The 72089-nt window shown below is 46.3% G+C and overlaps 4 protein-coding genes across 5 annotated transcripts in view; 2 read left to right on the top strand and 2 right to left on the bottom strand.

Moving 5' to 3' along the window:
* The first annotated feature begins 3122 nt into the window (after window positions 1-3122).
* LOC127339463 (putative F-box/kelch-repeat protein At1g13200) lies at window positions 3123-8204 on the top strand. 2 transcript variants are annotated; one of them, XR_011755013.1, is made up of 2 exons: window positions 3123-3364; window positions 3982-4325. XR_011755013.1 is itself a non-coding variant. In XM_071828002.1 (2 exons), exon 2 carries the CDS (start codon window positions 4569-4571, stop codon window positions 5784-5786), a length of 1218 nt encoding a protein of 405 aa, XP_071684103.1. In that variant the 5' UTR covers window positions 3123-3364; window positions 4488-4568; the 3' UTR covers window positions 5787-8204. The 2 variants fall into 2 exon arrangements, 1 of the variants encoding a protein (XP_071684103.1); XM_071828002.1 differs by lacking the exon at window positions 3982-4325 and adding an exon at window positions 4488-8204.
* Window positions 8205-10559: 2355 nt separating this feature from the next.
* On the top strand, window positions 10560-11679 carry LOC127341827 (lachrymatory-factor synthase-like). Its single transcript, XM_051367761.2, has one exon. The coding sequence runs from the start codon at window positions 10936-10938 to the stop codon at window positions 11554-11556; it is 621 nt and encodes a 206-aa protein (XP_051223721.1). The 5' UTR covers window positions 10560-10935; the 3' UTR covers window positions 11557-11679.
* Window positions 11680-24402: 12723 nt separating this feature from the next.
* LOC127341825 (uncharacterized) lies at window positions 24403-28589 on the bottom strand. The gene is made up of 7 exons (XM_051367759.2): window positions 28110-28589; window positions 26761-26799; window positions 26581-26651; window positions 25930-25994; window positions 25750-25839; window positions 25432-25524; window positions 24403-25092 (listed from the first exon to the last, which is right to left on the bottom strand). Exons 1-7 carry the CDS (start codon window positions 28496-28498, stop codon window positions 24676-24678), a joined length of 1164 nt encoding a protein of 387 aa, XP_051223719.1. The 5' UTR covers window positions 28499-28589; the 3' UTR covers window positions 24403-24675.
* A 43417-nt stretch (window positions 28590-72006) lies between these two features.
* The window catches only part of LOC127338281 (uncharacterized), an 829-nt gene continuing 746 nt past the window's right edge, over window positions 72007-72089 (bottom strand). The window contains exon 1 of the mRNA XM_071826942.1: window positions 72007-72089. This exon is cut by the window's right edge and continues 746 nt beyond it. The gene's annotated coding sequence lies outside the window, so the exon portion shown is untranslated.

Below are 72089 nucleotides of genomic sequence, written 5' to 3' on the forward strand. Positions count from 1 at the left end.
ATGGTTAACAGCATCTACAAGGGCCAACGATGCCTCTCTATGACTGGTCGTCACCTCAAGCAAAGTCTTGTTCAGCATACCTTCTTTCCAGCGCTAGAAGGTTATGCTGTGAACGCTTCACCTTTCATCGGACCTGTTGTGGAGTGAGTGGTGAGCTGCAATATATATTGCCCGCATGAATTATGAACCTGCTGTCTTCTTCATCCTTTTCTGTTGGTCTATATAAAGTTATGATCACAAACTCTGAATATGATGTAGTAGTTCTGGTATGATCAGAGGCTCCGAATGTTATGTGGTTGCATGAAATCTATGGTTCTGTCGTTACCTTTTGGGCTGAAGTTACTGGTGTCTATGTTGGTGCTAAAACCAAATTAGTCATTTTGCCTTGGTTTTGAAACATTTGCCTACTAATCAGTGTCATGTCTCTATTATCTAGTGGTTTTCTTAGTACTCAATTGTTATTCATTTTATGCCCCATGTCCCAATTCCTTGAACAAGAATGGACTTCACTATTTATTTCTAGCTGAATTCTTAATAATCAATATCTCATGGTGTTTCTTTTTTCCACCCTCAGGGCCGGCTCTGGCCCAGGGCAAGAGGTGCGACGGCCCGGGGCCCAGGCACTATAGGGGCCCATAGCTGCTACGTACTATGTACAGGGAATACTAGAAGGAAAAAAAAGGCCCATTTTCTTGACGCGCACAGCTAGGCCCAGGTGAAAATAGCTTCCCCTTGATCGCAGTTATTGACGTTTCCTTTTCCTCGATCCAATCACGCACGGAGGTCCTCGTTTGCTGCCTCGCCTCCCTCGCCTCATCCCTGAAAATCTCTAATCTCTATTTCGCTAATCACATAGTCACAATTAGTCTGGGATGGAGACGCCACAGTACGGAATTGGGAAGAGATCAAGATCTCGAAGGTAAACTCACCAAGGCCATGCTGGCCTACTCTAGCTTTTCGTGCTCATACAAATTATAATAAATCTGTGAACGTTTGTTCTTAGTTTCTTTTTACAACAATGGCAGGCTGCAGCTGCCTCAGTTTAGTTTTTACGTTTTTGTGGAGGAGACAGACTTGTTGCGTCAAAAAATGCACCAAATTCTCGTTTCTCATGATTACTTAGGCTTGAAGGTCTATTCGCACGCCATTTCTCATTTTTATTCGTTGTAGCTTCTATGATACATGGTCTCGGACGAAGATGAGAAAATGTATCAGATTTTTGTAGCTATCGAAAAAATATCGGTGTTAATTAATTCACAAAAATTACCCATACATGTATGCAATCGATTTTTTTTCCATTGGGCCCATTAATCGAGTTCGTCCTGGGGCCTTTGAAATCCTAGAGCCGGCCCTGTCCACCCTTTGTTATAGCTGACGTTGAAAAGAGGCATTCTTTGTTGATTTCCAAGCTGCATATGTTAAATGGTTGCATCATCTTTAGCTTCCTCTTGTCTTGCTGGCCGGGCCAGAGGAGCTGGAAAGTAGAGTTTTGACTAGCCAACTTATTATTGAAATATTATTTTATAATTGATTTTTGAAAGGGATACAATTGTCCTGAATTCTGGCACTCCTCCTTTTACTCTGGACATGGCCTTCACCTCGCTAGGAGTTGTGTTTTTGGTACTGCTTGCATTACCTCTTCAGAATGCAGTCTGCACCTTTGTAGTTTGTACTAGGTTATGTGCTTGGGAGAGTGTGGATGTGATTTTTGACAACACATCATGTGCTTGGTAGAATTTGTGATCCTTATGGTAGTTATTTTTTTAAAAACTTGTGCTTGTTGTAATAGATCTTTGTGTTGATGCCATCCTATTTGGCTTTCTCCTCCGTCTGAACTTTATTACTGGAGTTTAACCTTGCCTGGAGTACTGGTTTAACACATGCTGTAGGCCATTGCCTCCAGTACACGTTAACACATCCTTTTATTTATTGTGGCATATCAAACGTTGTTGCTTTTTCATCTACTTTTTGCTCAGCAGTTTTTCAAGATGCGTTTTTTTTACTGGAACATATTATTTGCAGACTTGGCACTGTATATGTACTTCTGTAGTTTCCTCACTCGTAACAGTGGGCAATATTTCCTTGTGCTTTCCAGCATTTTTCCCACTTCCGCTCCTTTTAGTCTCATCCTCGGCTGATATGCAAATAAATGTAACTTGTAGCAAAACATTTATAATGCTTTAGCAACATTGCAGAACTGTTGTAGCAAAAACAACAACAAATATAGCATCTCCAGCCTGGGCGAGTAGCAACACCCAATGCCATCGGCAGCAGACTCGACCCCCGTCAGTAGCAAAACTTGTCAGTATTTGCAGCATCGCCGCTATTCCTTTGTACCACCGGAGGTTGCCGCTTGTAGCAACCTAAATTCCGGGCTCGTAGCAAAAACAAAAACCACCGTCCATCACGGACAGAAGGACTACGGAGGATATGGACCACGAGAAGGCCGCCCTCTTCCAGCAGCATGGTGGCTGCCTCTCTCCTTGTCGTGGCTACGTGGTAGAGCGCCTCGGCGAGACAGGCGGCGGGAGCTACGAGGCAGAGCGCCTCGGCGAGATGGACGATGGCGGCTGCGTGGAGGGGACGCCTCGGCGGGGGCTGCGCGGCGGAGCGCCTCGGCGACACGGACGACGGCGGCTGCGGCGGGGCACCTTGGCGACACGGGCGGCGGCGCCTATAGCTCTTAGAAGCGCGACAATATGCCATGTCGCCGGTTGAGGAGGAAGGTCAGGGGCGGCCTGCGTCGGCAGAGGAGCAGGTCAATTGGCGGAGCCGGCGGGGCAACAGCGACATAGAATGATCGAGGGCGGCGAGCTCGCAATAGAGACGAGAATGAGTGGATGAGAAACGCCCCCTTTCATCGTCGCGTGGGACGCGCGTCGCACGTAGAAGCCGGAGGTTGCAACTCGCGCGTGCCCCCGAGGATTGCAATCATTTTCCTAGTGAAATCTGCCGCTTGTGTCAATTCTCTTTCAGAACGAAGGACAGCTGTCTACACTGGCGTAGCTATGTAGGGCCGAACTGGGCCACAGCCCACAGCCCACAGCCCGCCCAGGTTTTTGGCAGAAAAAAGAATAAACTTCTACGCATCACAGGCTCAGCCCAGCAGAACGTTCTAGGCTTCTAGCCTGCTCGTTATGGTGCCTCCCATCCCATAGTCCCATGGCTGCCAAGCGCCTCTGCTCGCTAGTCGCTAGGGTTAGAAATTAAGGGCAGCGGGGGAGGCGAGCGGGAAGGCACAGCAGCGCCGCCGCCGCAGCCCGCAGGCACGGTTACACGGGCACGGGGCACCTGTCGGCGGTGCGGCCCGGAGGTCCATCGACCGCCGACCAGCAACCGATTGGGGACATACTCGTCAAGAGGAGTAATTTCCTTTCTTTCCTACATCCCCACTCCAAATCCCTAGTTAGCATTTTGTCAATTTGATAGCATGGATCGGATTGTTCACTGAAATTGTTTTTGATTTTACAAATATTAGCAGCCATGGGTTTGACTGTAATAAGATGAAGGACGATTATCATGCCAATAATCTGTTAGTCAACATAGAGGCTGATTTTGTGTGTGCATTTTTCTAGCTTGGCCCGCCCATGAATTTCTTTGTAGCTCCGCCACTTTCCATGTCTCTGCTTTCTTGAACTGGGGAATTGACTTTTTTTATATAAAAAAATCTAGGCCTCTTGGGATCTTCTCTGTACTTACCAGATAGCAATCTACCTGCATTATGTCTCTATTCCTTGTAGTGAAGAATTGAGTTTACCGTTTCATTTTGGTCATCTTTTTTCTGAGAGATTATCTAGTGGCCTTCTTAATAACCAACATTTGGCATTCTACTTGTGTTTCCTGTATATTTGTTTTGCTCTTGCTATTGATCAAAGTTGACTTGCTAGTTGCACCTGAATTCTATAAATGCTCAGATTCTACTTGTTTACTTAGTTTAGGTGTCTTTTTTAGACTGAACATTTTTGTATTTCAATAACGAAGGAGCATGAAGGGCGGGCCTGGTGCAGCGGTAGAGCCTCACCGCCTGTGACCGAGAGGTCCCAGGTTCGAGTCGCGGTCTCCTCACATTGCATTTCGTGAGGGTAAGGCTTGCCACTAATACCTTCCCCAGACCCCGCACAGTGCGGGAGCTCTCAGCACTGGGTACGTCCTTTTTAATAACGAAGGAGCACATCACGATCTTTGGTTACAAGATTGCCATATGTCTTAGTGCTCTCGCGCCGGTATAGCGCCGTGCTCCGGAACACTATTGTATAAATTTTATGTACAGTTTGTAAAATAAAAATGGTTAACTGGCCAACTGTTAATGAAAAAATGTTCATAAATATGAAATGTAATTGTTCATATATGCCAAAAAAAATTATGTATAAATAATTCCTTTCGAAGAACTTTTGATTTTTTTTTTGATGGAAAAACATATTGCATGACTATCTGGATCCGTTTGTACGCACCTTGCACTAAATTCAGCTTAATTTTATTGTACATAGAAGGTGTTTTAGCCAAGACAGAGAGCTAGAATCAAGCCGCACCGCACGTCGTCATCAGAGCGCGTCTGCTCCGTTCCTGGGATGGAATCCCAACAGGCGACCAAGCCCAAGGCCGCAAGAGCAACAGCGACTCGCCGGGGCAGCCTCCTGGAAGAGATCGTCGTCTGGGAGATCCTCGTCCGCCTCCCCCCAAAACCCCTCCTCCGCTGCCGCGCCGTCTGCCGCGCCTGGCGCCGCATCACCTCCGCCCGCGATTTCCTCCTCGCCCACCACGACCACCAGCCCAGCCTTCCCATTTTCTCCGGCCACAACCCGTGGATCCGCGGTGTCCAGCGCCACAATATCCTCGCCTTCGACCCGCGGGCCGCCACCGACGGCGACCGGCTCCACGCCGTCGCACAGCTCGACGACGTCTTCTACCCGAAGGCCTCCTGCGACGGCCTGCTCCTTCTCCACAAGTTGGGCTCCATCGGCTCCAGATCCCGCCTCTCCATCTGCAACCCAGCCACGCGTCAGCATGCTCCCCTCCCCGGGCCACCGTGGAGCTTCAGCACCATGGGGATGTACCCGCACCGCCCCACCGGCGAATACCGGCTGTTGCTGCAGCGGGAGAGGTGCGTTGTAGCAGATCCGGCACCTAATAAAAATCAAACTGGCTGCTACGTCTTCACACTGGGCTCCCACCAGCCACCGAGGTACATTGGGTGGCCGGAGACGGCGTCGTGGATCTTCAATGTACCTGTCTGGACACACGATTGCCTTCATTGGTACCCGGTGTATTATCCCGAGAGCGACAGCAACCCGTATGACCCTGCGCGTGGAATCAAATTCATGGTGTTCGACACCATAGCCGAGTCTTTCCGGGAGATGCACCAACCAGTGGTTTCCCACTACTCATACATCTTTGACATGGGTGACACCCTCGGCATCTACACCCGTGACCATTCCGCTCAAGTTGTTGATATACGGGTGCTGCAGGACTACGACAGCGAGGTTTGGGACTTGAAGTACCGAATCAAGCTGCCGGTTGCAGAAATCAAGAGGTGGGTTGAAGACTCTGATGATAACTATAACTACAGGGATTCGGACGTTATCTCGGTGGATGGTGGCGTGCTCCTTCTGGTCACGGTTTCTGAGTGGCTGTTTCACGTTGTTAGTGATGGAAAATTGGTTAGCAGCTTCTATCGTGGCCGCGATGGCCTCTGTATGCATGGATGCCGGCTCAAGCAAAGTCTTGTTCAGCATGCCTTCTTCCCGGCTCTAGAAGGTTATGCTGTGAATGCTTCACCATTCATCTGACATGTTGAGTGAGTCCTACTTCTTGACGGCCTAGCTGGTATCCTTTTGGGCTGCAATATATAAATTGGATGAATTTTGAACCTACCGTCTTCATCTTTTTGTGTTCATGTTTATATTTAGGGGCTCTGAATATTATGTGGTTGCATGAAACCTATAGTGAATATTTTACGGTGTCCCAATTTTCTATCCTTTGTTGTAGCACAGGATGAAAAGAGTCCGATTTTCTTCTTTGTTGACTCGCAAGCTGCATTTGGTCAAGTGGTTGCATCATAGTCAACTTATTATCGAAATTTTCTGTTATAACTGATTTTTGAATAGGAATATTATCATCCTCACTCTCGCACTCTTCCTTTTACCATCAATTGGGCCCTTCATCTCCAGGAGTTGTGTTTTTGGTGCTGCTTGCATTGCCTTCTCAGACTGCACCTTTGTGCTAGGTTATGAGCTTGGGAGTGGATGTGATTTTTGACAAACGATCCTGTGCTTGATAGAATTGGTGATCCTGATGGTAAACCTTGTTAGAAACTTGTTAGAATGGTGATCTTTTGCCATGTTCTTTGGTTTTCTCCTCTGTTCCAACTCTCACTGATACCATCATCATGTACCTCCCCTTCCTCACAGAACTGAAAAATTCAGAAATTTTACACTTTTCATGCTCATCCACTTATAAATTAATTTAGAGTTTCACATGTAGCCTGCTGTCTCCAGTAAAGGTTTGACACATCCTCCTCCTTTGTTTGCGTGTGTGTGTGTGTGCACATCGAACATTTGTTGCTTTGCTAACAGACTTTGGGGATGCTTTTTTTTTTAGAACTTGTTGCCAACAGACTTTGCACTATGGATGTACTTCTGCAGCTTCCTCAACTGGGAGCAATGTTAGCTTGTGCTTACTTATATTCTTCTCACTCCCAATCTACTTAATCTCATCCTTGCTAGATAGTATGCAAATAAACGTAGATTTACAAGCTCCAACTAGATAAAAGTTATCTAGTCTCCATGGTAAGAATTATCTCCCTAATTCAAAAAAAAAAAAAAAAGCTGCTAGAAAACCTGAGTAGATTGACAAACTTGTTGTATGTTTCAGTTTTCAAAAATGATAATTGAGCACACTCCTTTTTGTGTTGAATTGTTACTTTCCTAAGAAAGTTCATTCGTGATTGTAAATTAGTTCGCTCTGAGAAGGTGTTGAATGCTTACCAGCTTTTCAGATTTCCTCCCGGTCAAAAAGAGTGCAAATTAATAGCTTGAATTTCTAATATTGATGATGTGGTCATTGAGTTATTAGAAATACATCTCATTCACTGTAGGTGTATAGTTTTTCAGAAAAAAACTTTGTGGGGAAACTAAACGCATGCCATTTGAGACTTCGTGTCATCTCGCATAAATAGAATTGGCAAAGCGCATTTCGTCATTTTTGTTCTGTTTGAAAAATGTGCTAATATCTGTTCCATGTCTCTGTTTTCTTGAACTGGCGAATTGACTTTTTTGTTTTTTCTATCTAGGCCTCTGGGGGTCTTCTCTATATTTTACTACTCCCTCCGTTCACTAGTATAAGACCTTTTAGTTAGCAATCTACGTGCCTTATTGCCTCTATTTCTTGAACTTTTCATGTTTTTTTTTTTGAGAAATTATGTAGTGTCATTGTTAATGATCAATGTTTAGCAATCTACATGTGTTTCCTATTTCTTTGTTTTATTCTTGCTATTGATGAAAGTTGAATTGCAAGTTATACCTGATTTACTGCTCGGAATGCTACTTGCATCATATTCTGTTTTTCTCCATGAATCAGTTGCATCTGGTTAGTTTTTTTTTGGGTGAAAGAATTGCATCTGGTTAGTTATGGAGACTAAGCTCACGACTAAGCAAGACTCCACTCTAGTAGTTATATTTGTTTCCTTGCAAGCAGTTATATTTTTTCAAGCTAGGAAACAAAGCTTTTCTTACTATCAAGCCAACAACGATCTTCTTGTAATATTGGTTGATCTGTTGAGTGGAAGGTCCTCTGTGTGCTGTCATGCCTTTCTGTTGCTTTGTTTGGAAATATCTCATCATTTCACTTCAGCTGCAAACCGTTTTAATGAGTGCTCCATGGAATTGGTTCATGGTCATGCTACATACATGTAAGAAATGCTTAAGCCTCACATTTGTTCATGCCGAGGTAATGTGATTATTGCCAATGAGCTGTGTTCATTTTCATCTGCAAGTGAATCAAGTAGATCGCCAGTTTGGTCGCCTTTTTTTCTTTTCTATCGCCAGGTTTCATTTCCTAGACCGTAAAGTAAATTTGCGTGGCAATACAGTTGTAGAGGGACCCACTCTAATCTACAGTGTGTACTAGTTATGTGCCACTAAAAGATGACTGACCATTCCTTACTGCATATGTATTACTGCCATTGCAGAGAAGTTTGCTCAGCTGCTCAAACAAAAGCCACTGGGTAGCTTATTCTCTTCCATCTTGAAGTGCATGGTTACATTTTATACACCTTAGATGCCAAGATTATTAATGTATTCCGATACGTGTGGGATCAGTTTCTGGCGACTGAAAAGTGCCGTTGTCGTGTGGGAGCAGTTCTAGCATAGTTGAGCTGGGTTTGCCTCAGACAAACAAGAGGGCATCTCTAGCGGGGCGACACATTTCGGACGCTCAAAAGTGGTCGCGAGCGTCCGTTTGCGTCGCCGCGCGGATATATTTTGTCCGCGCGTTCATTTGCGTCTGGGTGTGCGTCCCCTGGGATGACCCAATTTTAGATTTGCAACATATTTGAAAGTAAATATAGTAGTACATTTGATAGCATAGAAACTATAGAAAGTAAAATCTAAACTACTTGGTGCCTGACGGGCTGGCTCTGTTGTTGTGTCGCTTCTTCGCCTGCTTCTCCGCCGCCTTTCGTGCGGCCGCTATGGCCGGCGCTGCTCATGGTGGCTCCGGCGGAGTCTGAGCGGCAGCGGCGCTACGGTGGAGGTTGTGCGGCGGCTAGGGTTTAGTGGGGAGGAGATGAGATGCTCGCGCCCCTGTTTATATAGATCGGAGGTTTATATAGATCGGAGGCAGGACGATAGCCGCAGCACACGTGGCATCGCCATTACTTCGTGTGCAGAGGTAGGCGACGGCCGCGCTGTCACGCGAGACATCGCCATTTACGCGGTCGCATACTGCCGAAGTGACGCCTCGGCGCCAGTATTGGCGGAGAAGACGCATCGACGCTAGGTCACTTCCAGGCGAGCCAGACGAAACGTCCGTCAGACGCGAGCGGACACTTTGCGCGTCCGCGCAGCGTCCGCAGAGACGCATCCAAGACGCATATTTGAGCCAGATTTGCGTCTGCAGACGGCCCGGCCCGATCACTTTGCGTCGCGCCAATGGTACCAGACGCAGCTGGAGATGATTGAGAACCGAGCACAACTGGAACTGCATTAACCACTGGACCGCTAACGACGAGTACCAGCACGTGCGCGTCTTGTGAAAATTGCTCTGGCTGCTATTTGGTTTAGCTGTATTTTGCTAAACTGAACGCATTATTTTATTTCAGTAACGAGCAAGTATTAGCGATAGTTGCGTGGAAACAAGCCCTTTTGCACATATCTGTTTTTTTTTTTCCACTACAGCAAGCTGATATTCAGAGCTTCATATAGTCTAAAGACTTCTCTTAAGGAGCCTTTTTTTATGGAGATCATTATATTGACTGCTTGGTCGATTTGGACTATGCGTAATGATTTCATCTTCAAATGTATTCCTCCAAGCCTCTACAGATGCAGGAAGAAGTTTAAGGGGGATGACTTGACTCTTCTTTTGCATAAAGCCACCAAAAAATCCTATAGTGACTTCAGAAATTGGGTTGAGAGATTTCGGTAACATCTGCCCTTTCTCTTTTATTTTATTTTAGGCTTGGAGCCTGTAGATAGATGTGGCTTGAAAATTAATAAAAAAATATCAGTGGGGGAACCCACTGATTGAGCCTCAAAAAAAAGTATTAGCGATATCAGGTAGAGATAAGACAGAGGTATAATTTGTTCAGGTTGTTGTACATGATCATGATCCGTTGTATAAGGATCAGGTCATCGCCTCCTCATCCTTCTCCTCAAGTTGCAGACCTCTGCTTTAAATTGGTAGAGCAAGGATTCTACTTCGAATTGGTGATGAACTCCCATAAGCAAATTTTAGTGTTGAGTGACTACAGACGCTAGCCAGATGGACAGCTCTGCCCTCCGCTGACTCGTAATCCGACAGCTGTGGCATAACAAGTTAGATTAAGGTAGCTAAACAACCGGCCACAAATTTCCATCTCTTCTCTGACTGGCAATCAGTGAAGCAATCACCCAAACATAGTTGAACCATGATAACCGGCCACAAATTTCCATCTCTTCTCTGACTGGCAATCAGTGAAGCAATCACCCAAACATAGTTGAACCAATCATGATCCCAGGAGTATACAGCAATATAAGGAAGGAAGAAAATGACTCAGAAGCCGGAAAGTATCATTTGCTCTTGAGCACCAGTGCTCTCGTCGTTCAAATAAATTTAAAATTATGGTTTACAAGTTTTAAAAAAATCTGAAAATAATTCTGCACATAGTTAGTGTTGTATCCCACAAGCATGTAAAATCGTGACTTGAAATTCTTTGTACTGTGGGCTACACAAAAATGACAAATCTGATGAAATTTGGGGATTTGAAACATACTTCTACAGATCTACATTTTTGTTATTTTTTTACAGCTCGGAATACAAAGTATTTGGAATTGATATTTTACACATTTGTGGGATAATTCATGAACTACATCCGAATATTTTTTTTCATTTTTTTTAAGACTCACAGATATGGTTTTGAATTTTTTGAACTAACCAGGAGCACTGGAGCTCGGGAGCACGAAATCTGGGTTCGAAGCCGCTGGAAAGTATCATTTGCTCCTGAGCACACTCATCAGTATTCACTATCTTGCAATTGTCATGGGTAGTGCACGTACGTGTTCTTCGAAGTCACACATTCACACGTGTTACTCTATAGCATGTCGTTTGCTGCACACAACTACCACTCCTATATAAAACAACCAACCTACCTACCTAACCAGCAGTTGTATCAGTCCATCAGGCCAAACACGTACGTACGTACGTACTGAAAGCTATCGTTCCAGGGGGCGCGACAACGGAGGAATGGAGATCAGTGGCGAGGCGCGGCAAGGGTGGGTCGCCACCGCGGCGCCCGAGCAGTGTCGAGGAGCCGTGGAGGCCGTGCCACGGGGACGGGGGGTTGCGCCGCAAGAGCAGTGGCGAGGCGCCGTGGAGGCCGCGCTGCCGGGCACGCCGGCGGGCGCCGCGTGGGCGCACGTCGCCAGCTTCTTCTCCGCCCACCGCTACCTGCCCGGCATCGACGTGTGCGAGCGCGTGGCCGACGGCGCCGGCAGCGACGACGACGACGGCGACGGCCACCAGCTGATCATCCCCGGCTGCGTCCGGCACGTGGCCTCGCGCGCCACCGGCCTGTGGGCGCGCGAGCAGCTGCTGGAGGTGGACCAGGCGGCGCGGCGCCTCCGCTACGCCGTCGTCGCCAGCAACATGGGGTTCAGCCGCTACGTCGCCACGCTCCGCGTCCTGGACGACGGCGACCTCGGCGGCGGGTGCAGGATCTCGTGGGCGTTCGAGTGCGACGCCGTGCGGGGCGAGGGGTGGAGCGAGGCGGCGCTCGTGGCGCGCCTCGGCGCCAGCGTCCGGGGCATGGCCGAGCGGGTGCAGCGGCTGGTCGCACGGCCGGTAGCCGCCGTCGTCGACGCCTGACGTTGCCGATGGCGATCGAGGTTTCTGCTCGTCCGTGCACTCGTGCAGGATCGATGATCTACCTACCTACTCCGTACTTAATATTTCCGTAATATAGATTAGCTGAAAAACTTTGACTTGTCATGTCTGGACTCGTTATTTTAGTTATGTTTCTAATTGGTTCCGAGTCCCGAGTCATTTGTCCTGCAAGTCATTTGGCACATGCAGACATGCTCGTGCTCTGACCTTCGGACCGACACGACGTAGTAGCGCCCAACGTGTTTGCTTCTCTCGGTTCAGTGCGGCACATGGCGGGAAGTAGAGTACACGATTCGTTGAATGAAGGAAAGTAAAAAGAGTGTGGGGCCGAGATCGACAGGAGCGTGTGCATCCAAAGCCCGCCATGTTTCTTCGTGTTATGAGTCGTAATCAGAGGTTTAGTGATCTATAGCACATTTCCCAAGACTGTTTCTCGCAACTTCGAGCAAGTGTTATTTGTAGCTCACCACCCACGATCAAGAACAGGTGGTTCCATATTTCAGGCTGAGGATAATTTATGTTCCTTCAATTCATTAACAGAGCCCGTAATTGCTGCCGGAACTGAATTTTTCTGGCGGATTTACGGGTTCGAGCCAAAAGCCGCGCAGAATAGAGTCTTGAACTCCCGGCTCGGCCCGAAAAAAATTCTCATGGGCATGAGAAAGTCCACGCGCGGCCCGAGAAATTCTCAGTTCCAAAACCCTACTCCCCTCCGCCGCTCCGCCCTCTTCCGCCCGCGACTCCAACGAGAAATTTGAGCTTAGCCGCCGCCGCAATCGCACATCCGCGACCTCCACCTCCACCACATGGTTGGCGCTGGCAGCTGCGGGATGGGAGGCGGTCGGATTGGCGGCAGCAACTCGCCGCCGCGCCCCCCGGTCTTCCGCTCGGAGGTGGAGCGGAAGAGGTGGAACCGCTCCGAGGGCGCTCGGAAGCGGAGCGCGCGGCGGTGGACCAACTGGGGCTCACGCCTCCGGGGAAGCTCGCCTGCTATGCCAATAGCAGCGAGGGCTCTTCCTCCGGAGGATCGTGCCGGACATTTGCGCCGCCTGTCGATGACAGCAGCGAGGAGGAGGAGGAGGCGCCGTGTTGCAAAATGTTCAATTCCGGCCACTATGTCCTCAACGACGACGACGCGTCGGCGATCCAGCAGGTTGCCATCATATCGGAGGCAGAGGTACGCGCGCGGTTCCTCCGCGAGGAGGCGGACGCCGTCCGGCATATGTGCATGTACGAGGCTGCGCAGAGGGAGGCTGCCGTCCGCCGCGTCAAGCATGAGATCGTGGACATCGACGCCGAGCAGGGTCGCGCCCCCTCTATCGTCCTCCGCCTCGCCGTCGTCCGCCTCCCCATCCTCCGTCGCGCGTAGAGGCCCCGATAAGTATCTTGGGGCCGAATTTTGTTCATCGTTTGGTCACGCAGCGGAGGAACTACATATATATGATCTTTATTTTGCGATCCATATGTAAATTATGTATGTATGACTATGAATTTCATCGCCGAAGTTGTACTGCGATGAACAATTATCCTGATAAATTTTAATTTCAAGTTTTTCGGTTCTGATTTACGGGTTCTGCTCTGCGCCACCTCCGAATTCGCTCGAAACTAGTTTCTCGGGAGACTGAACTTGCGCTTTTCAGTTCACGTGTTTAGGGCTCCGTTAGAGATGCTCTTAGATGGTCACAAACATGACTGTTTATTTATTACTTCACGGGATTGTATTGGGGCTACCGATGGTACTCATGTGTTAGCAAGGATGCCCAAAGCATTGTCTTCCACATTTAGAGGAAGAAAGCACTACAATAGTCAGAATGCCCTAGCTGATGTGGATTTCGATATGAGTTCACATATGTGCTTGCTTGCTGGTTGGGGTGAGCTTAGGGCATCTCCAACCGCGTAACCCAAACGGACGCGCTGGGCCGTCCGTTTTGGGCCGTTTGGGTGGCCGAGCGGACGCGCGGACGGAGCCCCGCGTCCGCGCGTCCGTTTGGATCGCGCCCTGCGCCCAACGCGGCAGGTTTGGGTCGCGGCCCCGTACAGTACTTTTTCTTGTAAATCCACTATAAAAACACAAAATAAATTGTAGAAAATATATAAAATAGTTTAAATGCTCAAAATTTATTACACATTACATTGTCCACGTAATGAAGGATAAAGTATTATTAAAAAAAATGAAAAAAAGATACAAATGATCTAGGCTTCCGGATTTCCTTCATCATCGTTGTTTGCAGCATTGTTGCCTACATGCTGCCTGACGTGCTCGATCAAATCTGCCTGCAGCTGGTTGTGTACAGCTAGATCTCGAATTTCATGGTGTGCATGAAGAACTTCCTGGAATGATGCCGGGCCACGTTGAGGAGTAACCAACTCTCCCTGGACGACGTGTCGATGAAGTTCTTGAAGAAGTAGTCGTCGTCGCTGTCCACCATGATCTACAGATGAAAAGGGACAAATTTTAGTATGCCCATTTCATCGAACACGTCGCACGCGGAGGCCATCCGGTGCGTCCGTAGGGACCTGCAGGCCATGGCCGTCTCGGCCGACCAAACACGGTGCACGAGAGCTCACCTCCGGCGGCAACGGCGCAGCTGCGAACGGCGGGAGGTCTCGCGACAGTGGGAGGACAGTGGCGACGGCGACGGCGTCCGCCGACTATGCTACGACGCGGCGAAAGCAGCGCGGGGCCGCGACCTATGCTTCCGCCCCGCTTGCCGGCGTGTCGACGACGGTGGCCGGCGTCGACGCCTCTCCCAAATTGCCGGTCCTTGGCTGGCGGCGGAGCGCCGGGAGATGTGTGCGAGGAGTTTGTGTTTTGGGAGACAGACAGGCGGGCCAGGGGCGGACAAGGGGAGGACGCGAGCGACCAGCATCCGGCGTCCGCGGCCACGCAAACTCGACCCAGATTTGGGCCGGGTTTGGGTCGTCCCGGACGCCGCGGCCATCCGTTTTAGGGATAGGTCCGCGCGCTGGGCCGCGTTTTTGTCCGGCTCGACCCAAACGGACGCGCGGGCGCGGTTTGGGTCGCGCGGTTGGAGATGCCCTTATGATGCAATATGCTGATGGACAGCTTGTCCAGGCCTCATGGGTTGCAAATACCTGATGGTAAGTTCTAGCTTGGAGATGCTGGATTCTATCACCCTTCAGGAGAGGTATCACCTCAACGAGTTCAGTGCAGGCAACAGACCAAATAATGCGGAAGAGTTATTAAATCTAAGACACTGAAGCCTTAGAGTCACCATTGAGAGGACTTTTGCTTCTTTAAAGAATAGGTTTAAGATCCTTGACAAGAAACCTTTCCAACTTACTACGCTCAAGTCAAGCTGGTTCTTACTTGCTACATTATTCACAACTAGATCTTAGGTTGGGGCGAGGATAAGTACTTCCAAGTACCTGTTGTGCTTGATGAAGTTGAGACCGACCATGGCGTGGAGGCAGACGACAATGAAGCCTGGAAGAACAAGAGGCTCGAGTGGAAAACGCAATGTGGGAGGCTAGAGGGCACACCACCATGTGAGAAGAAAAAGGAAGATGAAGAAGAAACTCCCCCTTGATACCCCTTTGTGAACTCCCCTGTTGATGACCCTCTGATGAACTACCCTATGATTACCGTCGTAGTGCAATGTTAAACCCCCATTCTAAGTAGCTAGGATTGTGTTTATGAACTATCAGTCATAGTAGCTAGGAACTTTGCTTATGAACTGTCATTCGTAGTACCTAGGGACTCTTCTTATGTACTATTAGGATGAACTGACGAATTGGTAGCTTCTTTATGTGTGATGGTGGTGATAGTATGGTAAGGTAACCAGTCTAGAGAAGAGGTGACCACAACATTTGCCATGATGGTACCAAACATGTGACATCGCATCTCCAACTTGATTTGGGCTTGGCTACATCCAACCAAACACTATGAGCTTTTCGGCCCAATCGATGATCATGAGCAACCAAACAACATGTCAATTGTGGCTCGTGACTCATTTCGAATGGCCTAAGTGAAAGGATCGTATGCCGCACCTAGAGGGGGGTGAATAGGTGCTAACCATTTTTTAGTTCTTTTTCAATTTAGGCTTGACACAAAGGTAAATTCTCTAGATATGCAACTATGTGAATTTACCTATATGACAAGATTAACTACTAATCAAGATATAGCTAGACAACATATAGTAGAGCTAATAAGGATAGAGGTAACCGAGAGTGGAGCACACGGAAACACATAGATGATTCCCGTAGTTCCTTCCTTTTGAGGGGAAGTACGTCTACGTTTGGAGGAGTGTAGTCGCCATGAAGGCCATACCAACGCCAGAAAGACCTCGCTCAGGTCTCCTGTGAGCAACGCCACAAAGGCCTAGCCCACTTCCACTAAGGGATTTCCTCGAGGAGGAAATCAGGCCTTTACAAGGTTCTTGGGGCACACATCCACAATCGAATTGGAGGCTCCCAATATGTGTAACAACACAACAACAACAACAACAACAACAACAACAACAACAACAACAACAACAACAACAACAACAACAACAACAACAACAACAACAACAACAACAACAATAACAACAACAACAACAACAACAAGAGTTTCCAAAGAGGAACACTAGCAAAGGGGCACTCAAGCATATGAGGGGGATCAAGAGCTTTGGATGGTTGGATGAGGAGATCTAGTGATTCTTGTGTTTCTCCTCGGTGAAGATGTAGATCGGGGTCTTCTCCTTCGATTCTCCAAAGATCAAGAGCTTTGGATGGTTGGATGAGGAGATCTAGTGATTCTTGTGTTTCTTGAAGTGGCTCTAATGGTGGATGAACTTGAGCAAGAATGAGCAACTTGAGCTGGAAGAAGAAGGGGGTATTTATACCCCCCCCCCCCCCCCCACCAATTGTAGCCGTTGCAGACTTTAGGGCCAGAAATTCCGGTGTTAGTTGGGGCCAGAATTCCCCTCCCCCCCCCCCCCGAATTTCTGCCCCCTCGATACAAATGTCCGGGCAAATTTCCGGGGGGTATACTGAGATCCTAGACCCTCATGTCCTTAGCGAAATTTTGGGGGCCGAAAATTCTCAAAATGTCCGGGCCGGAATTTCAAGCCCACCGGATATTTTGCCCCTGCGACAAAAATGTCCAGGCAAATATCCGGGGGTCATCCAGTGGCTCTGGACCTTAAGTCCTTAGCAAAAATTTGGGGGCCGAAAATTCTCAGAATTTCCGGCCCGGAATTTCTGGCCTGGAAATTCCAGACTTCTTCCTTTCTTCTTCCTTTTCATCCATGGCTTTTCCATTTTTAATACTTCTCACTTCAAACTATAATGTAGATCATATCTGCACACTACGCCACATTAGATTACCACATATGTTGTCATCAAACACACAAAACATAATTATGGAGAGATGTTCTTTCACTAAGGACCTAGAGCCTATCCTCATTGAGCCCCAAATCACCCGACGCTACCAAACGTGCCCCTAATGACAAAGCACGCGTCCCTGATGGCTTCGCCAAGGCTTTCTACAAGTCATGTTGGGAGATCATTAAGCCGGAGATTATGAATGTTTTTGTTGGATAATTAGGCACAATTTCCATGATTAATTCCAGAATATTAAGCATGACGACAGTAACTACTAACATGTGAAACTCGAACATACTAGATGTAGTGATCGACATGAACAGTAGCATAGCAAATAGTACAACATCCATCGCTAAACAGATCGAGATATGTCGCACGTACCGATCTGGTGGAGGTGGCGGTGGAGGTGTAGCAGATGATGTGGCGGCAGTAACGTTGTTGATGAGAACGTTGTTGACGACGGGGATGACGGGTCGAAGTAGATGGCGTTGAAGACGACGGTAGGCAGCACCGCCCGACTTGGACGGAAGGCGACCCGTGATGAAGAGCTTGAGCAGTCGCGCAGAGCGCTTCCCAAAAACCTAATTCGCCCTCTCCCGTACAGGATCGCAAGGACGAGCGGTTCCGGAGACCTACTCTCCCGTTCGCGGATGCACGTCGGCGCGCGGGATGGAGTAGGCTATGATGGCGGCGCAAGCAGAGAGAGGTGGAAACCCTAACTCGTGTATTCAGTGTATTTCTGCGGTAGCCGGGCAAGAGATTATATAGGCTCGGGAAACCCTAGGCAACGTGGGCCACGCCCACGTAGCACGAACGTTTCGAGTCGGTTACAGATAGCCCACGATCCGGGAGCGACCCGAACCGACTAACTGCGACGCGTCCGTCTAGGACTCTGTTCGTTTTCCTGAGCTGCAAAAAGTAAGGAAAGTCTCGGCTCGAGGCTCAATCCACTCACCACGAGCGCGGCGCGCGCGTCGTGACGTGTCGAGTCGAGTCGAGTCGAGTCGAGTCGAGGAGGAGGAGGAGCGCGCGCGTGTAGCACTCCTATTCTCACTCACTTACTAGTGGTGGAACAACCCACCTTATAAGGTGGTCTAACTTCCTCCCAACTTTCCATGTGGGACTAAACTTCCCACCTCTTGCCACTCCCTAGTGAGCTGCCACCAACTTGGGCTCAAACTCACAAGGCTACCACTATGTGGGCTTTGAGATTTATAGGGAAAACTGAAATCTAATTTGGGCCACTAAAAAGTGGGCCCAATATTTCAACAATCCCCCACCAGATCTCAAATCCCCATTTAGAGATTTACCAATACTCACTGCTTGTTTATATACCAGTGTTTCAGCGGAGACTGTTAAGTTGAACTTCCGCCTAGAACCTTAAGCTACATCCATTCACACTTGAACAATGGACTAAGCCTTGAATTGCAAGTTTTGCGTGAACAGGGTTTCAATCAAAGTCATGACCAGTACATGGCTGCCAGTAGCCTACCCCGCGGGTGAAGCATATGCGTCATACTTCGTGGTCTCTTCATGAGTTTAGTAGAGATCACCCAAATCTCATAGATTGCGACGTTTAACAATCGGACTCATATAGGTGTGTTATTTCAAGAATGCTCTGTAGGACAGCATCTTTGCTAATATAGCCAACATAAACACATTAAGGCTTGTTGCCAACCTGCCTTACAGCAAATGAGAGTTGTGCATCTTCACATAGAGAGGGTTACATAATACTCTCCTCAATTAAACCACTAGTTTGTTCTTCCCAGGTCCTAATTCACGGGATCTCCGATCACAAAGGTTGGGTTACCACTATGGTATAACATCAACGGGTCTCAAACCCATCTTCCTCGATGCACTTTCTATCACATTACGTGATAGTCCCTTTGTAAAGGGATCTGCTGTGTTTTTGTCTCTGCTTGAATATATGTAACAGCTTATTACTCCGGAGTTTCGCAATTTCTGACAGACTTCAAACGTCTCTTGACGTGTCTTGATGACTTCGCGTTATCCTTAGAATTGTTCACTTTGACAATTACGCTTTGATTGTCACAATTCAAAAGGATTGCCGGAACAGTTTTTCAACCACAGGCAAGTCCATCAAGAGCTCACGCAACCATTACGATTCATGATGGTTGTGTCTAAAGCGATAAGTTCTGCTTCCATAGTTGACCTCGTCAATATGGTTTGCTTGCAAGATCTCCATGATAATCGCGCCACCTCCAAAGGTAAATACATACCCACTTGTGGCGTATAGATCAGCTACATCTCGAGATCCAATTCGAATCACTATATCCTTCAAGCACATTGGGTGCCACGAATAGTGAATCCCATAACTCATTGTACCACATAGGTAGCGCATGACCCTATCAAGTGCATGCCAATGATCGGTACCGGGTTTGACATGAACCTACTCAACTTGCTATGACAAAAGAGATATCGGGTCTGGTCGCGCTCGCTAAGTACATGAGTGAGCCAACGATCTGAGAATATCTCAATTGATCTATGGCAATCCTCCGGTTCTTGCGTAGTGTCACACTGGGATCATAAGGTGTTGGAGAAGACTTGCTATCAATATAGCCGAACCGGCTCAAAATCTTCTCAACATAATGGGATTGCGTTAGAGTAATCCCACTCTCGTTCTTAATCAGCTTGATGTTCAGAATCACATCAGCTTCTCCCAGATCTTTCATATCAAAGCTCTTTGACAAGAAAGACTTCACCTCGTGTATTACTCTCATGTTTGTACCAAAGATCAGAATATCATCCACATACAAACATAGTATAACACCTTCGCCCCCACCATGGCGATAGTAAACGCACTTGTCAGCCTCATTGACAACAAAGCCTACAGAAGTTAAAGTTCTGTCAAACTTCTCATGCCATTGCTTAGGTGCTTGTTTCAGGCCATATAAAGATTTCAGCAACTTGCACACCTTTCTTTCTTCACCTTTTACTACAAACCCATCAGGCTGATCCATATAGATTTCCTCTTCCAACTCTCCATTAAGGAAAGCTATCTTTACGTCCATTTGATGAACGATAAGACCATAGGAGGCAGCCATGGATAGTAGTACTCGAATGGTGGTAAGTCTAGCGACAGGTGAATAGGTGTCGAAGTAATCTTCGCCTTCTCTCTGTGTGTAGCCTTTCGCTACAAGCCGCGCCTTGTATTTTTCAATAGTACCATCAGGTCTTAGCTTCTTCTTGAACACCCATTTGCAGCCCACAGGCTTGCATCCATGGGGTTGTTCTGATAGCTCCCAAGTTCCATTAGAAAGAATCGAGTCCATCTCGTTATGGACAGCTTCTTTCCAGTCATCTGCATCTGGAGATGCATATGCCTCTGCAATGGACGTGGGAGTATCATCCACAAGGTACACAATGAAATCATCACCAAAGGATTTTTCAATCCTTCGTCTCTTGCTCCGTTTAGGAGCTTCATTGTCATCCTTCTCAGTAACATTCTCATGTGATTGTTCAAAATACTCATTAGATGTACTAGACTCAGGAATTATCTCAGTAGAAATTCTAGCAATGCTATGCATATCTTTCATAGGAAACATATTCTCAAAAAATGTTGCATCACGAGATTCCATAATAGTATCAACATGCATATCAGGTACCTCGGATTGAACTACTAAAAATTTATATCCTACACTCCGAGGAGCATAACCTAGAAAGATACAATCCACTGTCTTTGGTCCAAGTTTGCGCTTCTTAGTAATTGGAATATTGACTTTCGCCAAACATCCCCATGTGCGCAAATACGAAAGTGATGGTTTTCTCCCAGCACACTCCTCGTAAGGGGTTTTATCTTTATTCTTGTTAGGAACTCTATTCAGGACATGACATGAAGCCAACAAAGCCTCCCCCCACCATGCCTTTGATAAACCAGCAGTGGCTAACATGGAATTCACCAAGTCAGTCAGCGTGCGGTTTTTCCTCTCAGCAACCCCGTTTGATTGGGGTGAATAGGGAGGCGTCCTCTCATGAATAATACCATGTTCCTCACAGAATTCATCAAAGATTTTAGGAAAGTATTCGCCACCACGATCCGACCTGAGACGCTTGATCTTTCTCTCTAGTTGATTTTCAACTTCGGCCTTATAAATTTTAAAGTAGTCTAAAGCTTCATCTTTAGTTCGCAACAAATAAACATAGCAAAATCTAGTCGCATCATCAATCAATGTCATGAAATATCTCTTTCCACCTTTTGTCAACACACCATTCATCTCGCATAGATCAGAATGTATGAGTTCTAGAGGTGCCAAGTTTCTCTCCTCGGCCGCCTTGTGAGGCTTCCGTGGTTGCTTCGATTGCACACAACTATGGCACTTAGAACCTTTGGCAATGGTGAAATTCGGAATTAAACTTAAACTGGATAACCGAGACATTAAACCAAAATTAATGTGACATAAACGAGAATGCCAAACACTGGTATCATCACTAACATTGCCACAGATATGGTTCACAGACTTATTACTGAAATCAGAAAGCGAAAAGCGGAACAATAAATTGTCCGCACTCATAGCCTTTACCAATAAATTGTCCGCACTCATAGCCTTTACCAATAAATTGTCCAAACTTGGAAACAACTACTTTATTCGACTCTAAAACAACCTTAAACCCATCTCTGCATAGAAGGGAGCCGCTAACGAGATTCTTGTTCATAGTAGGGACATGCTGCACGTTCCTCACCGCACGATCTTCCCGAAGTGAACTTCAGATCTACCGTGCCAACACCACGAACAGAAGCATGTGACCCATTCCCCATCAAGACGGAAGAATCCCGGGCGACCTGGTAAGAAGTGAACATGGATATGTCAGCACACACATGAACATTAGCACCTGTATCAATCCACCAACATGGAGATTGAAATACCGAAAGAACAGTAAAGAGATTACCGTACCCATCAGCATTGCTAGCGGTCACCGTGTTGACTTGCCTCGCCTTTTTCTTGCGGTCTGCCCTCTCTGGACAGTCCTTAGAAAAGTGGCCAGTCTCTCCACATGTAAAGCAGCTCAGATCTGCTTTGTTTATCATCTTCTTCTTCTTGAAGGTTGTAGTCTTCATAGGCTTATTGAAGGAGGGCTTGTTATTCCCTTTGTTCTTGCTGTAGGATTTCTTCTGCACCATGTTGGCGCTAGACTGACCCTCTCCTTTCTCAGTATTATCCTTAGCCCGAGCTTTCTCCTCAACATCAAGAGATGCTATCAAATTTTCAACTGATATCTCCTGTCTCTTGTGTTTGAGAGTTGTGGCAAAGTTCCTCCATGAAGGGGGCAACTTAGCGATGATGCATCCAGCCACAAACTTGTCAGGTAAGGCACACTTAAGGAGTTCAAGCTCTTTCGCAATGCACTGTATCTCATGAGCTTGTTCGACTACAGAACGGTTGTTAACCATCCTGATGTCATGGAAGTTCTCCATGATGTACAGTTCACTGCCTGCATCGGTTGCACCGAACTTAGCATTCAGTGCCTCCCAGAGCTCTTTACCATCTGTTATGTGCATGTACACATCACACAGACGATCAGCAAGAATACTCAGAACGCATCCGACGAAGAGAGTATTGTTTTCCTTGAACTTGTTCTGATCTTGGTCAGATATAGTTCCTTCAGGTAAACCATCAGTAACTTCGAACACTTTCAGATGAGTAAGCCAGAGCATGACCTTATACTGCCACCTCTTAAAGTGCACACCGGTAAACTTATCCGGCCTCAGTGCATCGGAAAAACCAGCCATTGTTAACTCAGGAAATTGCCGACAATTAGGTTTTTGGATTGTTGGATAATTAGGCACAATTTCCATGATTAATTCCAGAATATTAAGCATGACGACAGTAACTACTAACATGTGAAACTCGAACATACTAGATGTAGTGATCAACATGAACAGTAGCATAGCAAACAGTACAACATCCATCGCTAAACAGATCGAGATATGTCGCACGTACCGATCTGGTGGAGGTGGCGGTGGAGGTGTAGCAGATGATGTGGCGGCAGTAACGTTGTTGATGATAACGTTGTTGACGACGGGGACGACGGGTCGAAGTAGATGGCGTTGAAGACGACGGTAGGCAGCACCGCCCGACTTGGACGGAAGGCGACCCGTGATGAAGAGCTTGAGCAGTCGCGCAGAGCGCTTCCCAAAAACCTAATTCGCGAGACGTACTCTCCCGTTCGCCGATGCACGTCGGCGCGCGGGATGGAGTAGGCTATGATGGCGGCGCAAGCAGAGAGAGGTGGAAACCCTAACTCGTGTATTCAGTGTATTTCTGCGGTAGCCGGGCAAGAGATTATATAGGCTCGGGAAACCCTAGGCAACGTGGGCCACGCCCACGTCGCACGAACGTTTCGAGTCGGTTACAGATAGCCCACGATCCGGGAGCGACCCGAACCGACTAACTGCGACGCGTCCGTCTAGGACTCTGAAAGTCTCGGCTCGAGGCTCAATCCACTCACCACGAGCGCGTCGCGTCGTGTCGAGTCGAGTCGAGTCGAGTCGAGTCGAGTCGAGTCGAGTCGAGACGAGCGAGCGAGGAGGAGGAGCGCGCGCGTGTAGCACTCCTATTCTCACTCACTTACTAGTGGTGGAACAACCCACCTTATAAGGTGGTCTAACTTCCTTCCAACTTTCCATGTGGGACTAAACTTCCCACCTCTTGCCACTCCCTAGTGAGCTGCCACCAACTTGGGCTCAAACTCACAAGGCTACCACTATGTGGGCTTTGAGATTTATAGGGAAAACTGAAATCTAATTTGGGCCACTAAAAAGTGGGCCCAATATTTCAACAGTTTTCCGAAACTTTCACTCTCTTCTAAGTGGCAACTTTAATTGGCTCAACTCCTCCAACATTGCTTTGAATCCGAAGAATGATGGTGCCGGGAAAGATGCACGATTTTTGGCCAATTAGGCTCATTCATGCTATTTCTACTATCATTGCCAAAATCATGGCATCTAGACTTGCTTCCCATATGAACTCCCTCCCATGTATTTTCAAAATCTTGCGAGGAAGTTTCACCAATCCAAAACACCGTGCCTTTTACTCAAGCTTCATATAAGGAAATCCTTTGACTCGGTTAGATGAGATTATCTTACGGACCTCCTCCAACACTCAAAGTTGACTTGGAACTGTCCAACGTCCCCAGCTTCCACTTGGCTGCTGACGACAAACCTTCTAGGACAGCTACCAGTACCGGCCAGGACCTGGCTTCTATTTTAGAGGATGCGGACAGGGGTGGTTATAATATCTGCACCTTGGTTCATAGAATAATCATATGAACATGTCCAATCATGCATAATCCACGGCTCGCCATTGTTGACTCTCAAAAGCTGCCTAACGGTCCCTACCACCACTTGGCACATGCTGGTCCGAGACAACTACCTGCCAGGATACGGGCAGCTGCTTGTTTTCGTTTTAAAGGTTTGCAGCTGTCAGGATAATTGGTGAGTAAAGCTTAGCAGAATCCAGGTTTGCAGGCCAGCAGTACGCGTTCTTCTTTTGTTGCCCCTTTATTTATCATCATAGATAGAGTTTTATACAAAAGCATAATTCACTAACTTTTCCATTTCATTGGCCTGCAAGGGCAGCATGTGAGATGAGGATCACAACATCCAACAGCAGATCAATCTCAGAAAATACCATCATGCATCAAGAATGAGACCAAAGCCATCATGCCATGAGCCCACGACTGCAATCCCATGGCCGTGATCTGAGTAATCACCACATGATTTTATCTCCACCCTCATCTTCAGAAAACTAATCTTTACACAGATTGCAGCGCGAGCGTTCGGTCCATCCACTCGATGATGTCCGCCGCGATCTCATCACGCTCGGGCTCGAAGAGCAGGTCGTGGAGGAACCCCTCGTACAGCCTCATGTCCTTGTGCCTGGACGCGGCCTCGTTGTAGAGGTCCTGCGACGCCAAGGGATCTGTCACGCGGTCCGCAGTCCCGTGCAGGACCATGAACGGGACCGTGACTTTCTTCAGGTTGTGCAGCAGGAAGGAGGAAATGCGCAGTATCTCATGGCCTGTCCGGACCCTGATCGGCCCAGTGTACACCAGTGGGTCGGAGTATTTCGCTAGCAGTGCAGCAGGGTCGCGAGAGACAGGGATGCCCCGCTTGTTGGCTCCCTTGAATTGGAACTTCGGTGCTATCAGAGAGAATATTGGTGCCACAGCCTGCATCGTGTCAATTCAGAAAGGTCTCAGAAGTTATGCAAATAAATAGAGCCAAAATTTGAAGTTTTCAATCTGAAGATGAAATCAAAAGCAGGGATTCTACAATAGCTTCAGAAATCAGAAGTGTCAGATCAATCATTCAACTAGAAAATCTGATGGGAGTATTTCCAAATAAGTTCTGATGAAATAGGAAAGCAACATATGGAGATTTTCATCAATCAATTTTTAAAAGTATATGCATGTCATCCATCCACGCTTCATGATTCAAGAAATGAGCAGCATGTTGATTCTTAGAATGCTCATACAACAGATATACTTGGACAAGAATAGGTATATTACCCCAACTATTGGATGCGCTGGTTTTACACGCACAGCTGGTGAAGTCAGGATGATCCCTTCCAGTCTGGCTCTAATATGAGCATACAGCGATGCCTGAAAAGCGACAGCTAGTGATGAGCTTACGGGAAAGAGGAAAATTAAGCGTTTTAAATGAGCATCGTCAGCCAAACCATTCCAACCAGGCTATTTTGTTAATGCTTTGCACCATTCTCCGCCCGGCAGGGTATCCATTGTTCACAGGGCCCAGAGGAGTAGGGTCAGTGTCTAAATCTGGCCTAAATATTGAAGAGAAAAAGGGTTTAATTTGACGAGCCGTACCTTTAACACAACAGCTCCACCAGTGGAGTGACCAAGCAGAAAACAAGGGACCCCTGGAGCCTCCAGCATAATTTTTTCGAGAAGTACTTCCTGCTCAGAGGAAATCATATTATTACATTGCTCCTATCAAAAAATAAAATCAGTAACAGCATTTAGTAGTAGGCAGAGACAGAGACTTACCATGTCTTCTATAACATAATCTAGTGAAGGCACATAACCGTGCAGACCATCGCTGCCACCATGGCCTGTATCCATAGGCTTAAGTTAGCCTGCTAAAAAACCAATGCAAAATCTAATGGCATGCTCACAGGATAACTGAGATTGAGAACTGTGGATATTTAGTGTTGTTTGATCCATCAGTAAAATTTGCAAGGTAAGAATCCACAACTCTGAGGATGAATATCATAAGTAGCCTTAGCAGCATGTGTTATATTTTACCTCTGTATGTCGGGTTATATTTTACCTCCGTATGTCATTATTGAAAAGAAAATATTTGATTCCAAATATTGTTATACCACTACTGCTACCAGACAGCTAACGCTTTGTTACTTTGATGTACACATAATCCACTGAACAAATTAACAGTTGGTTCTCAATAGTTTCCAAGTCTTCTAGCAAACACCAAACAATTAATGATTAACACTTTATTTGATTTCAGTGTTTCAAGAAATAATTATTTCAGATCTACCAACAAGCCTATAAATTGATCAGTGCATTCTGACTTTGTTTCTAAATATAGCACTAAACTTCCACCAAACCAACCATATTTATTATTTCCTTTAACATAGCAGAAGTAGACATGTTCAGAAAACCAAAAGTAGGGCTCCTTACCTATCCAATCCATTGCATATACTCCAAACCCACATGCTGTCAGCTGCTCGGCAAAATGCAAATATCTTCCACTGAGACAAGATTAAGATGTACTTAATTACGAGGAAGTGGAGAATGGAGAATTATATATACATCATCATGTTTAGGTGGGAGGGGGATGACCCAACAGGATTTCCTTACCTGTGCTCATTGAGCCCATGTACGATTAGCAAAATGCCCCTACAGCGAAAGAAGAAAATAATCAATACAAAATTAACAGGTAATGAACTGGATAATTGCGCCATTGCAAGTAAAGAAGGGTTCAGTTCGATGCTCTAGACTTCCCATGATTGAAAGAGAACCATACTCTTCAAAAGGTTTCACGCGCGTAGAGTAATCAAATCAAATTTGTTAGCGGAATTAGGGGTGGCGGGTTACCTAAGCTAGCTGTGGTTGTTTGACTATAGAGTCATCCGAATTGAAAATATAGTTCACAGTCAGCTCAAGCAACTAATTATGCTCGAGCAACTACATACTGGGCCATGTGAAGAATAATCTGACACCTCGGTTGAACAACTAGGATCAGTCATTCAAGAATAAAAAAATAAAAAAATCTCTTGTCCCCTTTCTTGACAGCTAAGTTTTCCTAAGTCACATTGAGCCAGTACGTCAAGGTTATTCATTGACAGCCGAGGCCTGAGGGATAAGAATGGAACAACAGTTGGGAGATAAGGACTAGCTTATATTCTCCTAATCCGTTCCACTTTACTTGTTCCGCCTTTCCTGTATTCCTAAGTTGCTTCACACTATCACAAAAAAATGCACAAAGCTATCATCAATTTAGTCAGCAGTTCACGTTGCGAAGGACAGAAGGACAAGCAGTCCTGCGACCTATAACTTCATTGTATTCTAGACAGGGATAATGACTAGTGAATGCGGATAACAATGGAGCTGTGAAAAAACTCAAATGTACCCAACGTGCATCGCACGGCACGTCTCTTTATGTGTACTGAGCAGAGTCTGTAAAACATGAGGCATCGAGTAAAGGCAAACACTCTTGACGCGTGATCGAAACTGCAGCTACTACTCTGATGGATTAGTGTCTAAAATGTTCACCAAATCGTCTGAACAGGCACACAAAATTGGAACTTTAACTGAAAATCAATACCCTTTGGCATCAGAGAAGACCCCCAAAAGCTGCAAGCGAACCATTCAACACGCAAAACCCGCAAATAGACAAATAAGCGAAGTTTCCAAGGGATCATCAGTACCCGGTTAGCAAAATCCAAAATGGCGAAAATACAACGTGATTGACTGATTCAACGGAAGAACAGATCACGCAAAAAGGCGCCCTTTCTCGGAAAAATCAGTTTCCTCGTTCCCTACCGATATAAACAAGTCCAAAATAAGATCACGACAGCGAAATCAACAGAAACCACCAAAAAGAAACCACCGATTTCCCCAGCGACCGAAACGGCCACGGTCGACGGAATTAAGCCAATTTTGATCGCGGAAGAAGGAAAAAAAAAAAACGTCAGGGCCTCTCTCACCTCATCTCGGCGGCGGCGGCCGGCTTCCAGACGCGGCAGAAGAGCGCGTTCCTCCGGGCCCCGGCGATGACGAAGGTGCCGCACGTCCTCCCTTCCGCGTCGTCGTCCTCGACCATGGGCACCTCCTCCGCGAGGGCCCGGCGTCGGCGCACGTCCTCCTCCTCGGCGGCCCTGCGGCGGGTCCTGGCCTTGCCGAGGCGGGGCTCGGCGGCGTCGGGGCTGCGGCGGCGGCGGCTGACGAGGAGGAGGAGCCAGAGGAAGAGCGAGTGGAGCGCGACGGCGAGGCGGAGCAGCGCGCGGCGGGACAGCACGGAGCGGAAGACCGGCACGATCCGGCTCGTGGCGCCCGACGTCATCATCATCTCCTCGCCGCCCATCTCCATCTCCATCGCCCTCTCCTCCTCTCCTTCTTCTTCTCCTCGTTCTCTGCTGGTTTTTTGTGTTGTCTTTTTTACTTTTTCTTGGCGTTTTAGGCGGTCCCGGACTTCGTGGGCCGTCCCGCGTATTTATAGCGGAGGAGATTTAGACGGCCGAGAGCGCGGTGTGTTTGTTGCTTCCTTCCTGGAAATCTGTATGTATATATTGTTCATGTAGGCGTAGTTTCTAATTCTTACTCTTTTAAATTCGTTTTAACTCAGCGGCAAGTGGGTCCCACTTGCAGGCCGAGAGCATGCAACGGCCGGTAATGATCTCATATGTCATAGCTGCAGCTGTTGGCTTTGTTTCGTTTCGATGACTTTTTTCTAAATGGTTATATTTTGAGGAAACTTGGCAGAATTATGCAATTGGAACACGTTACGCGGAAGGTGGGAGCTCATAAGGGGCCGTCGGAGCTCGACACTCGGCGTTTGAGAAGTTGGGGGGGGGGGGGGGGGGGGGGTCGGAGGAGCGGCACTTGTGGAGCTTGGGAGTGGGGGTAGGGCTAAAGAGTGGTAGGTCCTGAACTCCCACAATTGCAGCAATGGGGAATCTTTGACAATGGGCAGAAGCTCGATCGAGCAACATCAAAGGCAATGCCGCTTGTAAAACTATTTCATCTAGTGTGCGTTCATGACATGGCTCCAGAAACAAGCCTTGGCTAACTCTGAGCCAGTAGTCGTGGTAAGACGAGGGGATACGATACACAAGGGGTCTAGTTCTTTTGGAAAGAATTTTCTTGATGAAGAAGAGAGGGGAGATGATGATCATGCAGGGTGGATCTCCTGCCAAAAGGTGTGAATAGCACACATTTGTAAAAAATCATATCGATAGATTAGTGTTCATTGCATTGCTAGGATTAAGAAATTAAACTGACGTAAATGATGAGAGGAATCGGGTGGAACAGCGATGGTTAGTGAACTCTGCAAAACACTATACAATTCATGAGACACTAAAGGAGAATAAATTAGACTTTTTTGGTATTATTAGAGATGGATCGATCTAATTTTTCTTCACCCTTTCTCAATGGTTTATCAGGAGGGTTAGACTATATGTAGTATTGTCAGGCCCTCCATTGGGCGTTCTAGAGGAATTTTGGTAGGTTTACATGGAAACGATGTCAATCCGTAGAGCGGAGACTGAACATTCATCATGTTAAGTATTTTGTTAAGGTTTTGAGTGGATTCTAGTAGGCATCTATGGGTAGTGGTCCAAAATGCGCTCACACCAGACTATGTAGCTGGGCTAGTTAGAATTTTTGATTCGGAAAGTACAAACTAAACCTTATCAACTTCCTTTTTTGTTAGTATATTGTTAGGAGACTTCAGTACGGAAATTCAATTCGGCTCCCGGGTGCGTATGCTCCCTATACCAAAAAATTATATTTCGAGTTGTCGAAAAATTTTGACAAAAAATTCTACATGTATATCTCCATAATATATGTGCATTCGTCAAGTTTCACAAAAAAACAATATTTTTTGTGGTCTATGTAAAAAAGAGAAAATTTATCTTGTAAAAAGCATTATTTTTAGCACTGAGTTTTGTCTTTTTTACACACGTCACATGACAAGTCCATTTTCTATGAAACAACTTTGTGAGCGCGTAGCACGTGAAGAGGTACGTGCGAATTTTTCGTTTCAATTTTTTTAGAATTCAAAATATGTGTAAGATGAATTTCAAAATAGAGGGAGCATATGCTCCCATGTTCCAAAACACCACTCCCGACTTCAGTATCATTACTTTAGTGCGCGATGCTCCTTTTTTTTTAATGTGATCATTGATAGTTTCGATCTAAGAGAGATTGCTCTTTTCGGTCGACAATTTACTTGGGCTAGCAGATGAGAGGTTCCTACCTACCAGAAGCTAGATCGTGTTTTAGATAACACAGACTGGAAACATACATTTCCTCTTGTACATGTATGTGCTTTGACTCGAAGGGGTGAGAACATACCCAATTACTTACCGATTCAAGTGATATGCTCACCTTGTAATATGAACCACTTCATTTTTGAGCTATCTTGGATGCACCAAGATGGCTTCTATGATATGATAAAGAATGAATGGGAAGTTATTCAAACTTGAAAATCACATGCCCAAAGATGTAAACATAAGATTAGACATCTAAAACAGTTTTACAAGGGTGGGATTTTCTTTTAGTGTAATCTATGAAAAGGAGAAAGAGAAGCATATCTTTTTAACCGGTGAACTTGATTTAAAAGCTAAAACATCATCTCTTATGTAGCCGAAAGGACATAAAAAGGATAGGCTTATGTTAGCATAACTAAATTGGGGTGTGATGAATAGCCCAAATGGGCTCAATGCGGCAAAGTTAAAAACACTCAAGAAGGATGAAATCCACCTAATTGCTATGCTAACGTAAAAATAAACTGATCTTTCATCTTCAAAAAATATGAGGGGACTATAGTTAATCAAGAAAACTAAAAAATGTCTAGGTCAGAGTAATACAAAAAAATAGAGCACCAGAACCAAATGATTCCAGCATGAGAGAAGAAGTCACTCGTGATATACCTAAGTTGCCAGAGGATGAAAACATTATTCTCATATATCCTTTTATGTATGAAGAAGTGTTTGAAGCCTTGTCCGAAATGGAGGATAGTAAAACTCCGGGAGCAGATAGGTTCCCTGCGGAGTTGTATCGTAAGTTTCGGAACGTTCTTAAAACATATTGCATGGAACTTTTCACCCAATTATAGAATAGGGATATGCCAATTTATAAATTTAATTGGCATCATTACTCTCTTGCCTAGAATAGGAATTGAGCAATATATGCTTATTTTTTGCTAAATGTTAGCTACCAAATCTTCACTAAAGCAGGAATTAATCATGCGACTGTAATTGCACATAAAGTAGTGTGGCCTACTCAATCAACTCTCATATAAGGGGATATTCTAGAAGAGGTTATTGTTCTCTATGAGACCACTCATGAAATTTATAGGAAGAATAAATGGATGGGATCCTTTTTAAAATTGACTTTAAAAGGGGTGTATAATAAAGTTAAGTTGTCTTTTCTTCAGCAAACTTTGCACTAGAAAGGGTCACAACTCAGTGGTGTGAATGGGTCTCAAGACTTGTTTAGGGCCGGAGTGTAGGTATTCGAGTCAACAATGATATTGAACACTATTATTCAGATGTTGAAAGGCTCAGATATGTTAGCCATCCTCATTGCTAGGGCAAAGAAAGATGGACAAATTAGAGGTTTAGTGCCCCACATTTTAGTATGTGAATGAAACATGACTTAGCGAAAGTCACAAATATGAAGTTAAGGTTTCTTTGAACAATTGTCCGATTTAAAAATAAACTTTCACAAGAGTGATTTTTTTTTTTGCTTTGGTAGGCTAAGGAGGTAGAGGGTGACTATAGAGGCATTTTTGTGTGTGAAGTAGGCAATCTACCTATTAAATATTTAGGCACATACATATTCATTATTGAAAATTGCTTAATAAAGAAAGGAAGACAGTTAAGGACCGCTTTGAACGAAAGCTTGTGTCATGGCGAGGCAAAATGCTCTGATATGAAGATCATCTTATGATAAATAGTTCTTCTCTTACTAGTATACCAATGTTCATTCTGTCTTTTTTGACATTCCAAAAGGGGTATGGAAAAGATAAGACTTCTATAGGTCATGCTCCTTCCGGTATCGACTAACTAAGTGGAAACTTGTATGTGTACCAAATGATCAAGGGGGTCTAGATATCGAGGTACTTGATCTAAATAACAAATGTTTACTTATATTTAAGTTGCTTTGTGACAGAGTCGCAAATACAAGTCAAACCCACGAATTCAAAAACGACTTCTTTGATAGAGGGTCTCTCGGTGTGGAAGATGGGAGGAATACTCTTGTGGGGAAGACTAGTTTTGGTGCATAGATTAATGAGGGTAACTTTAACAAACCAACCACGCTTAACTCAGATAGTTGTTTTTCAGTTAAATCTATGTAAGTTGATTGTATTATTTACATACAAGATTCTTAAAAAAAACACATGTGGTGATTTATTTAGAAGAAGGTGTTTCTTACGAATTATAACTTTGTTAAAAATCTTTGGAACGGTTATACAAAATGTATCTTTGTGTGTCCCTTCTCTTGTCTAGTTTGGAGAGTAGTTAATTTTACCTACAACATTTTCCCTCTAGCTAATGTGACAAATATGGTTAGGAATTGGCTAAATGGGATTGACAACAAAAATGAAAGCTCGAATTCGTGCGGGAGTTTACCATTTATTTTGGCCAATTTTCAATTATGATTAATTTTTAGCAAGGTCACAACTTCAAGTTTTTTGCAGGATATTCATGGGGCTTGTTCTTGGATACATATATGCGGTTTTACCTTCTTTCTGTAGAGCAGATGTTACCTATAGATACTCGGTGCAAGTGGTGGCCGATGACGGTTATACGTGTTATATTCAGTCAGGGTGGCTTGCTTCATTCTAAACTGTTATAACATGCATATAGTCTGTTTATGTTGTTGTTTGGATGGCTCATTCATATTGCCACTTTAAGCGATCGGGACTGATCTCCCAATTATGAGAAGAGAAGAGGTTGGCTGGAGTTCGTCTAAGAGGTGACATGAAGATAGAGATGATTATACTACTCCGCTTCAACAAGGCGCACTCGTATTTTAAGGCGAACTTTGACCGAAAAAATGAGCAGTGTGTCAAACATTATTAGTTCTCTCGTGAGAAAATCAAGCATTTTGGTGTGTCAGACAGATAGGTAATGGAAGTCTCAGGTGCCACGATTCTTTCGGAATAATTTTTTTTTAGATAAAAGGCAGCTAGCAGATGTCGAGGCTGCGCAGCTAAGGCGTGGTAAATCTGTGGCACTCGACTGAAAGAAACTTCTCTGAAAACTGTTGCCAAAATTGCGCTGGACATTCCTTGCAGAACTATCTGGGAACCTGCACCGCGCATAGCGTACCCACTAGCAGCCAGCGTCCTCCTACCGCGGGTAAAACGTCACCGTCCGTTGCCTATCGCACAGTTATTGCTGCAAGCCCGATCGATCCGGCGGCAGAATGCGACGCGTACTATTACTAAGCTGCATCATCTCCGTCAATACACCGGCCCAGATTAACCTTCCTGGGATGGAAACAAAAACAAGTCCGTTGCGTGCCAAATCGTGGAACCGTAGCTATTCCTAGCAACAGTGTCACGGATGCGGTTGGTGAATTGGCGATGCGCGTAGCACTGTTACAGTGCCGTGATCCATCGCCGCGTAGTGTCTAGCTGGCTAACAAGGCCGGCAGCCGTCGGCGGTGTGCCACGCGTTTACCTGCAGCTTAAGGGTATCTCCACGCTGAGCGACCGAGGTTTGCGTCCGCGTGGACCGGAAATGCGTCTGGCACCCTCTCCAGCGGCGCGACGCAAAGTGACCGGGCCGTCCGCCGGAGACGCATACCTGCCGCAAATATGTGCCAGGTTTGCGTCTCTGCGGACGCTCGGCGGACGCGCAAAGTGTCCGCTCGCTTCCCCACCGGACCCGCCTGGCAGCGAGATGGCGAAGCTCGGCGTCCTCGTCTCCGAGAACGACGCGCCTGTGCAGCCGCCGCTGCCCCGCTACGCCATCGGCGTCATGCCGCCAGGCCTGTCGGAGGATGAAGCCCTTCGACTGGCACTACAGGACTCGGCGGCGCCACAACCGCAGCCCTGGGCGCCTCCTCCACCGCCGCCATAGCCGCAGCCCTAGGCGCCTCCTCCACCGCCGCCACAACCATATCCCTGGGCGCCTCCACCGCCGCCACAACCATATCCCTGGGCGCATCCACCGCCGCCACAGCCGCAGCTCTGGGCGCCTCCACCGCCGCCACAGCCACACCTCAGGGCGCCTCCACCGCCGCAGCCCTGGGCGCCTCCTCCACCTCCAGCACCGTCGGTGCGCCCGGCGTACGCTCCCCCGGATGGCAACTGGCCGTGGGGATACCGGAGCTCATCCTGCTCGATAGCGACGAGGAGCAGCAGTAGGCGTTAGGTTTTTTTTCATGTTTTAACTAAGTAAATTATGTTTCATGTATTAAAAAAATGATTCGGCCAAAAAAAATGCGTCGTGCCGCTGGAGCCACCCCCCGACGCAAACGGACGCGCGGTCAATTTCGACCATTTCGGCCGACGCAAACGGACGCGCGCGGACGCTAAAATGTGTCGCGCCGCTGGAGATGCCCTAACTGCTGGACCCTGCCTGCCGGCTGGATCTTGCCCTGTTTAACCTTTTTTTTTAGAGAATTAGAGCATTTCAGCATCATCACGCCGGGTAAAATTTTGTTCCCAGCCACACGGTCTCAAAGTCTTTTTCCGTCCGACACGGCACAATACGGTGTCCGACGCCCGAACTCCTTCCCGATCTACAGGGGACGCTCCGGACACGCCGGATATAACGAAAAACGAGGCGAGCAGACGCGGGCTCGACGAGTCAGCGGCACATTCAAGTTTAACCTAACCGTCGCCTACCTCGCTGATGTCTACTCACACTTCTTTTTCTGTAGACAGTGTTGGGCCTCCAAGAGCAGAGGTTTGTAGAACAGCAACAAGTTTTCCCTTAAGTGGATCACCCAAGGTTTATCGAACTCAGGGAGGAAGAGGACAAAGATATCCCTCTCAAGCAACCCTGCAATCACGATACAAGAAGTCTCTTGTGTCCCCAACACACTCAATACACTTGTCAGATGTATAGGTGCACTAGTTCGGCGAAGAGATAGTGAAATACAAGTGGTATGAATGAATATGAGCAGTAGTAACGGTGCCAGAAAATAGCTTGCTGGCGTGCAGTTGATGGTAGTAATATTGCAGGAAGTAAAGATGCAGTAGAACAGTAAATAAGCGATGATTGCAGTATTTGGAAACAATGCCTAGGGATCATACTTTCACTAGTGGACACTCTCAACATTGATCACATAATAAAACCACTCTACACTCTCTTGTTGGATGATGAACACCATTAATTGTGTAGGGCTACAAGAGCACCTCAATGCCGGAGTTAACAAGCTCCACAATATTCGATATTCATATTTAAATAACCTTAGAGTGCATGATAGACCAACGCAATTATACCGAGTACTAATATAGCATGCACACTGTCACCATCAGGCTATGAAAGGAGGAATAGATCACATCAATACCATCATAGTAATAGTTAACTTCATAATCTACAAGAGATCACAATCATAGCATATACCAAGTACTACATGATGCACACACTGTCACCATTACATCATGGAGGAGGAATAGAGTACTTTAATAACATCACTAGAGTAGCACATAGATGATATTCGACTAGATCACAAAGAGAGAGAGATGAACCACATAGCTACGGTAGAGCCCTCAGCCCCGGGGGTGAATTACTCCCTCCTCATCATGGGAGACAACAACGGTGATGAAGATGGCGGTGGTGTCGATGGAGATGCCTTCCGGGGGCACTTCCCCGTCCCGGCGGCGTGCCGGAACAGAGACTTCTGTCCCCCAGATCTTGGCTTCGCGATGGCGGCGGCTCTGGAAGGTTTCTCGTACCGTGGCTTATTCGTCCGTAGTTTTTAGGTCAGAGAGCTTTAAATAGGCGAAGAGGCGGAGTCGGAAGGGCTGCGGTGGCTCCACACAATAGGGGGGCGCGCCTGGCTCCTTGGCCGCGCCGCCCACACGTGTGGGGCCACCAGGGCTCCCCTCTGGTGCCTCTCGGGTGTTCTGGAAGCTTCGTGTAATTATAAGATGCTGGGCGTTGATTTCGTCCAATTCAGAGAATATTTCCTTACTAGGATTTCTGAAACCAAAAACAGCAGAAAACAGGAACTGACACTTCGGCATCTCGTCAATAGGTTAGTTCCGGAAAACGCATAAAATCATCATAAAGTGTGAACAAAACATGTAGGTATTGTCATAAAACAAGCATGAAACATCAGAAATTATAGATACGTTGGAGATGTATCACTCGCTACGAAAGTTATTGACACGCAGCGACGGTGCAGTTTCCGCAGTGAAGCAATGAAGCATCTCGTCGCGCCTAGCTCTCCGTGTTGGCGTTAATGAGCGTCACCGCTCCCCCGCCTTCCTCCGGCCTATAAAAAGGGGCTCTCTCGCATCGTCCCTCACACACAAACCCTAGCACCTCTCTCCCCAACCCTAGCCGCCACCATCTCAAGAGTTGACGCCATGGCTGATAGAGGCAGAGGCCGAGGCTGAGGTCGCGGCCATGGTCGTGGTCGTGGCCGCAACAGAGTTGCATGGTCATCGTTGCCTGCGACGTCGTCCTATTCATTGTCGCACCTACAGGAAGAGCACCATGTGTTGTTCGAGTTCGTCGTCATCCTGAACGGCGACCCACTCGGCATCCAGAGGCTACTGGACAAGTTCTCCGAGTTCATCACTGACAACGAGCCGACCGTGCTGCCTCTGCGGGAGGCTAGTTGCGACTGCTGCCGGTGGCTGGTGGATGTGCTCTTCGATGGACGCGGCAAGATGTACCTCCACACTGGCTGGGAGAAGTTTGCGCGCTACCACAACCTGTAAGCCGATTGTGTGCTCACATTCTCCTACCTAGGCGACGCGGATATGAGCGTCAAGGTGTTCGACGACACGTGTTGCCGCCGGCACTACCACGGTGATGACGATGAGGAGGACGATTGAACACGCCGAGTGTTCTTTGTTCGCATCAAAAATAGGCACGGGGATTTCTGGATGTTCTTTCTCGAAATAACCAATATGGCTATAATTACCCGCTGGATTTTCCAGTTTGGATGATTGAAAGTGTCTGAGAGTGTTCTTTCTTAGCAGCGAACACACAAAACCTGTGATGCCAACACTAGTTAGGTTTCCTCATTTTGCAATATTTTAACTATGTATTAGTTTGTGGAAACCATGTTCCAAACTATGTATTAGTTTTTGTAAAACCATGTTTCCAATTATGTATTAGTTTGGGGAATGTTCCTCCTCTCTATTGAAATAAAAATTGAAAAAAAGTATTTTAATGTTAAAATAAGTTTGGGGGCGGCATTTGGGGGATGCACGTGGCGAGAAATGTCCCCCAAACATGGTACGAAGAAACACGTCCCTTAAACGCTTAATCTGACACTGTTTAAGGGACGCGGCTGGAGAACGCTGCTTAACTAGACCATCTGTTGTATTATGATATAAATTTCAATAAGAAAGCTAACTAGGCCCTGTCGGTATGTTTGGACCGAATCGAACCAGAGACCATCTGTTGTCATCGTCATATATATATGCACTCTTGTAAATCTCCGGCAAGGGTTTGATTGTTTCGAAAATAGCCCACAAAGTTCGTAAACACTTCACAATATAGTAATTTTTTGCTGCTTGTAGCATCTTAGTGTGTTATTGGAGTCATCCACATTCATTTTCTTTATTTAGGAAGGGCTGTTAAATCCAATCCTTCCAATACAACTGTCCTTCAAAAACATGATTTTATTTTTTGACAATTTATAAGATTTTGCATAGTTTTGAACAATAATTCAATCAACATTACATAGTTCAAATATATAAATGGATTCAGACAATAATCTAAACATACAAATTAAATAATTCATACAATAATTCAAATAAATTGCAACTTGACTTGTTCTTAGAGTTAGACGGTGTTTCTTCTCCTCTACATTAAATGATCCACTAGATCATTTTGAAGTTGGTGCATCTCGGATTTATTGATGCATGGCGAGGACAACAGCATCTCGGACAACACCTGATCAAGTTGGTCTAGAGTTTCCTAATGATAAAATGGATGATGGTAAACCATTGGTTCTTCCCAATCACTCTCGATGATCAAGTTATGCATGATCACACAACAGCTTATCACATTCCACATCTAAGATTTCGATTAGGTAAGAGAAGAATACCAAACAATACCAAAATGATGTAGGAGCATACCAAATTCCCGCTCGACATCCTTCCCACATGCTTCCTGACATTGAGCAAAATAAAATATCTTATCTGTAGCAGTCTTAGGGGTTCTCTTCAGAGATGCAGACCACCCAAGACCGGTGGATCTCCATATACAATACACTGCAGGGTAAAACATGTAGATGTTATAAAATGTGTGGTCTCCGACATGAAAAGATAGTCGTCGTGTGCATATGAATGAGCTCCATGCCTCCATATGCAATACACTGCAGGGAAGCCGTGCATTTCTAAGCGATGAGAAGCCCCATAGTCTGATGCAGTCTTGCTTGCACATGAAGTAGTCATCATACTCCCTGCCGCCAAACATAATCCGCGTGAAAAACTCTTTGTTCAACTTAAATCGTTGCCGTTTTTTGGCGATATGTGTTGCGTTGTCGACAAAGTAGTTGGAGTCAAGCAACATAGCACTGGCAAGCCGATGTCGATGCCGGTTCTTGTTCTTTGCCTTCCCAACCCTCGATCCACCATGCCGAGGAACAACATTGATCTGCTCTCGGAGATGAAGTAGATTTGCCGAGATTAGCAACTCTTGTTGTTGGTTAGCGTTAGCACCAACATTCTCCTTCATCAACATCACTATCATCATCTCACTGTCATTCTCCAATGTGACGAAACATCGAATACCTTGTGGGCGAGGCTAACAAACAGCGTTGCCGTCAAACGTTGTTGCGACGGCGAGTCGGGGTCATCACCGCACGAGAGGGTACAAACAATCTAGCGGCAGAAGAGGCGGGGACTCGATGGCATTTCTCCCCACAGATCACACGAAACGACAATGTCAACTCTCTAGACCGAACCACAGAGCAGCTAGCCGAAAGTGGCGCTAGCGTCAGCGATGACATCGATTCTGGGTAGGAGTGGGAGGCAAGCATGGGGAGGTTTTTGTGTCGGCGGCGATAACGATTCAATGGGATGGGAGGCGAATCAGTGGGCAGCGTTGGAAGGATTGAGGAATGAGTGTGGGTGGCTGCCAAGGAGAGGCCGCGGGTGAAATCCGATGTGAACTGGAGTGTCGACTCTCACACTTGGCCGTTATAGGGTTGGCACGGGGTTGCTGATCATTTTGTTGGGCTCCAAATCAATTTCCATCTGGAGGACGCAAAGTCTAATCTCTCCATCAACATTAGTGAAAACACGGAGGAGAGTCTGGCATGGCATTTTGGCCCAAAAGGCTTGTTCTCGGTAAAATCGGCTTATAAGCTTGGGGTGATGCTGAGAGATAGGAAGGAGGGGAGAAAAGCTACTTGCTCCCATGAAAGCCCTAGTGCTATTGGTGAGAGGACCAACTGGAAACAAATCTGGCAGCTAAAGGCCCCAAACAAATTAAACATATTTGTGTGGCGTCTTGCTCACAACAGCTTGGCACGATCCAAAGGTTGGCAGTGGAGCTTGACACCTCCTGCCTCGTATGCAAAAGACTAGACGAAGCCGGTGGACACATCTTCCTAAAATGCAAAAAGTAAAAGAGTGTTGGAGTAGATTGGGGCTGGGGGGCATGAGGGAGTCTCTATGTGCAAGAATGCTCATGATATGCTTGCAAAAATCTGGAAAGGGGAGAAACAAGACCAGCTAAGAATCCCCATTCTGATGTGAGAATGGTGGAGCGTCATAAATAAGGCGAATGCAAGGGAGGTATGCTAGAGCCCTCTTAAGGTGTGCCACAGGGTGGAGAAGTTTGTTGTGTTGACTTCTTGTTCCTAAAGGTGCCTGAAAAACCCCCCCAAACCACCTGATATGAATAAATGGACAAGGCCTCCTCATAATTATGTTAAAATCAATTTCGATGGGGTCTTTGATCAAACAATAAAGTCTAGGGAATGAGGTTATATCATTCTTAACCAGGCGGGTGATTATGTTGCTGCCGGCGCAGAAAAATTGATGCACCTTAGAGATGCACTGCATTCTGAAGTTGTCGCTTATATAGCAGATATTGGTGGAGCGATCAAGACCGGGGCTAACCGCACCATCTTTGAGTTGTTTGACTCGTCAAATCTGGTGAGCGCGTTGAAGACTAGGAGCTATGACAAATCTACCATTGTTGTTCTGTTGAAAGAGGCAAGAATCTTATGCATTTTAAATTTTGGCTCATACTTGTTCTCCTTCAGCAGATGTGCTTGTAATACTGCTGCCCATGAATTTGCTAAAATGGGAGCTAAGGGTGAGTCAGGACTCGGTCTGGGTGGATACTGCTCCCAGTTGCGTTGTAAACATTATGGCCAGCGATATTGTTGCGTCTGAAGTTTAGTGGAATGAGCCATTCCCATAAAAAAAAAACTGTACCAGCGGATTATATAGGGCCGGTGTAAACCAAAAATCTAGCCGTCACTCTAATAGATCTGTTGGGTGCCCTATTGAAGTCGTCAGTGGGGAATGGGGATGTGCTAGGCTATCTGAGCCGGCCAACCTGTCGTGCTGCCCATTCGCTCCATTGGTTGCGTGGTCGTCGTCCTTGGATCTTGCATAGTCGATGTTGCTTAGGTAGCAGAGTGAGAGGTTACATACGTGCGTCAACCACGCACTGTCACCCAAACGATGGGAGTGTCGATGAGATAAGGACGTTGCTCATAGCCGGGGTCGATGCAGTCAAACTCGTCGATCCTATCTAAGCCTTAATCCTATCCACGGCAATGCCTAGAGAGCACTCTGGCTGGTCTGGCTTCTGCCGTGACAAATCGGCCATGCCTTTGAAAGGACACGGATGTCGCCTAGAGGGGGGGGGGGTGAATAGGCGATTTAAAACTTTTACGAGATGGGCTTAACAAATGCGGAATAAAACTAGCGTTTACTTTGTCAAGCCCAAAGCCTATATACTATTGTTCACCTATGTGCACCAACAACTTATTCTAAGCAATGGTTCACCTATGTGCACCAACAACTTATGCTAAGCAATACAAGCAAGTATGTGATAGCAAGATATATATAACTTCAAGCACGATGGCTATCACAAGGTAAAGTGCATAAGTAAAGAGCTCGGGTATAGAGATAACCGAGGCACGCGGGAGACGATGATTTATCCCGGAGTTCACACTCTTGCGAGTGCTAATCTCCGGTGGAGAGGTGCGGTTGCTTAGTGCTCCCGAACGCCACAAGAGGCTCACCTTGAGGTGTGGTTGCTCGATGCACACCAACGCCACAAAGGCCTCACCCCAAGATGCGGTACTCACACCACACACCGAACGCCACGAAGGCGCCTCACCTAAATCTCCGGTGACCCTCGCCACAAAGGCCTAGGTCACGGTTCCACTAAGGGATTTCCTTCGAGGCGGAAACCGGGCCTTACACAAAGGTTGGGGCACACATCCACAACTTAATCGGAGGCTCCCAACAAATCACCACAAAGGTCTAGAATCCGTCTAGGGTTCCAAGAACCCAAGAGTAACAACCTTCTTGCTTTCACCACCACGAATCACCGTGGAGAACTCAAACCGATGCACCAAATGCAATGGCAAGAACACCACAAAGATGCTCAAGTCCTTCTCTCTCAAATTCCAACAAAGCTACAAAAGCTATTGGGGGAATAAGAGAGGAAGAACAAAGAGGAGAACACAAAATTCTCCAAGATCTAGATCCCAAAGATTCACTCACAAAGAGGTGATTTGGTTTGGTCAAAGTGTGGATCTAGATCCCCTCAAACTTTCTCTCAAAAAGATGCAAGAAACATTGGTTGGGGAGAAAGATCTCAAGCTCAAGTATGAACAACAATGGTGGAGCAAAGCTTGAGAAGAGAGGAGGAAGAAGCCACCCAAAAAGGTGAGAGAAAGGGGCTTAAATAGCAGGCCCTATTTTTCTGCCCGTTGGAGGCGCTGTGGGCTGGGAGGGGGAGGCCGGAGGTACCGGCCAGGAAGGGCCGGTACTACCGGCCATGGTAGAGCAGCGCGGCGAGGCTTGGGGCGCGCGGGCCGGGAGGGGAGGCCGGAGCCTCCGGCCGGGGTACCGGCCAAGGTACCGGCCGAACCTCCCCAACGCCCTGGAACAAAACTGTGGCATATGGCCATTTTCCGGTACCACGGGCGGTACCTCGGGCGGTACTACCGCTCGTGCACGGGCGGTACTACCGCTCGTGCTCGGGCGGTACTACCGCTCAGCCCAAACTCCTCCTTTTTGGCAAACTTAGAAAAAGCATAACTTGAGTATCCGGACTCCGATTTTGATGATCTTGGACTCGTTTCGAAGCTAGTAACAAGCTCTACAAGATCATGCAGGGAACCATCATAGTCCAGCAAAGGAGTATAGAAACAAATGATGAAAGGTTTGACCTATCTAAGAAAGACATACCGGTAAAACCTCCAACCTCGAAAATGCAACAAGTTGCCCAAGCAAAAACCATTCTTGATGAACTAGAGCTTGTCATGAGAATGCGCACAAGCTCTAAAACATCACATGGATAAGATCCAAATAACAACCAAGAAAGATGATGCAAGGATGCAAAGGTTTGAGCTCTCTCCGAACGATATGATCGAGTTACTCACTCGAGAGCCCTCTTGATAGAACGGCAACTAAACTATAAACCGGTCTCCAACTACACTATGAGACCGATGAGAAAGAAACCCTATCAAGAGCAAACCTTAAGCTTGCGTATTCCACTTGAGCTCGATGATGACGATCTTGACCGCAACAAGATGGAACACCTTTCTTGCTTGTGCTTGCTAGACGAAGTCTTGTAGATTGCTCCCCCATAATCCACCATGGGAGAGCTTCTTCTTCGGCGCATCTTCTCAAATCCATGAACACCATATGGATGGCAAGATTCAAGCATATGATCTCTTCAAGTTGGCTCATCTTGAACTTGCACTTCATTTCTTCATTCTTCATCATGTTGATGTCTTGAGATAACTTGAGGGCTCACTTCATCTTCATCTTCAAGACATACTTGACACTTGATATCCTTCATCAATTTCTTCTTATTGCAACCTTGAAGCCAACAAATGGTTCAAGCATTGCCTATGGACAACACCTACAAATATAACTCAATGCAAACATTAGTCCATAGGGATTGTCATTAATTACCAAAACCACACATGGGGGCTCCATGCACTTTCAATCTCCCCCATTTTGGTAATTGATGACAATCTCTTTGAGAGGGTTTATATAAGGAATTTAAGTAACAAATAAGTTGAATATATAGAGCAAACTCCCCCATAATATATGCATGTGTGAATGATCTTGACTTTCATTGCATATATTGGCATTCAAAGCCTAGTGGAGTTTCCTCAAAATATTCAACTATGCAAAGCAACAAGATGCAATGCAATAAAGACACATGCTTAAGCACAAAGCAAAGACATAACCAAATTCCCTTAAACCTTCCAAACTTCTCCCCCATTGGCACCAATTGCCGAAATGGGTGAAAAATTTAGAAGGCCAATATAGTGAGAGTTCCTCCATAGCGTGTGCATTTCTCATAATTTGAGTGGAATCAAATGCACATATCCAATGACGAATATTCGGAAGGAATCACACTATAGATAGTATCAAAGATTGCAAAAAGATAACAAAGTCTAGAAGCTTCAACAAATGAAGCAAGCAACCAAATGAACCACAAAGAGGATACCAAAAGAAAGATAGATATTATGATAAGATCAAGAAGATTGCTCTAAATAATATGAGGAAGCTCCCCAAGGTTTGTGCACAAACTAGACAATTTGCATTGGAGTATAAAGTGCACCAACATGGAATCATCACTCCCATAATATCATTCGGAAACAAAAGATACCAAGTGAATCAAACTCTAATGATCACCACAAGATAGTGCCTTAAATAGAATGAGGAAGCTCCCCAAGGTACATGCATAAATTAAAATGTTGCATTTGAATACAATATGCATAACATGGAATCCTTACTCCCTCATTACCATTTAAAACACAAACATTTGCCATAGATCATAGATAGAAAATTAAGCTTAACACTTGCAACAAATAAATAAGATATCAAATGGAGATGTATCATCTCTTATGTGTATAAGTTTCTCTAGGTGGACAACATCACTAAGATATTTATCCACAAAGAAACATGCACACACAAAATAGACACACAAGACACATAGCATGATATCCAAAATGAAGTCATGCAATATACCAATAAGAATTTTTGCGTAATAGCATGGCCAAAGGCTCAATATTATCTTATTGTACATTCATGAACTTCAACCACAAACAACTAAAATACATCACAAATATCAACAAGGGATAGAAGATAGTTGGGATGCATTTGAGAAAGGCAACAAGTATCACAAACGGGGATACCAAAAGAAGTAACTAAAATTGCACTTTCATCTATATTGCACATGTGAGAGCCTTGAGGAATTGATATGCAACAAAGTTGCTAGATAGGCATAGTTGGGATGGATGAATCATGAGCATGATTTAAAATACTTCCCAACAAATGCACTCATCTCAAATTACTCACATCACAATAAAGAGGTTTCATTAAGACTTTTGCAAGAAGCACAACATTTGCAAATCAAGAGATTCATGCCAAGATGCAACCATAAGGTTGGATACAAGAAAAGTATGCATGAGAAGATACTTGTTACCAAGATAGCATCGGTGTGGATGTAGTAGATATGTGTTCGTTGATCATCCTAGCTTGCCTCACGTTACCATTGAGTCACCACTTCTTTCCAAGAGTGAGATAAGCATCCAATGCATATCCATTGTACCTAACACAAAGGTAGGTACAAAAAGGTCCCCAAACTAATTGGGTCCGAAGTAGTTAGACACACTACAACATATAGGACAAACTCCACAATTCTATGTGCATATAGATATGAAATTGAATTTCATGCACATCTTAATCAAATTAGGATTTGATGGAGTTTACCCTATATATTGGATCAAAGAAAGTAACCCATGCCATAAGATATACATATATTAAATATGCACGCATAATACTTTCAAGAACCAAAGAAAGATACAATTTGGACAAAACACCAAATAAATCAAGAGACAAAGGTTGTCCAAATTATATCAACGAATCAAATCAACACAAGATTGACTCCAAAGAATTATCTCATTATAAGAAGCTAATTAAACATAAACACAAAGGAATGAGATAACCAACTCCCAAGAGAGCAAGGTTCCAACAAATAAACCAAACCCTCGACACTTTTTATGATGGCACAAAGTACCAAAAAAAAGAAAATTTTATATCTCCCAAAACCAAATTTTTGATAATGATCAAGACATGTTAAGCATTCTAACAAATATAGGAGAGCTCCCCCAAGATTAGTGCATTATCTAGGATTTTTCATATGAATACAAAATGCACAAAACTAGGATCATCACGCTACCTATATCTACCAAAAAAAATGCTAAGAAAGTTTGAATAGACAAATTAGATCCATAAGATGCAGGGAAGACATATGAGAGTCAAAGCAAAACAAATTCATGGCAATAAATAAGGCAATTTGAACACAAGATCCAATGTAAATATGATCAATAAAAATCTACCTCATAATAGATTACCAATTGTCCTAGGACAAGAGGTATTTAGGAAATATTTCCCGATGGTAGTTTGTAAGTAAACGAAAGATCATATTTACAACGAATAAAGCATATGGTAAAAGATAAGAGTTAACCATCATGCAAAGATAGTTTCTTGATAGCTTCATTTAGTCATATTAACATGCAAGGCAATTAATAGTATTCATACCAACATGCAAAGCAATTAATAGTATTCATACCAACATGCAAAGCAATTAATAGTATTCATACCAACATGCAAAGCAATTAATAGTATGACTTGAAGCACATGGTTTTCCAAAAATGTATTGAGGGACAAGTTGTGAAAAACCATGCCAAGAAAAACTTTCACAAATAAGATCCACAAAGATATTAGCAATGAAGCCATTTAAGCAAATTGGAACTTGTTTGATAAAACATGTCACATATGGGAGATAATCTACAATATCAATTCTATGTGACACAACCTCAAATGTTCACATTTCCTAGGCTTGTAATATGCACAAAGCTTATTACTCCCCCATAATGTGATAAGGAGTTTATTTTCACAAGAGGCAAATAAGATCCAACTAGAGATATTAATGAACATTAGAATTTGAATTTCTCATGAAGATGACATACCACATAGAGACTAGATAATCTTGCAATATCAATTCTAAGTGATATTCCTCATGTACACACATTGTTAGGATTGTGAAATTCCTAAAGGCATATCACTCCCCCAAAATGTTATAGTCCATTAATCTCTCATAAGAGCCATATAAGATACAACAAGATGCAAAGAGGCTCCAACACAAGCACAAATACATGGTGTGCAACCTAACATACATAGCCTTGATTTCTCAAGAAAAACAAGTAGGATGCACAACATATACAAACACATGTTAGGAACAAAACTAACACATGCAAAGGGGCGAGTAACTTTCAATATAAATGAGTTGAGCACATGTTACCGCAAGGAGGAACATTGGGTATATGATAGAAGTAAGATAACCAAAAGACTTGGCTTGAGATAATATAAATGATGAAGATCCCTTAATTCTTCATGATGTAGCCAAGTCTCCAATGCCCTCCAATAAGCACCTATTGATCAAGTTTTGGATTGTTGGTCCCCAACTAAGTTGGGTCCTAAGAGGTTAGTCACAATAGGCTTGGCAACCCAAATGGTTCTTTTCTTGACACCACTTTGAGCACCAACATATTTGGCAAACACATTGCCACCCTCATCCTTACGAAGAGAATAAACATCATCAATGGAGATAGAGTTGGATGAGGTACCAATAGTGCAAAAAGAGGAGATGTGGCCCTTCTCACGGCATATGTAGCAAGTTCTTTTCCTCTCCTTCTTCTCACTAGATTTCTCCACAATGGGAGCATTGGCTTGATTCTTCTTGGGAAGTGGAATTTCTTCAACTTGAGGTTGAATATGAGTTTGAGCTTGAGGCCGCTTCCCTTTTTGCTTCTTCTTCAAAGGGCAAGATCTAACATGGTGCCCTTCAATTTTGCACTTGAAGCAAACAATCTTGGCCGGGTCTTTGACTTGTACTTGGCCCTTCTTCTTCTTGTTGTTCTTGGACTTGTTCTTGTTGTTGGAGTTGAATCCAAGTCCACTCTTGTCATTGGGGGATTGTTGCACACTCAACATCTTGTCAAGTTTGCATTTCCCTTCATGACCTTTTACCAAGTCGTTCTTCAAAGAAGAGACTTGGGCCTTGAGCTCTTTGATTTCCTCTACATGGTTAGTAACAACACAAGTACTAGAGGAAGTAGAACCTTCATTGTTAGAGCAACAAGGCAAGGAAGATAATTCATCACAAAATTTAGCAATACTATGAGTGGATGAATTACAAGGACTAGCACATGGCAATATAGCATTTTGAGTAGTAGTGCTAGTATCCACATGAGGCTCACAAGGTGTTGCCTTAGATATGATAGCCTCATGAGCTAACTTTAGCCTATCATGAGAGGCTAGAAGATCCTCATGGGAGCTAGAAAGCTTTCCATGATTTTCTTCCAATTTCCCATAATTGCAAGTTAGCAAATCAAGTTGAGCCCTTAGCTCAACATTCTCCTTCAAGGTAGATGCTTCACAAGAAGTAGAGTTAGTAGCACAAGCATCATTATCAATAGCAATAGGAGAAGGCAAGTTGGCATGCACTTTTAGATAAGAAGCTTTAAGTTGCTCATGCGACTCGGTGAGTTTGGTGAGCGCACTCTCAATGACCCTTGAGCCCTTTTTGAGTTGCTCAAAATCCTCAAGGAGTTTAGCATTAACAAACACAAGCTTATCATTTTTTAGCTTTAGTTCATTTGCCATCTCAAGAGCTCTATCATGGTTTTCCTTTTCTCTAGACAATTCTAGAGCAAAGGTCTCCTCAAGAGCTTCCTTGATGGTTTGTTCTTCTTCAAGTTCATTCTTTAAAGATGCTACATCATCGGCATACTCTCGTTCAAGAGCACCCTTTTTATCAATGGTGTTCTCATGCATCCAAATAAGTTTTTGGCTCTCAATAGCGGTAGTCAAGATTTCAAAGAAGTGAGTGCTAGCAATTTTATCTTTGCAAATAATCTTGAATACACTCTTACCCTTATCGCGTAGAGAGACAACCCAATCCTCTTCTTCATAAACATCCTCATCCTTACCACCACGAGAAGTATAAGGTTCCATGGTAGGAGATACCGTGGAACCCTTGGCCATAAGGCACATATGAGAACCGTGAGATAAAGATGAGGAGTTACTTGAGGCTCCTTCCAAGATCTTGTCTTGGCCAATAGAATCTTTGGTTTCCTCTACAATGTTAGTCACACAATAACTAGAGGAAATAGAAGCATTTTTATCATGGCCACAAGACAAAGCAAGCATATCATCATTAGATTTATTCAAGCAACTTACACATGATATGCAAGGACTATCAACACAAGCATGTAAATCATTTCTAGTGCTAGATGTGTTTAAGTCCAAAGATGAAGCATTGCAATGAGATAGAGATGAAGAATCATCAATAGTACGCTCAATATCAACATTGCAATTTTCATCACCACTCACCATATCATTACCTTGTGTCTTACCACACTTTGGTGAAGTGGATGAAGATGAGAACTCATCACGACCAGAAGTGGAAGCAATACAATCATCGTCAATAATATTGGACACATCATATTTATCTTGAATTTTTGTCCATAACTCATGAGCGCTCCAAAAAGGCAAGTATGGAAAAAGACCTACATCTCTCAAAGCATTCATAAGAACATAAGAAGCTTGAGAATTGAGATATAAATTTTTCTCATCCTATAACGATAGATTTTGTGAATCCATAGGAGGAGAAAAACCTATATCTACAATTTTCTCCATATGAGGGTCAATGTCCCGAAAATGACTAAGCATGCAAATTTTCCAAACATCATAATTTGTGCCATCTAATATAAGAGTGTTATCGTGCACTAATCCTCTAGCCGACATCTTTACTCTCAAGGCGGTGAAGCCTAAGAATGAGAGACCTTGCTCTGATACCAATTGAAAGGACACGGATGTCGCCTAGAGGGGGGGGGGTGAATAGGCGATTTAAAACTTTTACGAGATGGGCTTAACAAATGCGGAATAAAACTAGCGTTTACTTTGTCAAGCCCAAAGCCTATATACTATTGTTCACCTATGTGCACCAACAACTTATTCTAAGCAATGGTTCACCTATGTGCACCAACAACTTATGCTAAGCAATACAAGCAAGTATGTGATAGCAAGATATATATAACTTCAAGCACGATGGCTATCACAAGGTAAAGTGCATAAGTAAAGAGCTCGGGTATAGAGATAACCGAGGCACGCGGGAGACGATGATTTATCCCGGAGTTCACACTCTTGCGAGTGCTAATCTCCGGTGGAGAGGTGCGGTTGCTTAGTGCTCCCGAACGCCACAAGAGGCTCACCTTGAGGTGTGGTTGCTCGATGCACACCAACGCCACAAAGGCCTCACCCCAAGATGCGGTACTCACACCACACACCGAACGCCACGAAGGCGCCTCACCTAAATCTCCGGTGACCCTCGCCACAAAGGCCTAGGTCACGGTTCCACTAAGGGATTTCCTTCGAGGCGGAAACCGGGCCTTACACAAAGGTTGGGGCACACATCCACAACTTAATCGGAGGCTCCCAACAAATCACCACAAAGGTCTAGAATCCGTCTAGGGTTCCAAGAACCCAAGAGTAACAACCTTCTTGCTTTCACCACCACGAATCACCGTGGAGAACTCAAACCGATGCACCAAATGCAATGGCAAGAACACCACAAAGATGCTCAAGTCCTTCTCTCTCAAATTCCAACAAAGCTACAAAAGCTATTGGGGGAATAAGAGAGGAAGAACAAAGAGGAGAACACAAAATTCTCCAAGATCTAGATCCCAAAGATTCACTCACAAAGAGGTGATTTGGTTTGGTCAAAGTGTGGATCTAGATCCCCTCAAACTTTCTCTCAAAAAGATGCAAGAAACATTGGTTGGGGAGAAAGATCTCAAGCTCAAGTATGAACAACAATGGTGGAGCAAAGCTTGAGAAGAGAGGAGGAAGAAGCCACCCAAAAAGGTGAGAGAAAGGGGCTTAAATAGCAGGCCCTATTTTTCTGCCCGTTGGAGGCGTTGTGGGCTGGGAGGGGAGGCCGGAGGTACCGGCCAGGAAGGGCCGGTACTACCGGCCAAGGTAGAGCAGCGCGGCGAGGCTTGGGGCGCGCGGGCCGGGAGGGGAGGCCGGAGCCTCCGGCCGGGGTACCGGCCAAGGTACCGGCCGAACCTCCCCAACGCCTGGAACAAAACTGTGGCATATGGCCATTTTCCGGTACCACGGGCGGTACCTCGGGCGGTACTACCGCTCGTGCACGGGCGGTACTACCGCTCGTGCTCGGGCGGTACTACCGCTCAGCCCAAACTCCTCCTTTTTGGCAAACTTAGAAAAAGCATAACTTGAGTATCCGGACTCCGATTTTGATGATCTTGGACTCGTTTCGAAGCTAGTAACAAGCTCTACAAGATCATGCAGGGAACCATCATAGTCCAGCAAAGGAGTATAGAAACAAATGATGAAAGGTTTGACCTATCTAAGAAAGACATACCGGTAAAACCTCCAACCTCGAAAATGCAACAAGTTGCCCAAGCAAAAACCATTCTTGATGAACTAGAGCTTGTCATGAGAATACGCACAAGCTCTAAAACATCACATGGATAAGATCCAAATAACAACCAAGAAAGATGATGCAAGGATGCAAAGGTTTGAGCTCTCTCCGAACGATATGATCGAGTTACTCACTCGAGAGCCCTCTTGATAGAACGGCAACTAAACTATAAACCGGTCTCCAACTACACTATGAGACCAATGAGAAAGAAACCCTATCAAGAGCAAACCTTAAGCTTGCGTATTCCACTTGAGCTCGATGATGACGATCTTGACCGCAACAAGATGGAACACCTTTCTTGCTTGTGCTTGCTAGACGAAGTCTTGTAGATTGCTCCCCCATAATCCACCATGGGAGAGCTTCTTCTTCGGCGCATCTTCTCAAATCCATGAACACCATATGGATGGCAAGATTCAAGCATATGATCTCTTCAAGTTGGCTCATCTTGAACTTGCACTTCATTTCTTCATTCTTCATCATGTTGATGTCTTGAGATAACTTGAGGGCTCACTTCATCTTCATCTTCAAGACATACTTGACACTTGATATCCTTCATCAATTTCTTCTTATTGCAACCTTGAAGCCAACAAATGGTTCAAGCATTGCCTATGGACAACACCTACAAATATAACTCAATGCAAACATTAGTCCATAGGGATTGTCATTAATTAACAAAACCACACATGGGGGCTCCATGCACTTTCAGCCTTGCAAATCTTGCCGGCCGCAACAAAACGAAAGCGGAGAGAGTGCATAGCTAGCACGTCTTTGCGAAAACGAAGCACGTACGGCCCTTAGGCACGCCGTGTTTGCGGCTGTGATCCGGTGTCGACCAGTGCACCGTCAGAGCACACACGGTAGTCGAGGTTCAATCAGCCTCCTTGAAATTGCCTACCAGCCTGAGGCCCTTTTGTTGTGGCTTTTTTTGGTTTTTTGTCTTTGGCAAAAGCAAAAAAAAAACACCTAAATATGTGTTTTTTTGGTTTTTGGGTTTTAGAAGACAAAAGAATAGGATCTTTGTTTTTAGCTTCCAAAATTTAAAAGCCGAAAAAGCACCTATTTAGGTGCTTTTTTGGCTTTTGCCAAAACCAAAAAGCTAAAAAAAACCACAACAAAAGGGTCGACCAAGTAACCCACAAGGAACGCTAACCGACAGTGAAGCAAATGCCAAGCCCAGATATCAAAGATCACCGCTAAAGAGAGCATGCCGCCATCTACCATTGCAGTGCACCAAGTTGTCGATGAACAATGTGTCTCCAACTCTGAATAGGGACCCCTGCTCACTCAGCTCCGGTTCGAAACGAATTATACCATCGGAAGATGGAGAAGCTCGATCACCCTGGAGCCCGGAAGGTATCGAGATTTCTATCCAGCAATAACAGCAAGGCACTCGACTGAAATTGCTCTGAAATCTCTTCTCAAAATCGCTCTGGAATTTCCTGTCAGTAAAACTAAAACGTCGGCGTCTGCCGCACTGTTATTGCTGCAAGCCCGGTGCGGCGGCAGAATGCGACGCATGCATATACTCTGGATCGTCTCCGGCGGCGCGTCGCGAGCGACCAGCCCGAGGCAAAACCAGCAGTTAAAATTCTCGACCGCCCAAACCTCCATGGATAGAAACTGGTCTGTTGCTTGCTTGCCAACTCGTGGTACCATGGCTATAATTTCCAGCACCAAGATTCAGTTAGCAACAGCGTCGCGGATGCGATCAAGCCACACGCTATTCCGCGGTTGGTGAATCGGCGCGCTGCACTGTTGCAGTGCCGTGATCGGCTGATCGCTCGCCGCTTAACTGCTCTGGTTCTTGTGCGGCTTAATTAGGCTATTTGTTGAGCCGCCGTACGCACGGAGAACGTGTCGTGTTGCCCCCCGTTAGCTTCATTGGTTGGTTGCATCGTCGTCGTCCTTGGATCTGGCATGGTCGACGTTGCTTAGGTAGGAGAGCGAGAGGGTACGTAAGTACGTGACGCGCGTCACCCGTGCACAGTCTTTCAGAAAGATGGGTGTGGCCGCGACAGCGAGAGTAGTGAGAAGGACGTTGCTCACTGCCCGGATCGATGGAGTCAAGCTCGTCGATCCTATCATCCACGTACGGACGTTCCATGGAAAAGGAGGCCGGCCTACACCTATCCATAGCACTGTGCACAAATTGTCCATGCCTAACAAATCTTGCATACCTATGTAGGGGCACCATCAATCGATTATTGGCGAAACATTTTTGCACCCATTATCCGGCGTCGCCTCATGTGGCCACATTTTTGGAGCAATGCCGGTGAGGCCGGCCAGCTCCCTAGCTAAATCTTGCCGCTACAAGGCAAAAAAGTGTAGCACGCACGTCTTTGCGGAAAAGGAACATGTACGGCCGTGTTTTGCACCTATGATCAAGCGTCCATCGTCACGCCAAACATGCCCACACACTACGGGAACCCGCCGACGTGCCGACGGCCAGAATCTGTGCCGACGGCCGCCGTCGGCACAGCCTCGCTCGCCGTCAGTCCAGCAAAGTAGCCGTCGGTACAGCCTGGCCGTCGGCACAGCACCACCAGAACCGACGGCCGCCGTCGGCACACTTTGGCCGTCGGCACAAACACTGTCTGTGCCGACGGCACGTAGCCTAGCCGTCGGCACATGGTCATATGGTGGGGCCACAGACAGCCACCGACAACGGCGTCAGCAGGTGGCAAACGGCGTGATGTGGGCCGACGGCCAGGCCGTCGGCACAGCTTCCCCGCCAAATTTTCCTTCTTCCCGCCCTTATTCGCGCCATTTTTTCGCGCCACTTCCTATGTAGGCCGACGGCCAGGCCGTCGGCACAGGTTCCCGCCATTTTTCCCCCCTCCTTCCCTCCCGCCATTCTTCTCGCGCCCATTCTCTCCCGCCAATTATTCCCGCCGTTTCAGCCCTCGTCGTCCTATATATAGCCATGTCTTCTCAACACTAACATCACCAACAACATTTCTCTCCTCATCAACTCTCTCATCCAAAAAACACCACAGAATCCTCTGAGCTCAGCTGCCGTCGAGATGGCTCCTCGTCGCCGTAGCAACACGGGCTTCATCGGCGTTCGCCAGCGGGCTGCGGGCCATTTCGCGTCCGAAATCTCCGCCGGTGGTGTGCGTGTGTGGCTCGGCACCTTCTACACGAAGGTGGCTGCTGCCCGCGCATACGACGTTGCGGCTTGGAGGTTTGGCCGGTCGCGCCACGAATTGAACTTCCCGGAGGTCAGGTCTCTGACGGAAGCCGAGAGTCTCTCTACTGAGCCGCTACTTCGCTCAGAGGATGAAGCGCAATGTTCGAGAGATGGCCAGCGGCGGATTGATACCACCGAGGCGGACGAGCAGTTCATGGCACGGTGGCGCAGAGACCATCCCGAGACGTCGCGGCCACGCGCGCATTCCGGAAGGAGAAGCGGCGTACAGAGAGAGAGGAGGGCAGGAAAGCGGCGGAGGAGGGCCGAATATGACGCGGAGTACGCCAAAGGAGAGGCGTCGACATGGGGGAAAATGATGAACGGTGGTTTTCGTACCTCTCAAGTACCGCTTCAGAGGACACCCCTAGCGAGGACGAAGATTTCGAGAACTGATTAGTATGTGTGTGTGTCGAGTCCATGTGTCTAACGGGTCATGTGTCGACCCAGTGTTAAGTGCTTTGTTCGTGTGTGGGTTTAGTTTTTTAAGTGTTTTGGTTTGTGTGTTAGTAGTGTAGTTTTTAAGTGCTTTGCTTCGTGTGTGGGTGTAGTTCTTTAAGTGCTTTGGTTTGTGTGTGGTCTAGTTCTTTAAGTGTTTTGGTTTGTGTGTGGGTCTAGTTATTTAAGTGCTTTGTAACGTGTGTGGGTCTCAAGTTCTTAAGTGTATCATTATTGTGTGTCGTCAGAAATCGAGCATCGGAGGGTGGGAATGGTCCCAAAACTCAGGCAGATTATAGACTATAGGGGTAAAATCCAGGATCTGTATGTGGAAACTCCTGGTAAGCCCAACCTATGGTTTCCCATGTACATATGTCCTAAACAAACCAAAGCAAATAAAAAAATCCATTGTTACACCGTCACACGGAGAAAGCTATAGGGGTAGATCTGCGGGGTCCCCGCCCTAGGGTTTCCGAAGATACAGATCAGCGGAGCGTCGGAACCGCTTAAAAACTTGCATATATCCCTAGCATATGTGCACAAGTGTGATGTAGGGTTTGGCTAACCTTGCATGTACCCGGCGTTGATGATTTTCGCAGACATGGGCCAGCACTTGGTGAAAATCCAGGATCTGTATGTGCAAACTCCTGGTAAGGCTAAAATGGAGCCTATTTTATGGTAAAGTAAGCCCAACCTATGGTTTCCCATGTACATATGTCCTAAACAAACCAAAGCAAATAAAAAAATCCATTGTTACACCGTCACACGGAGAAAGCTATAGGGGTAGATCTGCGGGGTCCCCGCCCTAGGGTTTCCGAAGATACAGATCAACGGAGCGTCGAACCGCTTAAAAACTTGCATATGTCCCTAGCATATGTGCACAAGTGTGATGTAGGGTTTGGCTAACCTTGCATGTACCGGCGTTGACGATTTTCGCAGAGACATGGGCCAGCACTTGGTGAAAATCCAGGATCTGTATGTGCAAACTCCTGGTACGGCTAAAATGGAGCCTATTTTATGGTAAAGTAAGCCCAACCTATGGTTTCCCATGTACATATGTCCTAAACAAACCAAAGCAAATAAAAAAATCCATTGTTACACCGTCACACGGAGAAAGCTATAGGGGTAGATCTGCGGGTACCCCGCCCTAGGGTTTCCGAAGATACAGATCAGCGGAGCGTCGTACCGCTTAAAAACTTGCATATGTCCCTAGCATATGTGCACAAGTGTGATGTAGGGTTTGGCTAACCTTGCATGTACCCGGCGTTGACGATTTTCGCAGACATGGGCCAGCACTTGGTGAAAATCCAGGATCTGTATGTGCAAACTCCTGGTACGGCTAAAATGGAGCCTATTTTATGGTAAAGTAAGCCCAACCTATGGTTTCCCATGTACATATGTCCTAAACAAACCAAAGCAAATAAAAAAATCCATTGTTACACCGTCACACGGAGAAAGCTATAGGGGTAGATCTGCGGGGTCCCCGCCCTAGGGTTTCCGAAGATACAGATCAGCGGAGCGTCGGAACCGCTTAAAAACTTGCATATGTCCCTAGCATATGTGCACAAGTGTGATGTAGGGTTTGGCTAACCTTGCATGTACCCGGCGTTGACGATTTTCGCAGACATGGGCCAGCACTTGGTGAAAATCCAGGATCTGTATGTGCAAACTCCTGGTAAGGCTAAAATGGAGCCTATTTTATGGTAAAGTAAGCCCAACCTATGGTTTCCCATGTACATATGTCCTAAACAAACCAAAGCAAATAAAAAAATCCATTGTTACACCGTCACACGGAGAAAGCTATAGGGGTAGATCTGCGGGGTCCCCGTCCTAGGGTTTCCGAAGATACATATCAATGAGCGTTAACCGCTTAAAAACTTGCATATGTCCCTAGCATATGTGCACAAGTGTGATGTAGGGTTTGGCTAACCTTGCATGTACCCGGCGTTGATGATTTTCACAGACATGGGCCAGCACTTGGTGAAAATCCGGGATCCGTATGTGCAAACTCCCCGGTAAGGCTAAAATGGAGCCTATTTTATGGTAAAGTAAGCCCAACCTAAGGTTTCCCATGTACATATGTCCTAAACAAACCAAAGCAAATAAAAAATCCATTGTTACACCGTCACACGGAGAAAGCTATAGGGGTAGATCTGCGGGGTCCCCGACCTAGGGGTTCCGAAGATACGAGATCACGAGCGTCGGAACCGCTTAAAAACTTGCATATGTCCCTAGCATATGTGCACAAGTGTGATGTAGGGTTTGGCTAACCTTGCATGTACCCGGCGTTGACGATTTTCGCAGACATGGGCCAGCACTTGGTGAAAATCCAGGATCTGTATGTGCAAACTCCTGGTATGGCTAAAATGGAGCCTATTTTATGGTAAAGTAAGCCCAACCTATGGTTTCCCATGTACATATGTCCTAAACAAACCAAAGCAAATAAAAAAATCCATTGTTACACCGTCACACGGAGAAAGCTATAGGGGTAGATCTGCGGGGTCCCCGCCCTAGGGGTGCCGGAAGGGCTTTTTTTTGTGAAGCAGCTACATGGTGCGCATTTCAGTATCACGCGGGACCTCCGCGCAGCGGTAGGATACCTCCTACGCACCACCTATCACATGCCATATGCGCGCGGAAGCCATCTGGGAATCCCACCCGCTTCCTGCGGTGCCCCGCCGAATCATTTGGAAGCCGACCGGATTTGAACTGGGGCGACACTTTCCTTCGCTCAATAAATGGAGGGAAAAATGGTTTTAGGTCTAGGACGCGTCATTTTATGTGCTAAATGTTTTCCGTTTCGCGCGTTGGCGGACGGGTGCAACCGCGCGCCCGGTACGGCCATACCGCATGTCCCGGCGGCCCCGTTTTGCGCAGTTGGCAAAGCAAACGGAGCCAAAAAATCGAGCGGAGCCGCGTGGCGTCATTTTATGTGTCCTAGAAACCACTGCAAAAGACGGAACTGGGATACGGCAATTATCTTGGAGAACCCTTCACGAACAGGGCTATCTCGTCCGGAGTTCTATGGCTTTTAGGGGAAATGAGTAGGAAACGGCCCGTTTCACCACATAGTTTGTCGGAACGAGGCCATATTTGGCACGTGCGTGGGCCCTAGGATGGGAAGCAAGGCCCCGGTCACGGATTTCCAATCCGAACCACGGGCGACGGTTTTTCCATTTTCGGGGTGCCGGAAGGGCTTTTTTTGTGAAGCGGCTACATGGTGCGCATTTCAAGATCGCGCGGGACCTCCGCGCAGCGGTAGGATACCTCCTACGCACCACCTATCACATGCCATATGCGCGCGGAAGCCATGCGGGAATCCCACCCGCTTCTGCGGTGCCCCGCCGAATCCGGCCGGAAACCGACCGGATTTGAACCGGGCGACACTTTCCTTCGCTCAATAAATGGAGGGAAAAATGGTTTTAGGTCTAGGACGCATCATTTTATGTGCTAAATGTTTTCCGTTTCGCGTTGGCGGACGGGTGCAACCGCGCGCCCGGTACGGCCATACCGCATGTCCCGGCCCCCGTTTTGCGCGAGTTGGCAAAGCAAACGGAGCCAAAAATCGAGCGGAGCAGCGTGGCGTCATTTTATGTGTCCTAGTAACCACTGCAAAAGACGGAACTGGGATACGGCAATTATCTTGGAGAACCCTTCACGAACAGGGCTATCTCGTCCAGGAGTTCTATGGCTTTAAGAAATGAGTAGAAACGGCCCGTTTCACCACATAGTTTGTCGGAACGAGGCCATATTTGCACGTGCGTGGGCCCTAGGATGGGAAGCAAGGCCCCGGTCACGGATTTCCAATCCGAACCACGGGCGACGGTTTTTCCATTTTCGGGGTGCCGGAAGGGCTTTTTTTTGTGAAGCAGCTACATGGTGCGCATTTCAGTATCGCGCGGGACCTCCGCGCAGCGGTAGGATACCTCCTACGCACCACCTATCACATGCCATATGCGCGCGGAAGCCATCTGGGAATCCCACCCGCTTCCTGCGGTGCCGCCGAATCCGCCGGAAACCGACCGGATTTGAACCGGGGCGACACTTTCCTTCGCTGAATAAATGGAGGGAAAAATGGTTTTAGGTCTAGGACGCATCATTTTATGTGCTAAATGTTTTCCGTTTCGCGCGTTGGCGGACGGTGCAACCGCGCGCGTGCGGCCATACCGCATGTCCCGGCGGCCCCGTTTTGCGCAGTTGGCAAAGCAAACGGAGCCAAAAAATCGAGCGGAGCCGCGTGGCGTCATTTTATGTGTCCTAGTAACCACTGCAAAAGACGGAACGGGATACGGCAATTATCTTGGAGAACCCTTCCACGAACAGGGCTATCTCGTCCGGAGTTCTATGGCTTTTAGGGGAAATGAGTAGGAAACGGCCCGTTTCACCACATAGTTTGTCGGAACGAGGCCATATTTGGCACGTGCGTGGGCCCTAGGATGGGAAGCAAGGCCCCGGTCACGGATTTCCAATCCGAACCACGGGCGACGGTTTTTCCATTTTCGGGGTGCCGAAGGGCTTTTTGTGAAGCAGCCTACATGGTGCGCATTTCAATATCGCGCGGGACCTCCGCGCAGCGGTAGGATACCTCCTACGCACCACCTATCACATGCCATATGCGCGCGAAGCCATCTCGGGGAATCCCACCCGCTTCTGCGGTGCCCCGCCGAATCCGCTGAAACCGACCGGATTTGAACCGGCGACACGTTCCTTCGCTCAATAAATGGAGGGAAAAATGGTTTTAGGTCTAGGACGCGTCATTTTATGTGCTAAATGTTTTCCGTTTCGCGCGTTGGCGGACGGGTGCAACCGCGCGCCCGGTACGGCCATACCGCATGTCCCGGCGGCCCCGTTTTATGTGTGGCGTCATTTTATGTGTCGGAGTCATTTTATGTGTCGCCACCCTCAGCTCCTCCACCCCGCGCGCTCAGCTCCTAGCAACCACTGCAAAAGTAAATAAAGAAATAAAAAGGAAAAAAGAAAAAGAAAAATAAAAATAGAAATAAAAAGGAAAAAAGAAAAAGAAAAAGAAAAATAAAAAAAGTGTGCCGACGGCTAGCCGTCATTGAATAGGGTTAGATTAAGTGGTGGGCCGACCGACCCCGCACGCTCAGCTCCAACCCGCGCCGCCATGCTGACCTCCAACCCCCGCGCGCGCCGCCTCTGCTCGCCAACCCCGCGCGCCGCCAACCTCGCGCCGCCGCCGCCTCCACCAACCCCGCCCGCCGCCGCCGCCTCCACCAACCCCGCCGCGCCGCCTGCGCCAACCCCGCCGTCGCCTCCACCAACCCCGCGCGCCGCCGCCGCCTCCCCTGCTCCGCCACTGCCGTCGCCGCCGTCCCCTCCTCCTCACCGTCGCCGCCTCCTCCTCCCCTGCTCCGCCACTGCCGCCGCCTCCCCTGCTCCGCCACGGTTCCTACTCACCCTCCCCCTGCATGCTACCTTTGTTTTTTTGTTTGTTTCTAAAAAAATGTTGAAATCTGGATACTTTTCAAAGTACTTAAAACTACACTTCTACAAATGCAAATTTGACAAGTTATATATCCATTTTGATCACCATTTCATGATCTATCCATCTATGAACTTTGGTCCAGATTGATGACTCATTGATCGATGTCTTTCAAATCATTAGGCACAAGCATGGTTGGATCAGCTTCAAACTTGGTGCACACTCGGACCACTTTGATTTGGTCAAGTAGTTTGATATTTAGTTCACTGGAGCACTGAGTTACATGCCAATTTGGTTAGACTTATTGTAGAGAAACTAGAGCGTGCATGGTCCTAGACTATTGTATGTCTGTGTTCCTCAATTGAGCAAAATGTTCACGTCAAGAACTTGCCTTACTATACACTAGTTTTTGGGTAAATAAAATTTTGGACATAATTAAAATCTGAATTAAAATGAGTATTATGGCATAATTCATATCTCTCAAATTACAAATCTAAATTGTGCAAATTATATATCCATTTTCAGCAGAAAAATGTGAGGATTTCAAATCTGAATTTGTCATGCATCATTGGCATCATCTCTGAATTGTCTAGATTAAATATGCAAATGAACAAAAACTATATGCGAGGGTGTTTATCATTTCAGAGATGATGCCAATAGAAATAGAAATATGATTTTAACAATTTGAATTTGTTGTTGTCTAAACTAGGCCGATGGCGTGACGACCCCGGGTCCCTACTGCTTGACACGATTCGAGACGGTCGCCGACATCGCCGAGGGTGAGCTAAAACTCCACCTCCTCCATATTTTTTACATCACTAGATTCATTTTTCAAGTAAAGTTGCGTAACCTAGGTGTCACTTCCCGTCCGCGAGCGTTACGCGGATAAATATGCATTAGTGGTCGGCATATTTTCAACCGTAACGCTTGCGGCATTTACGGGACAGTCGGCGGATGCGTAGTTGTCTACGTTTTCCATGTTCTACTCCGGTCCGAGTCAGGATTTCGGCGGCGCCTCCCCATTGTTCTCCGGATGCACATCCTCTCGGTTTTTTGCCGAGACGTGTATCGGGAGAGCAGCGGGGAGGTGCTGCCGAAATTCTGACTTGGACCGGGGTAGAGCATGGAGAACGTAGCCAACTACGGATCCGGCGGCTGCTAGGAGCCCACCTAGTAGAGATGTAGGTTGATGCATGCGTTTCGCCCGGTAAAATAAAAATATGATGCATTTAATTTCATGGTACTATTTGTTGTTTGTCTCCCAATCTGCTGCAGGATGGCTGATAATGGGTGAATGTACAGTGGCCGTGCTAGTTCGACTGAAATGACAGAAGAGTGGGTATGGAAGACCAATTTATTAGTGAAGGAGTTAGCGCGTGGTTCAAAGTCAGGCGTTCGTCCAAGTTGCCCTTGCGCTCGTTGCAAGAGGTGTCATCGTCACGGAAAGGATGATATGACTAAACATCTTTGGTTGAATGGGTATATGCCTGATTACGTCACGTGTGTCGACTTTGCTCAGTACGAACGTGACAGAGGTGAGGTGATGAGGCAGCGAATCGATGGCAATGAGGACGATGGGATTAGATACTTGCTAGATGATCTCCACGATGCCTACATGCCAGAATCGCCAGAACAGGAGGAACCGCCAGAACCTGAGGGACCGCGTAACCGGAGGAACCGCCGTAACCGGAGGAACCCGAGCCTACCGCAAAGGCCTTCTATGATATGATGGCTGCGGCTAAGAGGCCTCTATACGAGGGTGCAAAAATTTCTCAGCTCGATGCCATCGCGCAAGTACTAGCCGACAAGGCCCAGTTCGACAACACCCGTGCATGCTTTGAAAAAATTTTGGTAACTGTTGGTAACATGTTGCCCGAAGGCCATTGTCTGCCTAAAACCATGTATGCAGCAAAGAAAATGTTGAAAGCGCTCAGCATGGATTATGTGAAGTATGATTGTTGTCCCAAAAACTGTCTTTTGTTTTGGAAAGAGTTTGCGGATGACAAATATTGCAGCAAGTGTGGGTCCTCTAGGTATCATGAGATAACCAGAGCTAATGGTGAGAAGGTGCAGACAAAAGTCGCCGTGAAGATTCTTCGTTATCTCCCGTTCATAAAAAGAATCCAACGGCTTTACATGTCCGAGGAGTCAGCCAAACAGATGACGTGGCATAAGAACGGGTTGAGATTCAAGGACGCGGAGGGACGACTAAACATGGGGCACCCATCTGATGGTAAAGCATGGCAGAACTTCGATGCAAAACACCCTGATAAGACAAATGATGCTCGAATGTCGTAATTGCGATAGCAACCGATGGATTCAATCCATATGGTATGTCAAGCATCCGCGTACAGCTGTTGGCCCGTGTTTGTTATTCCGCTCAATCTCCCTCCAGGAGTCCTTATGCAAAGGAAGACCATATTCTGTCGATGATCATTCCAGGGCCTGATTACCCGGGGAAGAATTTGAGTGTATTCATGCAACCGCTTGTGGATGATTTGCACCACTCTTGGCACCATGGGACCTTGACATACGACCGAGCAACGAAGACAAACTTTGTCATGAAAGTTTGGTTCCAATATTCCATGCACGACCTACCTGGGTACGCTCTATTTTGCGGGCATTGTACAGCTGGTAGGTTTCCATGCCCAAAGGTGCGTGCACCGATTGGAGTTCATTTGGCTGAATGCGGGTCGCAAATATGTCGCATTTGACAAACATCGAAAGTACCTCAAAAGAGGGCATCGGTTCAGAGGAGACAAAAAGAACTTCACAAAGGGCAAAGTTGTGCGTGAAGAAGAAACGATACCAAAGTTCAATGGTGAAACTGTTGATGGTGAGCTACGTGCTCTCCAGCGTAGTAAAGAACCCAGCAAAACATATGTGGGATATGGTGAGACACACAACTGGACTCACGTGCCAGGCTTAACGCAGCTCGAGTATTACAAGGATCTCGAACTTCCCCATAACATCGATATGATGCACACCGAAAAGAATGTGGGGGAGTCCGTTTTTAACACCGTCTGAACATTCCCGACAAGACAAAGGATAATGTCAAGGCTAGAGTCGATGTTGAGAATACGTGTGACAGCAAAGACTACACATGCATCCTCCTGAGGGCAATAGAAAAAATTGGGTCAAGCCGCATGCCAACTACGTGCTTGATAGTCTCCAGAAGAAGGAGGCAATGATGTGGCTGAAATACGCCGTTATGTTCCTGCATGGCTATTGTTCGAATATGAGTAAGGGAGTCAATCTTACAACAGGAAAAGTAAACGGGCTCCAAGAGTCACGACTATCATATATGGATTGAGCGACTGATGCCGGTGATGGTTCGAGGGTATCTCCCGAGCATGTCTGGCGAGTGCTTGCGGAGTTGAGCCATTTCTTCCGCACGGTCTGTGCTAAGCAGATATGTGAGTCGGTGATTGCGAAGTTGCATGATCAAGTGCCGGAGTTGTTATGCAAGTTAGAGATGATCTTTCCACCAGGTTTCTTTACTCCGATGTTACATCTCATTGTGCATCTTGCGAACGAGGCACTCTTGGGTGGACCGGTGCAGTATCGTTGGCAGTTTTGTATTGAGAGAGAGTTCAAGTATATTCGAAACAAATGTGGCAACAAAAATAAGATTGAAGCATGCATAGCTGAGGCAACTATCCTCCGGGAGATGGCAGACGCCACGACAACGTACTATGCGGATGATGTTCCCACTATGCATAACCCGATATCTCGGTACAATATCGACGAGCCCAAGCATGACCCCAAGCTCCTCCTCTTCAAATGTCACGGTGGCAAGGCTGGTGCCTCTAAAAAGGGCATCTTGACAAAGGAAGAGAAAGATTGCATAATGTTTTATGTGGTTACGAACATGCAAGAAGTGCTCAAATTCATAAGGTAAAATGGTGAACAAATTACTTTGCTATTAGTAACTCGATTTTGGTCTAATACGTTTTTTCTTCCTTTTAGCCAATACAAGGATGAATATTGGACGAGATCGACGGATCCCTCTGATGAGGCGATGGAGATTCTTTGAAAGAGAGTCGTCCGGAAAGAAAAAATTCTGGATTGGTTCTACGAAAAAGTAATTTCTAACAAGTCCCTTTTATCCAATACTTTTGCAATCCGTGACTTGTCCCTCTTATTACACGTAACTAATGCAAAGAAACAATTTGAACTGAATTTGTAGGAGGTGATCCCAACGTTGAGATGACGGATGAGCTGAGATGTGTTTCCTGAGGTTGCAACCGTAGAATCTCAATGTATGAGAAGTACGATGTGAATGGGTATCGCTTCCATACGAGTATCACAGGAAGAATCGGCCTAACCCAAAAACTATAAATACCGGGGTCTTCACCAAAGGATCCGATGACATAGAATACTACGGAAGGTTAGAGAATGTATACGAGCTGACATTCAATAGGACAAACATACAACTCAATCTCGTTGTGTTCAAATGCCACCGGTTCGACCCACAAGTTGGACAGAGAAGCACTCCTTCCATTGGGTTAGTGGAAGTTAGGCCTTCAACCTGCTATAGCGGAGCCGATGTCTTTGTTGTGGCTCACCAAGCCAAGCAAGTTTATTATTTGCCCTACCCATGTCAAAAGGAGTACCTCAAAGGCTGGGAAGTCATGTTCAAGGTATCACCACATGGTAAGCTACCCATGCCCTCCGACGAGGATTACAACAACATTGACCACCGTAACATACGAGGGAATTTTTATCAAGAGCAAGAGAACTTTGGGGATTTCGAAATAGAAATTGGTCTTGAGGACCTCGAGAACGAGGCACATCTTCATGGTGAAACAGTGGTGGACCTAAAGGACATACAAATGCTCACCAAGTTACATGAGGGCAATGGGTTCAATGATGAGACTCCACCGGACATTCCCACCCAACCTCATTACTCACATGATACTGATAGTGATAGTGAAAATGAGAACCCAATGCCTCGTTATGAGAACCCAATGCCTCATTATGATAGTGATGATTCGAGGTGAGGGTCCTTTATGCCTTTATGCTTAGTATCTATTTTTCCATATGCTTCTTATACTTAGTATTTATTTTTCAATATGCTTCTTATGCTTAGTATCTATTTTTCAATATGCTTCTTATGCTTAGTATCTATTTTTCAATATGCTTCTTATGCTTAGTATCTATTTTTCAATATGCTTCTTATGCTTAGTATCTATTTTTTTGCTTAGTGTCTACATTTTATTAAGGCATGAATGCTTACTTGTTTACTCTTTGTCAATGCAGGTGATTGATCAATATGAGCGGAAGCAAGCAATCCATGAACTCCATTTTGAAGAGTATGAGCCAACAGAAGTTCACCGGGACCACTAGAAGTGGAAGACCAACGCGTGCCAGCTCGCGTTACGCGGACGATGACACGGGTGGAGTTGGAGGTGGAGGTGTAGGTGGAGGTGGAGGACGTGGTGGAGGTGGAGGACGAGGTGGAGGTGGAGGACGAGCTGGAGGACGAGGAGGAGGCGGAGGTGGAGGACGAGGACGAGGTGGAGGTGGAGGACGAGGACGAGGTGGAGGTGGACCTTTCCTTGGTGACATACCCTCTGCTTCTGGCGACGTGGCTTCCCAGTCCGCTCACACACAGTCTAGTGAGGGGGAGATGGAGGTGGAGATGGAGGTGGAGATGGAGGTGGAGGGCAGGACGAGGAGGCGGAGAGGGAGATGGCGTCGAAGAAGTTGCGCATTCGTGGTGAAGCGCAAGTCCCCGATGAGAGGAGGGAGCCTACTAGCCGGGATGCGAAAGCCCTCATCATCCCGAACGAAAAAGAGTAAGTTTAATTTTGAACATTTAGATTCATTTTGCTATGTACTAATGTTTTCATTATTGTGCATAACTGATTGGCATACTAATGTTTTGATTATTGTGCAGCAATTGGACATATGACAAGGGGTTCGCCACCATCGAGCATGATTGGAGCTCTTATTAGGCAAGATCGGCCGGGCTTTTACACTGGTCCCCGGCGGCGAGAAGAAGCTAGCCGAGACTTGGGCGGACTATGAGGCAGCTCCTTGCCCGGGCTTTGGGACAGCTTCGACGCCGTGTACACCAAGTTTTGGGTAAAGCATGCTTCTCGAGTTTACTTCATAGTTGATGACCACACTATGCTAACTCATGTCTCTCTCACAATTATTCTTATGCATGATTGCAGACTCCATTATAAGGTGCCCGATGATATGGTTGAGCTAGGGAGGGCGGTATCGACTAGGGCTTGTCGAGGTTGACAAGGCAACAGTGGTACAATCAGAAGCATACCCGCATCGGGCACTTCAAGGCTGAGCAGGGCACGAGGGTCAAGAAAGCCGACAATATCGTGACGATCCTCGATGACAAAGGAAGATTACTTCAAGGTAAGTAAATATTCAATGAGACTCTATGTTGCTGCATAGTTGGGATTGCATTATGTGTTCTTCAAATGAGTTTTGGTTTTTCAGGTTATGCCCCTATGGTGCGAGAATAAGGAAGACGCATTTGAGGCCTTGGTAGCGAGGTGGGTTGGCGAAGACGCCGACTTCAACGCCAAGAGCGCGCGCAACAAGGCAAACCGGGCACCGGAGGAACACACAAGCGGGAAGCCGCAGCACCGAGCGCCACAGAAGCACAAGGTACATATATACATGGAACAACTTGCATTTATTTCCCCTCATATTACTACTTGATACACATAACATTTATCTTCTGTGCAGGAGGCGGAACTTCGGGGAGCCTCTCACCGAGGTGGGAGGGTGGCGTAAGATGAAGCTGAAGCAGCCCGATCTGAGCCAGCCTCAGCCCTCGCTGCCCGAGTACTTCGGCTATGCCGAAGAGGAGTTGGAGAAGTACTGCTCGGTGTTCAAGGGTCTTCATCCGGAGGTGGATGATCCTATTGAGCAGGAGACCGACTTGACGGCGATTATGGTGGCGGGGAGCGGCACGGAGCATGGCCGCACGAAGCTTCTTAGTGGGGTGATCAAGCCGCAGAGGACCCTCACGCAGATCAGGTCTACCCTCACCACCGGCGACCCACCGGTCGCGCCTCCTCGACACCGTCGTACGGATGTAAGTTTTCTCATTTCCATCTTCTTTCCAACATTCATCCCCGAATGGCTAAATTGACATGACTCCTTTTCTTGGAAATTGTAGGCTCACTTTGAGGCCGCCTACGCGGCCGCTTATGAGAAGTATTTGACGGTTGTAGCAGAGTGGGACCTCAAGAGAGCGGCTTGGGAAGAGTACCAGGAGGCGACGAGTCGTGTAAGTTCCAATCTTTTATGGTTCGAAGACATGACAAGTCCCACCTCCCCTTTTTTTATATCTGCGGCGCTTGACATCTAAAGTATCTTGCGTGCGGTCAGACGTTCTTCCAGACCGGAGAGAGGATCGCACTTCCGGCCGAGGAGCCACTAGGCCGGGGCCGACTCCGGTGTGCCCATCGAGGAAGCTTTCGCGGCCACATACTACGCACGGACTCCGGTAAGTCCCGTGCCTAACCAGTTCTCACCGCTTTCCTTTCCCATGTGTAAGATGCTAACTCTTGTCAAACATGTAGGGCACGGAAGTTCGCGGAACCGACCCTCTCCCGGTTCGTCGCGCGAGGGCACACCGATGCACCCCGGCCGCCATTCTCCCGGTGCTTCAGGGTTTTCACCGCCGGCGATGGTTCTGTGCCATGGTTCTACTTCGGTCTACCTCGACAAAGGCCGGACGCCCGAATTCTGAGTCGGGAACTTGGTTGGACCCCTGATCTTAGTTTCCCTTAGCTAGGTGTCTAGCGGGTGTTCGTCGATCGTGTGTGCCATGTGTCGACGATGTATGATGATTGTGTGTGCTACATGACACATATTTGTATCACGATGATGTTGTTGCTACATTTGATGATGATTATGTCTGTGCAACATTTGTGATGCATTTGAATGTATATTATCTTGCTATATATGTCGTGCGTCTGTGTCGGGCCAGTGAAATGCAATGGAAAACCAAATGGTATGGTCGTGCCGACGGCATAGCCGTCGGCACAGCCTGGACGTGCCAAATGGCAGGCTGCGACGGGCTATGCCGTCGGCACAGAAGGGTGCGCCACGGCAGCGCGGAGCGGGCGGCAGCGTCGGGTCGAAGGACCTGGCCGACGGCTTGGCCGTCGAGACAGAGCGTGGGGCGTGGACGCGTGGCAGCCTCTGGTCCTCCGATGGCAGCATCCGGGCCGACGGCTTGGCCGCCGGCACGATAACTCCCTTGACCTAACGGGCCGCTAGACGCTCCGCGGGCCCCACGTTGGATCGTGCCGACTGCCATCGTGCCGACGGTGTCGTTTAACCGTCGGGTGGCGTCTGTGCCGACGCAAAGGCTGGGCCGACGGCGAGCGATCTGCCGAGGCGATGTTGTGCCGACGGCGGTGTGCCGACGGCGGCCGTCGGCACAGACGTGGGCCGACGGCAGGTGATGCTGTGCCGACGGCCGCCGGCCGTCGGCCCCTCGGCTGGTTCCCGTAGTGACATTTTCGGAGCATAAACACACTGCCAAGCACCTACATAAGAAAATTCATAATAGTATCCCTCAATTTATATTATTTGATGCTAATATAGATATATCTAGATATATTTTAGGTCTAATATAAATTCAAATGCCTACACTAACTTTAGGCTTATACCATAAACTACTGGAAGAAGTCAACAAAACTAATTGGCTGCCAACAATCCATTTTTCGGCTTCGAGAAAGAAAGGGAACCTCGGTATTTGGTTGCCCATAATTTATGTCTTCGAAAAATTAATTGTCGTTTGGTTGCATGTGCATGGAATATTTCCCACCAATAATCTACTGCATTAGTTTATTAACAATGGCGTGCTCGATGAAGTCATGTATACTCGCTCGTGGATTCCTGGAGCGCCAGAGATAATTCTGTTACATTGAGGACGCCACGGCGACGAGCGCCGCCCACAACATGGTCCAAACTAGTCAGACTAATTCTCTCAGACCAAATTCTAACCACTGCCTGCTGACGAACACGAGTTTAGGGGTGAAAACGGAGCGGATACGGTCAAATAGTAGTGAAATCATATTTGTATAAAAAAAACCGGATTCAGATCGGAGCGGATAGTATACGGATACAAATACGAAACCGGAGCCTATGAATACGGGGCGAATATGGTTCGTTGCGGATAAGCATTTTATTGGGTCTATCTTTAAAAATAAAAATAAAACCGACTAGTCGAGTAAAATTATCTTGTAAAAGTTCTTCTACAGATAGGAAATAGATGCTACTAACGCCTAGAAGCTAGGAGTACGGTGTTACAAGGACTTGCGAGCTGTTTTCCTTAATTTTACACCGCACCATCGAGATTTTCTTTTGACTGCCGATCCGGATTTCAGAGACACATGTACGTGATGATGCCTACTCATAACGACTTAATCGATCTTGCTTTTTTTGTTTTGTTTTGTTTTGAGAATCACTGAATCGATCTTGCTGGGCCACTTGAGTCGTTGGATAATCAGGACAAGGCCTGGCTGCCGAGTGGACATATGCTGGAAAATTAAGAAATGCACTGGTGGGCTGGAATTCACTGCTACAAAGATGGGCTGTTACTGGGAACTGGGGGCCAAAAAAAATTTGGGGGCCCCTATGCGGTCGCTTAGTTCGCACTGGCCTTCGACATGCCTGCAAAAGTGCAAATCAGCCTTCTTGCAACTGCCAACCAACCAACACCCCCAGCCTACCTGGTGAAAGTGATATTCTAGCCCGCAATTTTTTCATTAATTGTCCTCAATTTCCTCCTACTTGTTTCTATTTCTGCATAAAACAATGAAATCAGATGATTTGCAGATTTGCACATTACGTGTGAATTAGCATTTATTAGTAGAGATATGAAGATATTCATTGCATATTGTAACGAAATATTTCGGTTTAGATGAAGATAATATGGTCGTTTTCACGAGTCATCAGTATGCATGGCTGCAAATCTGCTCCTACCCCAATGTCCACTACTGATCTATTGTCTCTTACTGATGACGATTCTCTAATGTTGAGGACAGTACACGCTACTCTAGCATGTTTGGTGCCTTACAATATCTTACTTTGACATGTTCTGATATATCTTTCTCTATTTACAAAGTTTTTTAGTATCTTCATGCTCTGACATTAGTACATTGAGGATTCTATGTTATCTTAAGGATACCTTGAAGGTTGGCATCTCATTCAGGTCATCACCTTCTATTTTTCTTACTGCCTTTTCAGATGTCGATTGACGTCTCGGTGACAGAAGATCCACACGCGGGGAGGTGGGAGTGCTAGAAATCATGCCACGGTGTCACATTCCAATACGGAAGCTGAATATAAAGCTCTTGTAAATGCCACTAGAAAATTAATTTTGATTGAAGCTCTTCTTGGAGAACTTGGTGTCAAGATGACTAAGATGTCATCCTAAGGTGTGATAATTTAGGAGCGGTTTGTTTGTCTACATATCCCATTTTTCATGCATGCACAAAACATATTAAAATTGATTATCACTTTGTTCGGGAACGAGTTGCTAGCAGGAATCTGGCCATTCGGTTTGTATCTACGAAAGATCAGGTTGCTGATGGACTTACTAAAGCACTTCCAGTAGAGGACTTCATGAGTTCACACATAATCTAAACCTTTGTACCAATTTAGATTAAGGGGAGGATATTAGACTATATGTATCATACGGTATAGGAATGGTGTAGTACACCACCCTATATTGTTTAATGTACACCATGGTAGGGGTCTTTTCCTACCCTATATAAACACGTAACTCGAGCTTAAGAGAGCATCGTTTCCGCCTAGGTTGATAACTGTGACCCCCTTTTATGAGGGGGGGGGGGGGGCCTTGCTCCGAAGTTCAAGCTTTTCATGGCTGGTACATACGCTATGTAAGGTAGTCAGCCGAACGCCAATTGATTGCTATACCATCGGTGGAATGCTCGCAAAGCAAAAAATAGAAAACAAGAGAACCACTCACCACGGTCAAAGAATCTAAAACACCAGAAGACGAACTGCAAATGTGGAGCGTACAACCTGTGAAACTATATCGTGTAAAATATTATCTGTATTTCTTACTAGAAGTGTGATATCCACCCATTTTAGCAAAAAAATGTGCACTATCCACCTATTTTGTTCATTGTTGGGTTGGCCTTTCACCGGCCCATTGCCAAATTACATGGCCCATTAACTAGAAAAAGTTCAGAACACAGAAAAACAAAATGAGAAACAAAGAACAGCCAAAAAAAACTCTTGTTGTATCATGCATAGGCCAACTTTCTGTTCCAGTGGCCGTTGAATTGGCTGGGGCTGGGATGAGGGATTTTTTTAAAAATTGCTTTTCTTAATTCTTCTTCTTTTTTCAATTGTAGCATCATGTGTTTCGCTAATACACAATCTATTGATGGCTGCTGTATAAAATGTTTAGGTTGCATTTTTTACTTTAAAATTTCTTACTGCTACTTTTTGGCTTGCATAAAAAAATGAAGTTAACACGTTATATTTAATCTTCTTTGTTTGTGCAACATGAGCACTTTTCACTAAAATATTGGATATAATTAATGGGCATTTGAACATGTTTTTGTACGCAAATTTATGTATATCACTTTTATCCATCAAAACATGTTTTGAAGTGGCGTGAAAAGCCTACTATGGTGGAACATATTTGAAGAAAAAATAATTAACATACAAAACATGTATATCACTTTTATCCATCAAAACATGTGCTTGCAGTTAGTCATCAGTTACATGACGATACATGCCTGAAGAGCAAATAGGACAATAAACAAATTAAACATACACTTGCAACACTTAATTCAAATACCATACGTAAGTACTAGTAGTATGTACAATATAGATATACACAAAACTTGACACGTGGACAAGATTCGTTTGTTCTGAACGAGAGCTGCTATCTGAATGTTTTTTCTTCTTCTTTTTAGCGAAAGCTTAC

The sequence above is a fragment of the Lolium perenne genome, chromosome 3 (assembly GCF_019359855.2).
Source record: "Lolium perenne isolate Kyuss_39 chromosome 3, Kyuss_2.0, whole genome shotgun sequence".
NCBI lineage: Eukaryota > Viridiplantae > Streptophyta > Magnoliopsida > Poales > Poaceae > Lolium > Lolium perenne.

Coding starts and splice junctions, on each gene's coding strand:
- LOC127341827 (XM_051367761.2), top strand. CDS start 10,936: ATGGAGATCAGTGGCGAGGCGCGGCAAGGGTGGGTCGCCACCGCGGCG.
- LOC127339463 (XM_071828002.1), top strand. CDS start 4,569: ATGGAATCCCAACAGGCGACCAAGCCCAAGGCCGCAAGAGCAACAGCG.
- LOC127341825 (XM_051367759.2), bottom strand. CDS start 28,498: ATGGAGATGGAGATGGGCGGCGAGGAGATGATGATGACGTCGGGCGCC. Junction 26,800..28,109: donor GCCGCCGCCGCCGAGATGAG/GTGAGAGAGGCC, acceptor CTTTCGCTGTAG/GGGCATTTTGCTAATCGTAC. Junction 25,840..25,929: donor ATTATGTTATAGAAGACATG/GTAAGTCTCTGT, acceptor TCCTCTGAGCAG/GAAGTACTTCTCGAAAAAAT.